The 72,089-nt window shown below is 36.7% G+C and overlaps 1 protein-coding gene across 3 annotated transcripts; it reads right to left on the bottom strand.

Moving 5' to 3' along the window:
* Positions 1-13,307: 13,307 nt before the first annotated feature.
* MDFIC (MyoD family inhibitor domain containing) lies at positions 13,308-65,501 on the bottom strand. Of its 3 annotated transcripts, none has more exons than XM_063155301.1 (5): positions 65,362-65,501; positions 63,048-63,203; positions 51,703-51,834; positions 29,193-29,468; positions 13,308-16,820 (listed from the first exon to the last, which is right to left on the bottom strand). In XM_063155301.1, the coding sequence occupies exons 2-5, from the start codon at positions 63,136-63,138 to the stop codon at positions 16,573-16,575; spliced, it is 747 nt and encodes a 248-aa protein (XP_063011371.1). In that variant the 5' UTR covers positions 63,139-63,203; positions 65,362-65,501; the 3' UTR covers positions 13,308-16,572. The 3 variants fall into 3 exon arrangements, with proteins under 3 accessions (XP_063011371.1, XP_063011370.1, XP_063011369.1); XM_063155300.1 differs by lacking the exon at positions 65,362-65,501 and adding an exon at positions 63,638-63,752; XM_063155299.1 differs by lacking the exon at positions 65,362-65,501 and adding an exon at positions 63,444-63,502.
* Positions 65,502-72,089: the final 6,588 nt, after the last annotated feature.

Genomic DNA, 72,089 nt, shown 5'->3' with positions numbered 1-72,089 from the left:
ACTTTTGTGGATTCAAACACTTCAGGATGAGCATTGGTTACTTTTCAATATGAAATATTGTGATAACCTCTTAGAATATCTCTTTCTTTTCTAGTGAACACTGGTTCAAGCCCAAAGTAGCTGCAACAAGAAATCAAAGCAACATAAAAAATAAATATTTGCAAGCTTGCATAGCAGGGAAGCCAAACTGGGAGGAAGATAAGAAGCAGTAGACTTTCCCTCAGTGCCGGGTGGTAGGAGGCATGCTGCTGGCCCCATGAGGAGGCAGGCTGTCTGGCCCACAGGAGTTCCAGTGGCCACGACTGTGATTTGAGGCAGGGAGTAAACTCTAAAACGCTTAAATCAAGAGGAAAAAAATCAACAATTCATAGTACCAATGACTGAAAAACAGATTAAAGCCCCCACAACTGGATGCTTATTCAAAAAATAAATCTCTTTTTTTTTCCAGAGACAACGGCAATTTACTCCTGCTATGTATTGCTTTCTACTAAGAGTGGTGATTTGCCAGTGTGTGCAGGGAGGGGGACAGAAAAGGTGTTCCAGTTTTTAAAATACATGTTTATGAACAACTATGTGGCTTTGGTTCAAGTCTTTTTGTTTACTCAATCTGACCTTAATACAGTCCCAAACAAAGTAGTTTCTACAGAACTAGGAGAATCCTGCATTTAGAAGGGGTACAAGTTTTTTGCCTTGACAGGTGAAGGTGGAGGGCTTTTTGGATGCTTGTGGGACCTTTTCCTCATTTTGAGCTTAAAAGAAAGACAAATGTTAATAATTCTTCATTTCTGTTGAATCCTTAGGAATGTTTTTCTGCAGCTTAGCTACTATTGTGAACGATTCCTTTACATAGTTCCACAAGCTGCTCCCATACAAGGAACAGCAGAGCAAGTTAAGAAAATGATAAGAGAGCTGCCTAGGGAAGACAGCACTGCACTTTACATTACAGAGATCAGAGGCAGCCCAGAAGCAGAATTAGGAAAAACCCCTCTGCTCACAACTTTCATCACAATGCAGAAATTCTCTCAAATCTTAAATACCATCATTGTCATTTCTGAAATCAAGAAAGCTGGAGGGAAAAAATTGCAGGAGGGACCTGATAAAAGTGCAAGTTAAGAAGTCACTTTTGTGGAAGGTTTTACTGAGACATTTGACCTTAAATAACAGATACAGAGATTTTAAGTCAAGTCAAAAGACTATCTGTCCATAAATCCCAACCACTTACATATCTGGTGAAGAAAGCTACTAAAAATGAAAGTTTTCTTTGCTTCTTTGGAAGGAATTCACTGAAACAGCAAACCAACAAAAACATATTCAGCCCAAGCAAACAAACAGAAATTGTGTTAGGAAGAGTTCTGAGCAGCTTATCCTTCCCAATATGCTGATCATGACAGAGGAGTATGCCATGGGTGAAAGAACTAAAGGATCTGTTCAAAATGTAGAACATGACAGGAAATAACCCTGAAATTTGTACATACACAACAATATTAGCCCTATTTCATTTGCTGTCGCCTCTCATTGACTGGCAACCTCAATCCATATGAGTAGTTAGAGAGCATATTTTTGTGATATGTTTACATATCATAGCTATGTCTGTGACTGTAGGAGAGAACACCAAGAATAGAAAGCAAGTGACTGGTTTCTTAGAAATAGAAACAAAATTTTAGAGAAATAGTGCTTTAAATAGCTGACTGTAAGAAACTGGAATAAAATTTTCAAAGAAACAGACAGAAATTAGAAATCTTCATGATGATTTAGTGGACTAAATCACTTGGAAGACCTTTCAGAAAAGATGAGTCACGGAGATCCATGCTGAACTTTATCCTACTCTACATGAATTATAGATCAATAAACTAAGATACACAGAGGCTTATTAATTCACAATATTTACAACACTTCTCTGAGAAGCATGCTGTGAGTTTATCATGTTCCAGATGCATCTGGATCTGGCACTGGGTGATGCTGATCAGTGGTTTAGGGGTGGATGGTTAGACTGGATGATCTCAGAGGTCTCTTTCAGCCTTGACAATTCGTATGAGTTTGAGGAAAGTTTGCTTGTGAGCACAAGAAGGAGAAAGAAGAGGCCTCAGCTAGTGCAAACATTGCTAATTAAATAAAGATAAACATTTGTGCTGATGTCTGGTATAATGCTGCAATTTGTATAGTATCTTGCATTGTCTTTTGAATGTCAGCAATTGCAATAAGCAGATCACAGAATCACAGACTTATCTTAGATTGAAAAAGACTTTGAGATCATCAGGTCCAACCTATAACCGAACACCATGTCAACTAGACCATGGCACTGAGCGTGATATCCCATCTTTCCCTAAACACCTCTAGGGATGGTGGGCAGCCCATTCCAATGCTCAATCACCATTTCTGTGAAGGATTTCTTTCTAGTGTCCAACTTAAACGTCCCCTGGCAGAGCTTAAGACCAAGTCCTCTTGTCTTATTGCTTGTTGTCTGGCAGAAAAGGCCAATCCCCATATGGAGACAACCTCCCTTCACATGAGAATCTTTGTTTTCTTGATTTTTCTTTAAAATTATTTTTGCTACAGCTTTTTAAGGAAGTATAAATCTCTGGATTCCAAAGATTGAAAATAGAAGCTGTGTTCTCAGGCATCCAGCTACTTATCTGTCACCCCAAATCTGGATAGTTGTAGATCATACAGACACAGATCATACAGTCAGTGATCTCTATTGTTAAAGATATTCTAATATAGAGTAGCTCATAAACATTAATATATATGGATTTGTTTTTCCACATAAAATAATCTAGAAATAATTCTAAGGGTGATATTCTGACATTTTGTTTATTTGATGAAGGAAAAATAACCCCAAATCAAATATGAATTACAGTGCGGCTAAGCTGGGAATTAGAAGTTCTACAGGAAGGATGATGCAGTCCACATCTGTGTCAACTGGGAAGCACACATTAACATAAATTTTGCTCTTTCCTGGATGGCTAGACTTGTGATGCTACTACCAACCAGAGAAGTCCAACTTGCACATGCTTGCATGTGATATTCCCTTGATGCAGTCTCCACTAATCTTCTAAGTGTTGTGTGTGATTCCTTCTGTGTGCAAAAGCTACAGGGCAAACAGCAATCAATGTGTAATTTGACTTGATGCCCTTTGAGTTTCCCAGTACTCTGAAACAGGCAAAATCACTTAGAGCAGATGATTCAATTTGTCAGGCAGCACTGTGGGTAATGTGCATCGGCCTTAATTCAGCTGTAGCAGAAGAGGGTGTCTTGTCAGTCCGTCAGCATATTGGGCTGGTAATTCACAGGAGCAAGGCAGGGTAGGATGTGAGCCATAAGCAATCCAAGCAAGAATATTTAGTTAGAGAGGAACTCATGTGCATGAACAAATATTAACATATATAGTCACATAGCAATACATTTATAGACATAAATACAGTGATGGTAGCTATTGAAAGGAAAGCTCACAGACAGGTCCTTTCCCACATACCTCACCAAAGCTCATCAAAGGAACAAAGAAATTCTCCCTTTGGCTGTCTATGAACTTGGCTTCACCTGTCCCAGAACTCTGAAGAACAATTCTGAGAAGCGAAAGGTAAGAGGGAAATGCAGGTTCCTCCATTTAATATGGGTTTCAATGGTGAAGTTTTTTCCATCTATATCAGCAAAGACAGAAGGACCCCTTGCTACACTTCTGCCAGACCTTTATACACGGTGTTTGAAATCATGTAACAACAGAAAATTATAACAGAGCAAACAATGCATGTCTGTTTAGTATATTAATCTCAGGAAATAATAATTTATACTAATTGTATCTACATATGAACAATCAGCTCTGCTGTCTAGGATTTAAAGGCCCATTAAAGAAGACTATATATTAATATGATACCCTCGATTCCAGGATTTACCCGAAGGTTAGAGTAATATTCATACATGTAGGCAGACAATAGGCCTATGCAGATTTATAATTCCCTTTCATAAAAAATAGTTTAATAAAATATACAATATGGTGATTGAGAGTATCCCAGGATCCTATCTTAGCTCCTATTTGAAATATGCTAGAATACCTTTGGCCTCTATTGAAAATACAAAAAAATCTAACCTGAGAAAACAGTGAGATATCCTACAATTATTTAAACCATATAAGACACTGAAGAATCTTTTATCAGAGATCTAGGAATACTTACCCTTCCTAATAGACTATTGCTTGAAATGTCAGGATGCTAGAGAATTACCATTAAGCCTCCAGAGAGCATGTACTTTTCCTTATTGCCTCTTCTATTGTTTATCTGAGCTCAAATTTGGCCCAAATCATTCATACACAAGATTTCAACAAGCATATTAACCCAAGCAGTGCTGGATAGAGTGTTTCATACATAATTAAAAAATCAAGCCTGTGAAATACAGTCACCACAGAGGATGTCACAAGTAAGTGTGGCCTTCCCATTTTAGTTTTAACAAAAAGCCTCAGAAAGCCTTTACACTTTTGTGCAAATTGCCTGCCCTTTTTGCAGCAGTGTCCTCGCTGGGATGCTGATAACCTACGCAGGGCACCTACAGTCAACATGACTTTGCCTTTCACTGCCCTGATTAAGGAAGTAATGTTCACTTCCAGGAATCCCCCATGGAGCAGCAGCATTCCTATGTGCCCAGCCGTAACAGCAGTAATGACTGGATTCTGAGAGAATTTGAAAACCTTCCTCAACACACTTATTTCTGTTTTTCAACCTATATTCAAAGCGATACTTTGGCATTGCTATGTAATTTTTGACAGGGTTACAGTAAATTCATCATGCTAAACTGAAATGTTTCTGGCAGATGTCTACTCTGCACCAATCAAGCTGTGTGTACAGTAAGATGTGACAGCCACAGAGATACTTCTAGTTGTAAAAATTACACATATAATACTTTATTAATGCTAACTTGGAGCACATTATGCGGTATATAATTTATTGTTTTAATTAGGGAATATTTATTTCAGAAAGTTGCTTTAGGTTGTTATATGGATAAATATTTTTAAATTTACTCTTGAGTCAAAAAGTATTATTGATAAAAAGGGAATAAGCAAATCTTTTAATATCAACAGAGCTCCTTTTTCAATCCTTCAGTCTTTTCTTTTTTGGCTACTAGAAAATTATTTTTTCTACTTTTAATTAAGTAATTTCTACTTTTCTTCCTCAAGACTTCCTTGGAACAACAGATTTTGAAAGCTGTTTTGGGGGAGAGAGGGGGAAACCTTGAATCATTAAAGGGGAGTACCACAACATTTCCAAAAGTAAATGGCACAAAACAGGAGACAAAGAAGGAGGATTTGTTTTGAAAATAATTTCAAAACAGCAGGTTTTGCAACTATTAAATATTTTTGGTAAGTCTCCCTTCTGTGGATTCCCTGACAGCTTACAGGAGCTGCCCAAATTCTGCCAGTGTCCTCTCACTGGGGTAAGAATAAGATCAGTTTCCTTTTGATTTTCTTTGGCTTTTTTAAATTTCTCTCACTTTTCATTTCATTTAGAGGAGACCGTAAGGCTTAGAAATCCATAGTAGGGACTAAGAAAATGGAGTAGGAGGGAGTAAATAGATAAGCACACATAGGGAGTAAGAAAATGGATAAGCACACATGCAAGCATATACATCACAGTGGATTATTAAACCCTTTTCTCTCTGGAAACCAGGAAAAGAAAAGGGCAAAATTCATTTGGTCACTGGAGAAATCCCCATGTCACATAATACAGTCTTACAAACTACTAATGATTTCCATAGGGGTCAATTTTCATTTTATCATTTGACTCCCGTAAGAATAACACAGGACCAAGATAGCCTAAGGGAAATAAATAAATAAATAAACCTAATGGTATAGTTTGTGAGCTAAATTTCTCCTGGAGTAGGGGAATGCAAAATTACAGCTGAATCAATGTAACACAGCATTTTATTAACCTCTAACTAAGGAGCAGGGAAGTGAAATATGCAGGAAAGTCTCCACACACGTCTGACCTCTCCACCTGCTCTATAATTTCCTGCATTGCAAGGTGTGGAGGGATAGTGTACAAAGAACAGTCAGTATCCACTTCCTTTTCTCAGCCCAGAGGAATTGGACCTTCTAGCTCTGTATTTTTGCTTTTTTAACATTTCAGAGTAGATCTGTAACAGTTATGATGGGCCTGCTGGCAGCTCACAACACGCAAATCCCATTGGTCCTTTGTTTAATACACTGGAAAGCATTTTGTCTTGTGAATTTTCCATAAACTTCTGTATCATAGATGAACTTTCATGCTTTATTTCACTATGAGTGAACTATTTATCTTAACACTGCTGCTTATCTTCCTTTGACAGCCCATTTTATTAACTTTTTTTATATTAAGCAAATTCACTTTTTATCTATGATGTTTGTTTTACAGGTAATTCATCCAATTTAAGGTATTTTCTTAGGGACTTCAATTTCATTTTGCCCTTGAAATTAACATCTAATGTGTTTTACATTTTTGAAATAGAAATTAATCTTTATTTGAATTATTAGTCCAGAACTATAACCAACATGCACCATATTTGAATGTTGGTATGGCAATCATCTGTGACCATATATTATCCTGGACAACTACTGTGATAAAGAACATACATATTTGTGTTGTGAAGATCCTGCAGTGACAAAAAACATATTTCTTTTATTTTAATGTTTGACAAAAGTAAGAATTTGACAAACCCATTCACACAGGGTAATCTCTTCCTGCCACCAGATGAATCCATGAGGTAGTACTGTACCATCTCACCATCTCATCTAAGTTCTCTAAGATGAAAAGAAACAAAATTCTGTCCAGCTCAGCATTTCTTGCACACGTTTTTGCTCTGTATGTACTGTATATATATATATATATATATATATATAAAGGTATGTGTAACTCTGAGAAAAGCATCAGTTGTGGACCAAGACTGCCAAGAGGTGAGTAATCAAATGCTGGGTTTGATGGTTTGTTCAGCTTATTACTATCTTCAGAGGTACATTTGGGTAAGAAACTGGACATCCATTTTTGTTTGGCTATAGAGCTTAGTTCTTTCTGTATCTCTTTGTCTGAGTATGAAAAGCTCCAAAGCACTGTAATTTGTGCCTGTGAAAATACCAGTACAGTGTGATGGAGTCACAGCTCAGTCTTCTGCTGGATGAACTTGAGTAGAATATTAGAAATATAGAATATCTGAAATTCTCTCTTGCTAAAAGTGATTCTATATCTCCAGGTAACTTCTGATGTTCTGTTTTGACTTTTCTGTTTTTCAAAACATGAAGGCCTGAAAGTGTGTTTTTCCTTAGCACACTCACTCTTCCATGCTTCCACTCACTATCCATTGAAATATTGAAAGGTCACCATGAAAGGCTGCAGGATTTCAGCTGAAACTCATTGTTCAGTACCTTTTTCACCATGATTCTCAAGTCCTTTCAAAGTGTGTGAAATTATTCTTTTTTATATGAAGTAAATTCTGAATATTTCCTTTCTGTTTCATAGCATGGAAAAGCATTTTCTGAGAAGAGATCCATCCTATGAGGTTCAGATTGGTCTAAATAAGCACCTTGTAATGATACGTATTCAATTTACTGTTCCATCAACTATTGATTAATCTACAAATTCTGCTAGAAATGTTTCCAGATCATTGATTAAAATGTTGAAGAGTTGCAGGCACAGTACCAATTTCCTCAGAACCTCTCTAAAATCACCCTTTTAACATGTTTTCATTTGACAACTATGGTTCTGAGAGCTATCAGTTACTTGGTTTCAGGCTACATCACCTGTACATATTAAAGAATAATATTGCAAGTCAGGATGTCATATCAGTCCTAAATCAAAAGTGTTAAGAACTCAGGTATTTTATGGCTATAAAATTATTATTATAAAGCTTTTATTCTTATTAGTGAATAAGAATTGAGAAGTATTATTAAACTACACTGAAATACATTAGATCTTCTCTGTGAATAAAATTATTCTAATTACCATTTTTGAACATGAAGAGTAGTAAGGGAGCACTAACCTTTTGAAACAAAGTTTGTTTATGTTAAAATTCATTCTCACTTTTGATCTAAAAACCATATTGCAAGACTACTACAAGGTTACAGGTAAGTTCACTAAGAAAAAACATCACTCTTCAAGTAGCTTTTTTCCTTTCATAAAAATGCATTAAGCATCAAAGAAGCAATGAGACCCAACAGAACTGGACAAGAAGTTTCAGTGAGAGCACAGAGGATGGTGGATTAGTAAACCAAGTGCCCAAAAGAGTGGCAAGAAGCTGAAAGCTGAAATGGAGTGAAAATACAGAAGTAACAAATGTAGATAAGCTTTAATGATATGGTTGATTCATTTTCTCAGTTTGTTTGCTAATACAACACTTGCAGGTCTCCATCCTGGAAATTTTTTAAAGTGTTCTGCAAATCCCACAAAAATCTTTCAAGGGATTATATAGATGATCATAATGCTGATTCTTTGGACTGTTTCCTTTACAGAAGTTGAGCTGCAAATGAAATACTGTCACTTTCATGCCACAGAAATCCATGCACATTATTGACATGAATGTATCTCTTACCTCAATACACTACCCAACATTCTTATTAGCAGCACAAAGAATTCCTTCATGGGTTGCTCCTTCAGTCTTGCCATACTTTGAAATGAGAAGCACAGCTCCTACAGTTTTATAATGCCTGAAATGAATGTTGCACTGAAAAACAACAGGTTGGGACTATATTATTTTGGATTAGGCAAGAGAAACTAGGCAGGAGTATACAAATTATATGAAAGGTTATGACATGAGAATGGTGATTTTTCTACACATCCACTGGGAATGCATCAGTTTTATTTGCAGAAATGAAAATAAGATTAAATGGGATGTAAGGAAAAAAGCTTCCTTTTACTGTAGCACAAGTGAGAACTACCTCTAGTGACTAAAACTCCCTTCATCAGAGGCTTCCAAGAAACATTTTTAGACACTGTTACAGCTTAGACTGCTGAACTAGAAGTTCTGTGGAAGTTTCATCCAATCATGTAATTCTGTGTTTCTGCAAGATTTGTATGTACATTTTGAGATTAATATCTTTCAGTATTAGCCCTATGCAAGTGATTATGCAAAGTAATGCCCAGAAAAGTTGGAATTAATATTACTAAGAAATACAATAAATTTTTGTCCCTTCCAAACAATGTGTAAGGTAGGAGTTCAGTATGAAATAATCTTTTTTTTCATTTACATGTACTACAAAAACACTATGGTTCTGCTTTCAGACATTATAGAAATTAATATCAGCTTTAAAAGGATGTGATACATGCAAAAATACCATTTTAACACAAAAAAAAGAGATTTTCACCACAGATTTGTAACAAGACTTGCATATGCAATACATGGAACAATTTAAAAATCATTTTGATGCATTATGAATTGCCTGTAAAAGAACAAGTAAGTGAGGACATTCTCAATTTTGGTAAATATTTATAGAGCCAAACAATATGAAGTGTATGTAACAATCAAATTTCTAGTGAAAATGTGTGCAAGAAGGTTTATTTTGAAAGGAAAATTCCTACTCCCAGTGTCATACCCAATTAAATTCTCCAGGTAATGACCCCATTTGCATAGAGAGCTGAACCCACAAGTGGGAATTTTAATGGGCACAGCACCTGAGTACATTAATTGAGAGTGACACTACTTGAACTAGTTTTGTGCTTACCCCACTGAAAATTCTACTCATATTATTTTTAATGTCAAGCTACAAGTCAAATTTCAAGATGATGGATTTGTTCTTTTTTAAGCATTGAATTTGAATAAAAGGCGGCTTTAATTCTGTTATGCATTGCATAGCTTTAACTAATATGTAGTTCTGATTCTCACCATTACTTCATTTTTTCAGTGATTGGAATTTAATTTTATTCATTAATTTGCAAATAATTAGATAGAAAATAATGCCTTCTGCAGCTAAATTGCTTCTGGATTGCTGTTTAATGTACTTTAACCAGAATATGTGTTACAGTTAAGCTGACATAATAGTTTACTAAAATGTAATTGTGTAAATATGTCTAATTACTCCTTCTGAAGAAACAAGAGTGAATATAAAATTTCAGTCATGGATATCCTAATTTTCTTACACTTAACCCCATGAAAGCTTGGTAGTTGCAAAGCAGATTACTGAGGCAGAGACAGCAGTTGTCAAGAGTAGTGGGATCCTTGTAACACATTTCCTTTTATCCTTCACATGCTACTTCTAATGACCTTGAAGTTATTGTGGATTCTAAACCACTGCTGTTAGTCTACATTAAATATGTAATCAAGGTGTCTCCTCCTCACATGAAGAAACAGACAAATGGAGTTGCAATTCCTAGGGAGGAAAGAAATACTGTGTTGTTCAATGCATTTATTCTTTCTAGCTTGTTCTTAATTAGTCCTCAGTAACTGAAGGTAGCTCTGAATCAAAAAACTAGAGCATATATATATATATACACACATATACACACACAGAGATATATATATATATACATATATTTCCACTCTCAAATGTGATAGTTTGAAACTAACATGCTAGTTTATTCTTGTAAGCAGAACTATTTTAAAGATTTTCAGTTTGATAAAATCTTGCAGAATCCATCTTGATAGAACTTCTGGCACTTTATTTGAGCAAGATCTAATCAATTCATTTTCATTTTCAAATATTTCAGCACTATTGAGCTTCAGTTATTTAGATGCCAAGTCCAAAGTTCCAAAGACATCACTTTTACAAGTCTCTTTGACTAGAAGTTGCATATAGCAGAGAACATAGAAAATATGAAGAAACGACTTACAATGCAACATGTATCTTGATATTGTCCCAGACTTGCACAATGAAGACCCTTTCAATTCTCTTTGAACCAAAATTTAAAGGAAAACAAAACCAAACATATTACATTGCAAAAAACCTAAGGAAACAAAGGTAGGCACTGCGAATCTCGTGCCTCAAAAAGTAGGATTGTAACATGAAATACATCGGAGTACAGCATATTCACAGTGTGGTCACTTTGTGCAACTTGGAGATGAGACAAATTTCTGAAATCTACATCACTGATTGAAGAGGAATTGTGTAGTGCTTGGGCACCAATTACATACCCTACTGAGATGATATAAAGAGCCCCAATTACAGTGGAGTACTTTGTCAGTTAAAATAGCATAATGCATACCAGAATAAAAATCAGTAGGGCACTATAAAATGTATAAAAGGTATTATACAGTCTTTCATCTTACATTCCATTTTTATGAGTACTGAATGGTAATGTACTAACAATTGCTATAATATGCATGCATAAAATAAGAAAACAGGATTGTACACAGTGTTTTATGAAGTGTGCTGAACTGATAGGAGAATTGGAATTGTTCAGACTGGAAAAAGGAGCTTTTGGGTGGCCTAACTGCAGTCTTCCAGTTACCTGAAGGGAGCCTAAAAGGCAAATGGAGAGAGACTATTTACAAGGTCATGTAGTCATAAGATGAGGGAGAATGGGCTTAAGGCTGAAAGAGGGGAGGTTTAGATTAGATATTGGGAAGCAATTCCCAATGTGAGGGTGATGAGGCATGAAAACAGGTTATCCAGAGAAGTTGTGGATGCCCCACCCCTGTAAGTGTTCAAAGCCTGGCTGGATGGAGCTCTGAGCAACCTGATCCAGTTGCAGACATCCCTGCCCATGGCAAGCAGGTTGGAATTATATGATGCTTAAGGTCCCTCCCAGCTCAAGCCATTCTATGAACCTATGATTAAAAACCACAAAGACATTAAGAACATCTAATCTAATTAAACATCTGCTTGTTTTACAGAATGATAATTCAGAGAATGTTCTCTCTCCAACTATACTAGAAATAGTCCATCATATTAAAGATTTCTAAAGGTGAGAAAACCCATCCTTTTATGACACTAGCACCAAATCATTGGTAAATAGCATAAGCAATTGTTTAAGAGTAGGCTAAAATTAGTACAAGCAATCAACTGCACGTTCAAGTGCATTGAGCATAGTCAACAAGTGCATCTTGGAAGTGAGTGCAGCGTATTATTTTTACTGAACTTCTTTCATGGTTAAAATTGAGTTAAGGTCTCCCTGCTCTCTTTGGAAGTGCTAAGAGCTGGCAAAAGATTCGGAAGGTAAGGGAAAATGCAAGAATAATGTCTGTAGGTTTCTAGAGCTACTACTGTTACCATCAACACAATGTGGAGTTTTCCAGTACGTGGTGTATGCACTCAAAGACTAAGACAATACACTAGGGAGATACTTCTCTAATGTTTAACTTAATTTTGGTGCCAAGAGTAAGATTTCAGATACATCATTCATTCTATGTTCTGTTTCCTTTTAGAAAGTTACAAGACTGAAGACAATAAAAGCATTAACATGGAGATACATCAATACAATTGGCACTGCTCCCAAGAATATACATCAAATATTGCAACCATTAAGTTAATGTGAAAAGAGCATAAATGTGTGAAGATCAGAAAATTTTCTCTTTTAGAATATTATAAAATCAGTGATTCATCTAAGTCAACATACAATTCTTAACATGAGAACTATGACTGAAATAGAGCCATTATTCAATCCAAAAGCGCCTGAATGTTCCTGATCCTTCTTCACAGGAGCCATCTTTTTCTACAAATCTTATGTATTATGGATACTGGCTAGACCAACTAAAATAGGTGTCAAAGGATGTAATTTTTTCTATGCATTTGTAAGTTCTTTTACTAAAACAATTATTTTGGTGCACAGTCTCAATGCAAGACTTCATGATACACACTCAAACACAATTTCTGCCAGTTTTATCATCTTTCCTCTGTAATGGCCAGAGAAGCAAGTTTTTTTGACCCTCTGTGGTGGTATAGATGTAGAAAAATTAGGCAAAAGACTGCAGACATGCAGTTACTGCAGTTTTAAGGTATTATAAGGCTTCTCACACTTAGCTTAAGCTGACATGAGAAAAAAATAATATGAATACTAAGAACCGATTGCACTCTTAATTCAGCTTGTTTTTAGTAAAGTGAAGACTTGCAATGGATGTATTAAAATAACTTTCATTTTGATAAAATTTAATCATTACTGTAATTTCACCTAATTAATCCAATTTCACCAAGGAATGAATTTTCCCTCTTAATGACAAACTTTTTTACTGCTGGAGGTTCATGCTAGCACAACTTCTAGTGCCTGAGTTGGCTCAGCTCCACCTGTAAGACAACTTGTACACTGGTTCACCCTCTGTGCAAGTCACCCAAGGGTTAAAGTAGAAGAAAAAACACAAAAATACAATAAATTATTCTGCAGAGGAGTAACAAGGCAAGACTAGAAAAAAGTGATATCCAAAAGTTTCAAAATAAAGATCTTTATTTCAAAATAGTGTTTGCAAGTAGCACATCCAATTGATATAAAGTACAAACATCATGTCTTTCAAATGGGCCAGTTTGCAGAACTATAAACTGAAACACTGTACAAGTTCACAAGAACTATTATAAAATAGACAATTAAATTCTAATGTTTTCATTTTATTTAAACTCTATTTTCACATTTGACTTCTGATTCTGCTTTTTTTATTACACAAGATGCTTACAAGACTGATTATAGAGTGAAAATTACAAAACAGAACTTAAGGATGTAAATACAGAGAGGAATTCCTTAAACTACAAGCTAATTTTCTCTGCTACAAAGATATATTTTTCAAAAGTGCTAATATCTCTATGACACACAGTAGCAGACTACATTTAAATGTCAAACAAAATACATAATTTTTTATTTTCTCAATTGTCTTTAATACTTTGATACTTCTAATCATTATGAGGTTTAATAACACTATTTTCACTTCCTTGTATTTCACAAAAAAGGTGGGAAAAGACATATCTGTGTGTGTATGTCCAAGTGTGTGAGAAAAAGTACATACACATATGCATGAACAAAGTTCTCACAATTATTGCTTTTATAATTTCAATAAATCAAAAACCCACTAAGTTCCAGTAAGTAGATACAAGGCCTTGTGCAGGACAAACTCTGTAGATAACTTTTACACAGGAAAATAACTCCCTACACTGGTATTTTTAATTTTTTTTAACCATATCAACCTGTAGTAAAAGTAATTTTTAGTAAGATCTATCATCCACTTAAAGCATGATACACAAATGTGCATTTTCCAAGCAGAGACCTGAACCTGTTCCAGCAGGGCATGGATATTGGGGCAGGACAAGAGATGGGGAGTCCTCTTCTCTGTCCCAAAAGCTCAATCAGACAAGAAACAGCCCTAATTCACCTCTGTGACCAGAAGGACATGAGGAAGAACAGTTCATGGAGCTGTCTAGCCCCAGAGAACATGTTCCCACAACCACGGTGTCAACCACACACCTGCAATGGACAAAGTACTGTCTAGACTTTTTCCAAGGTGCAGAGTCCCAGTGCTCACTGTGATGCCCCCAATTTCCCCAGAGGCATTATGCCTTACAAAGACAAAATGCCTCCAGGCAATGCCACTCAACCAAGGCACCTCTTTCCCCTTCCCAATGTGGTTCAGCCTTTTAGGAGTCATAATTGAGCCCCATGAGTCTGATTCTGAGCACTGGGAATTTATCAATTTAACTATATTATTCCTTATTAGCCTGCCTATTACCATAATATTTTTGTGCTCTCTAACTGGAATTTAACCAACAAAAAATTCTGACATGAATGGAAATGCACTTAGTTTATGGAATACAGATCAGAATCTGGCCCATTATATGAAAGAAAAAAAACCCATAATAAGAATAATACTTGTAGTAACTATCAAAAAAACAGATTAGGAAACCCTCTGAGGGTGAATCTGCATTGCATCAGAATACACCACAATATTGCATATGCTAAGGCAAAATGTAACACTTCCCAGCTCCCTAGCAGAGTTAAGGATTTGGCTTCAGTGATAACTCGCAGTAGTAGGCACTACTAGTCAGTGTTCACAAGAAGAAGCTTTGGTTAATATCAGACCTTTTGTCGACTTAGCTTCACACTCCTGTGATCTTTAGCTTGTCACATTTGCATAAACTGAATTCACCATAGTAGAAAGAGACATTTTTGGCCAATTCCCTCAGCACACATGCTATTGGCTATTGATGACTCCTGTAACAAGAACTGAATTTAGGAGATCTACAAATCTATGCTCTACAAATGGAATACTTGGTGTGTAAACAGGAAAGATTGTGAGATCAAGATGTGTGGGTGGTTTACAAAGAACAGTTTGTGAGCTACAGACATGGAGGGTAGAAATTAGAAGATGGTAAAGAAAATGGGTAGACTAATTCCCTAAATCTGGGAATGCCACAAACCTCTTTATGTGTTCCACAATTACAAATACAAAAGAGAGATATTTCTTGGAAAACCTTAATTGCGCAACAGTGAATATACAGTTAGGTCCAACAGATCCTAACTGCATTTTTCAAATACTTTAAATACCAGTCCTTTTATTTTTAAAGCATATCATATATTTTTAAATGATCTTTTTTTACACAGTTATTTAAAAATAACATTTAAAATGTATCTGAGAATAAACATTTTTCACTTGCTTTTGCATGTAAGAATATGAAAGAATTCCTTAATAAAGTCAATTTAAATTTGTTTTTATGCCTTGTTTAAGTTCTACTACCCTCTGTAGATCTTTCTTACACCATAAAGAAATACATAGTAAGTTATGTAACACTGGCTCCAAAGCCACAAACAGCCATGACCAGGCCACTTTATGCACTGGTTTAGATACTTGATTCTTATTCTTCTAATAATTTTCCTCTTATAGGCAATTTTTGAAGTATCGTTAGTCTATTAGTTGGTTACTCTGAGGATGTGCTTCATGTCTACACAGATTTCCAAAGTCTCTTTTAACAGAAAGCATTTCAAGTAATAATAGTACTGAACTAAAATGATAAGGTGTCTATTCTGTCTTGATTGATGACAAAGAAATCCTGGTACTCTTCTAGCCCAGGGCAAAACTTATATTTGACTTTAGATTGTCAGGTAATCTCAGCAATGGAAAATACCAGGAACTGCTCTCTAATCAATGAGATTTTCAAAACAAAAGACATACTGCCAACATGACCATTGTAGCAAAACCAGTGGAAGATTTCTGATGCTGGCTTTTGAATTAAGTTTAAAACAACAGAGCAAAGTTGCTTTCAACCCAAAGAGAGAGAAATAGAGATATCTTGATTTTCAGAATGCCTGTAAAGGCATGTTATGCATGGACGCATTTGAGTGTTTAAACATTAAAGTAGGTAAAGGCAAATACTTAAGGTTTGCCTTGCAGTCTCTTCTCTGACCAAAACCTATCACTCGATTCAAATGGGAATTTTGCCTTCGTATGGCCTGCAATATCAGGCCTATAATTCACTTTCAATAAACTCTTCCATTTGCAAAGCCAAAAGGAAGCTGGAATGTAGCTTTAGTTTCACATACAAAACTATACAATTCGTGTTAGAATACAGATTTGAGGATTGCTTTTTAAAAAAATATTTATATAAAGGGAATTAACAGTGCAAGTGTGAAAATCTTACCTTGTCTTTCCTCAAATTTATTAAAGAGAAGCTCTCCAGTTTTATAGAGAATAAAATAGAAAGGGATAAATATTTCACGATGGGAAGCAGATCCCACAGCATTCCATGCAGATCTCCAAGCAATCGGAAGATTCACAACAGGCGTCCATGATGCCACAGTCCATGTCACAGGGGCAGTTGCAGTCGTCCCCCACCTCGTCCCCGCAGCAACAGCAGCACGCTTCCGACGAGCAGATGCCACAGGACGCTTGTCCCAGAACAATGTTGCAGAGCGTGAGAAATTCACAGAACAAGCAAGCCAGGATACAGTGAACACAGCAATCTTCATATGTAATAGTTCAGTAGCGTGTCAGGAGCAAACAAAACAATAAAAAAAAAAAGGCAAAGAAGTAAAGAGAAAATCATTAATATGTCATTCTAAATCCAGATACATCACAATGTCAAGTAAGCAGCTGAATGGAAATGGTTTGGAGTAGACATAATCTGAAAAAACCCTCTTCCCATCTTCATGGTCATTTCTGCAGCTCAACTCGTCTCCAACTCTGTGTGAGTTTCCTGTCACCACTTCACTTCATACAAATCCCAAGTACTAAACTGCTCAGAGCTCCTCAGATCAATCTCCTTAGTCATTTATTATGTAAAATATCCATATCTATTATCTTCATTTATACATTCTTACACAAACTGATAAAAATAATTTTAAAAGCAACTAATGAGGGAAACTACCTAAAATAATTTCCAGCCCTTCCCAGTTCATCTCACCTTTCTGAAACTATTTTGTTTGCTCAATACATGTGAAGGAAAATAAAGGAGTTGCCTAAACATTGTTGAGTTTTTTACTGTTCTTTGCACACACTAAAACCAGCTTAACTGCATGCTATATGCATTCCTTACTTTCAACAATATATAAAATATTCAATCAAAATACAGATTCTTCTCTTCCTTTAATTTTAGATTAATCTACTTAGTACATTAAAAGAATTGCTAATTCAATCTTCAAGAGTTCTTAACTATACCTGAACATCAATAACCAGCTTTCAGTACTACTACTAAATTACATAGATAATTAAGGCGTCCCACAAACTATCTGCAAAAAATATGGCACCCAAAGAGTAAATATATGGAATAACTTCAAACAATAATACATCCATGAGACATGACAGGAAAACAAGGACTGGAACTAAACATGTGCCAGTGAAAAGGAGACTGCAGAATTGTGGGATATACTCTATTTACATGATGTGTATAAATTCATATGTATAAACATATTTAATTTGTCAGAGGCAGTGAATAGTCATTCAGAAACAAAACATTGAAAATACAAGATGTGTTCAGGATGGAGAAATACATTTCCTTCCTAGCCTCAGCTTTTGTTCTTTTTACTGCCTGCAAACTTTGAACTCCTTAGCCACAGCCAGGTGAAGACTGGAAAAATGTTCTGGGGGAAATATCCTGCAGAACCTCACCCTATCTCTTGCCTCTTGTAGGACAGTCGAGTCCTACAAGTCCCTACAAGTATCCCCTATGAGAGTCTGTTAGGAACAGCAGGATATTGAGCTATATGGACAGTTTGTCTAAGCACCTACAGACATTCCATTCTATAGAGGTTAAGTTCTCACAGTTCGCAGGCTGAAGACTGCTGTCATAGGGGAAAATTTGCATTTACTTGCAACAGCAATACTATTATCAGGCCTTCTAACCAAATTTATAAATGTTAAAAATTGTGCAGTAGCCATGACAGGTATGTTGATTGATTCCAAATACCTCTAACATTGCAGAAACTCTGACTGCATGATACTGCAGTGATGACTTACACGAGCAGGCATGAATACCTACAGCAATGCAGCAACAGAGGCTCAGACCAGCCAAATCTGTCCCAAAAAGCACAGGAACTACTTGAACCCTTAGCCCATTCCTACTTACTACACTACTTAGATGCAAACTTAACTTGGACATTTCTGTGCTGCAATGTGGCCACAGTCATAATGTACTACTAAACCCTTATGCCCGAAAGGAAAAGGATGGAAATTTCAGAAAAAGCAAGATGGAAGCAAGATTGAAATTTCAGAAAAATCCCCAAAACTCTAACCTTAAAATCTCCCCACTACTGTGCAGGAAACAAAACTGAGAGGAAACCACAAGTACATTTAACGTGCTTTAAAGAAAATTGTTTCTTGTATTAAAAAGCTTTTATTCCCAAAGACATAATGTCACTAAATAAATGACCTTCATAGAAAACACAGAAGATATGTGAAAAAAAGCTGGAGGTATCAGTTCACTGAAAAGGACCAAAGCCAGACTGATAGCGATTAATTAGCTGGTTGTCATGGAGATGGTGTTAAATATGCTCAGGTAGAATCTCCTTTCAGATTTTCTTTTAATATGAAGGAAAAAGATAAAGAAGCCAAGAGTTCTATCTAAGAAACCTTTATATTTGAGGAACTAAGGTTTTAGTATATCACATCTTTAAAATACAGCTTGAAGAAGCTAATACAACAACAAATGTCATTCTAGAAATTTTTTTTAGTACACCATAATGAAACTTTGTGTGTATACATATTGTAAATAAGATGTTCAAAAAAATCTTGCCTGCTTCATGCAAGGATATGTAAAATTGCAGGGAGAGGAATACACATTTACAGACATTATAATACTAGTGATGGGCAAGGAACAGAGTTCAAGGTTATAAAACAGAGACTCTACTCAGAAAGCATTTTCCGGACCCACAAAAGAACTTTTCCCTCCTAGGCTAAAATATCCACCAAATCAAGACTTACAAGAAGAGGCCACATTGATTTAAATGTACATATTTCAAAGGTAAAATCTATGAAAAATGGTCCAAGACATAGTAAAAAATTTTGGACATTAGTATTATTATGGAAACTCTACAGAGGGTCTTTATTTCCATCTCTTCTTCAATGACTGAAACACTAAAAGGATTTATTTACCTACTCTTTATTTTATTTCCTTCTCCCCAGATGGCAAACCTAATATTTGATTCAAATAATCTTTATATAATAATTTTACTTAACCTGCACAAACAATTGAGAGAAAGCAGAGATCCCCTTTAGTGCTCTCTTCATTCTTGCAATGACTCATTTGCACAATGAACATAAACTTTGATCCACATTTCAAGGACAAACCTGAAATAATCATGCTTTTATGTTCTTCATGTTATTGACTTTTAATAGCTATCCAGGTAGCAATTATTTAACACATGACAAAGCATGCTGCTACCTAGTCCTACCTAACTTGGTGAATTCAGAATCATGACTCTAAAGGGCTGTAATACAGTTGGACAAAATGGGTGGAAGAATAATTTCTTCCATGTTTGACCCCTATTTCTTGGCTTCTAATGTACAGATACAATTATAGGAAAAAGATACACTGTATTTTTGTAGTAATAACAACCACCACGCCACATAAAACTCATTCTTCTCTAGTATCAACATTCCTACAGCAACCTGACAGTTCCACAGAAAACATTACACAGCTAAAACTGACTGCTGGTGTGATCAGTGGAATACAGCCATGAAGGTGCTATACAAAGCTGACTTCAAAAGAGATGACCACAGGTTTTCAATTACCATGCTGGAGACCACTACAATATATTTCATTGCTTGCACAAGACACTCCAGTAATTTTTTCCTGCTTATAAGACCAAGGAGACTATTGAAAATTACATATTAGTCTAAACGTTAAAATTTACTAAGAATTAAGAATAACATTAGATTAATATTAATTAGATGTTAAGATTAACATTAAGAATAAAGACTATTCTTAACTTCCACTCTTTAACCTCACCCCATCAAAATCTGATTTTTTTTTCAGGTGACTGAGGAGTGGATCACTTTAATCCAACTAGAACTAAATATATTTTATGTATTTGTAAACTTGGTGATTTTAATGTCCGATTATGTGTTTTCTGGAAACTTTGAGTATATTCTAGTCTTTTCTAAAAAGGAAATTATACAGCAATACCAGTTATGATACTGGTGCCAGCTTAAAATTTCTTTAAGCTCTTTTTTGTTTATTTGTTTGTTTGAGAATTAGAATCTTCTTTTCCCATTAGATATAGTAACACAATCAAGAGTTAGGGGCACATCTTTATTGTGGACAGAACTCCATTCATCTTGACATTCATGATGCACTGCTGTTGATAGTAAGATAACTCTGAAGTTTCTGAGGTTTAAGCTTTCATTAAAGCGATTTCCCTTTCTGTGGAAGCATTTAAGTTTCATCACATCACACAGGCAAATCATTAATGAAGATAAACTTTTTCTTAGGACTTCCACACTACACCCACACCAGTCTCAAATTTCCATTGTTTTTTAATTCTTATATTACACTTTTCTTTAATTGAGAAATGCTGCACTAGAGACTGTCACTACATAACAGTGAGGATGTGGGGTGTGAACACTGTCTAGAGGCATACCTTAAAAAAAAAAAATTCCAAACCACTATATCTACCCTAGTTCTTTTACCAATTGCTTCTGATTTCATTAAAACACTCTATCACATTTGTTGACTAGATCCAAGCTCCCATAAACTATTCTAAATGGCATAACTTACAACAGTCTTCATTTGTAGTCAGTGCTAGTACATTTTATTAGACCAACTCATGTTTGGGGAAGAAAGGTGAGCTTTCAGATACTCAAGCTTATCTTCAATTATTCTTTCATTTTGTATGGAATGAAAATTAGACCTGAAGCTAAAAGGGGCATCTCATCTGACACTTTTTAAAACCAATGCAAGTGAAGGTGTTCCCTTAATCCTTCGGCACATCCCCAAAAGGCACAAATTTCTTAGGGAACTTCATCAAAACTGTTAAACAATGCCAAGGCAAACAGAACCCAACCAGCCTGTTCAAGTTTTTGCTGCTTTATATCATACACACACACATCCAACCATGTGCTGATTTAACCATAAAGTGGATACAGTACATGTAACATCTACTTTAATGGGTTTTAAATATTACCACAAACAAAATCCAGACAAGAAATAGGCCTAAGATCCCTTCAAACTGTTTACACACTGTTATAAAAGCCCAGAAGTCTGCATTACCCCAGTTATAACAGCTACACTCGTTTAAGGAAAAGAAACAATATAGAAATAAAACTATTTTAATGTTTGTCTATGTCTTTAAACACTGGCATGCGCACACTACTTTTTCCTTCTAAAACTTCTGCATACAGATATTACTCTGGTATCCAATTTCTTTCAAATACTGAAACATACATTTATTTTATTTAAATTTTCCTTGTATAACCTCCTTTTCATTTCTATGAAAAGGTGCAGCTGTACTTAAAAAACAGATTTTGAAGAGAACTATCAACCATCAAAACCGTTCAGGAAATGCAGAAGATGAACTGAAAAATGCACAGAGAAATGCACGTGCAGGCTGCTATGTGCTGCTTTTGTAATGTTTGACACTAACCTGTCACAAACTGACTCAAAAAGCTTTCATACCAAGCAGGCAGGTCACATATGATAAAAGTTTTTCATGTCTACAGTGATAAATAAGCTCACTTAAAGGATGGCGACCTTGGTCAGCTTCTTACTAACTATATTCACCAAGTTCAGACCACTCAAAACAAATCTCCAGGCACTCTGCTGTCTCACAGAGAGAATCAAAAAGGGCAAACCCACAATCAAAGTGACAGCTGAGGTCTTCAGCAGGGGTTTGCTGCAGAGGGCCCCCGCAGAGCCCTGAACAGAAGCCCCAGCAGGCGCTACAGGCGCCCCGCAGTCCGGTGGCGCGGGATGAGCGCACAGCCCCAGCCAGGAACCACCCCGCACGCGGCTCCTAAAGCCCTGCAGAGGCAGGGAGGGAGCAGAACTCCTGAGCAGCGGCACACGCGCTGTCACACCTCCCACCACTCCTGCAATGGGGCTCATTGGCGGCCTTTGCAACCCACTGTCTATCTTCAGAGAAAAATCACTGCACCCAGGAAAATGTCCACAGGAAAACAAGCAAAGGTTGAAAGAACAAACTAACATGTTGTATGGAGTATGGTTACTTCTAGATGAAAGACTGACATTTATTAAGACAGGGAAAAACATACTTAAAAAGCCTAGTATACGTGACATTTCACCATTTAAAATAAAAACCTATTATCTCTATTGAACAAGAAAATTCAAATGTTGCCTGAGCAGGCAAAACACACTGAACACATGGAAACTTTCATCAAAGCTTATATTCTAAGCCCTCAATACAGATACAACCTCAGGAGTAATTTCAAACATACAGATATACTAAGAAATCTGCTCATTTCCAATACCTAAGACTTCCTTAGAATATGAAGCCTTCATTGCCACTGCTCACCATTGCAAATACTGAGACAAGTTAGGTCAAGCTAGACTATGTCCTTAGATGCTAGCTAGACTATGTCCTTATAAAATAGATGCTGTTGAAAGACCCTCTTTCTGTTACAGGCCCTGTTCTCCACTCAATCCTATTAAAAAACAGGTAAATTACCTTTCAAGACTTCTGTGCAAAAAAATGATGTAAACCTTACTTAAAATACATCACTCTTCAAAATGCATTCTTAAAAAACACACATTTGACCATATGATAATGTTATTTGCCCACTGTCTGTGGGGCAGTGTTCTGATACAACCTTACAACCTTGTTTAACAAAGACCCCTGTTTAGCACTTCATGCTCACACACAAATCCACTTTGAACCAATTTCAAAAACATAACAAAATTTCAGCTGAAGTAGAGAGATTGCAGGATACTGACAAGTAGCTGCCTAAATACCACTTAATGCTATGGGATGGCTTTCAGAAGCATATGTATGTTTAAAAAAAAGCCAGCTTGAGAGATGGCCAATAGATACTTCTGCAATGTTAGGCTATTGATGCACACTTTTACTGAATTTCAGTAAATAATACCAATCAAATGACTGAGCAGTATATAAAAGAAAATTTAGTGCTGCTGTGGTGTCCCTCAAGAAGAAAAAAACTCAACACAATCCTATTGCAAATCATGCTCACTAAAGGAAAATTTCCTGGAAACCATTTTTCCTATATAAAGTTATAGAAACCAAAGTAAAACACTCCTACTTCAAACAGAAGTCTGCTAGCATGCTAAGACAACTACACATTACTTTCCATGTATATGCACCTACTGGCTCTTAAGACCCTGGCTTAACACAAAGGCTGTTTGTTGGATTTGCTTCACCCTCAGTTAAGCCATCAGTACCACTTGGGATATTATAATAAATTAATGTGGTCAGCAGCATGAGTTAAATAGTGTCCCCAACCCCATGCTTTGATTCAAAATCTAGAACAGATGAAGTTGCATTATACTAAAAAGAAGGGGGAGGAGGAGACGGATGTCTTGTTCAAATGTTCCCTGAAATGTTGAATTTTAAACACTGGATTTAAAAAAAAAATCCACACTTTCTTTCAGTGAAATAGTTCATCACATCTCTAAGCTCAGCAGCACAAGAAATACAGTCTATTAAGTTGAGGAAGGTTCCTTCAGGCTCTGCTTCTGGGAAAGCATTAATGGTAACTTCAGTGTGGTGGCAAGTCTGCACTGGCTGTCCTTCCCCAGAGTCTCACCCCCATGCTGCAGGCTTTCCTTATCTAGCTCACTTCTGCATCTAGCCTTATTACACTTCCTAAAGACCTCTCCTGAAAGAAACCAATTGCAAAGAAGATGCCTTCTATTGCCTTTCTGATTTAGAGAGCCTGGGAAGGAAAGAACGGAGATCTCACTGTCCATACAGGAGGCAGGCTCATGATCTGTTCATTCAGCATAGTTTAACAATCTACTGTTTCCAAATGAATACAGCAATTGTGTATGCTCAAAGCCTTTTGAGTGAAGTACCACATTAAACTCAATCATCGAGTCATTGGAGTTGTGGGAATTTCTCTGCCAAACACAGTAACTTCTGAGGTCACAACAACTTGACCAGAAGTGAGAGCTTCAGTCAAAAACAAATAAAAATCTGTATTCCCTCTCTCCATCCTTAACTTTTCATAAATTATTGCTCTGATTCAAAAATGTATAACATCAAGCTTCATAAGGACTTGGTAGGAAAACTTGGTTTGGGTTTTACAAAAATAATAAGCACCTACTTTGGCCCCTCACTCCCTTAATTAGATTCCTCTTCCTTCCTTCCCCTGCCCAACTTTCCTTTCCTCCTCCAACTGCATGCCATTATTACTGCCCTTCCACCACTCTGATACACATATGTGTGTATTCAGTTACTCATCTGTCCTCATCTCCTGACATCTAGATCTACTGTTCTCCTGCCTCATTGCTGCCTCCTTTAGACCTCCTCTCTTCTGTAAGTTTCTCTGGAAAGTTCTGCATCTGGATCTGCATCAGGGCTCTGGATACTCTGCATCTGAACACAGCAACTAGACTGTCTTCCTTTTTACTCCTTTACAATAGCTTTTTTATGTTTCCAAGGTGTTTTTCTCCACTGTTCATAATAAACGGGTGCAAAATAGTTACAAATCTCTTTGCTAATGGCCTACCAACCAGAATTTTGGAAGTACTGTGACACCTCTGGCATCAATAATTCAAAATATTATTAAAATTTCTTTGAGCTAAAAATTTTTTTATTCCCAATATTCACTGAAACATATCCAGTCCCTTTGAAAAATCTTTAGAACTGAAACAGTGTTTAAAAACTGCTTTTTAGGAGTGACACTCCAACTATTTCATAATTCCTTTGGTTTTTTGTAGTGTAAGTTATGGAGCTGAGTAAGATTTCTTCAGGGACAATATGGATTAATAATAGATGTGGAGGAAAAGCACAACTGATGACTGCACTCACAACCTCCTAAGTCTCACTGGATGTGAAAGTGTTTCTAACCAGCATATTCTGGAATGCTGACATGGCCACATATACTACAGACTCATTTAAAAAGAAGTTTTTAAAGCTTTTATACTACTGCTACAAAAATATCTGTTACATTTTAAGCATTCCCTACACTCAGCTCTAAAAGCTCACAAGATATGACCCACAGCACAAGTGGAGTTTTCAGCTGGAACAATTAATAAAAGAGTTCTTAACTGTGGTGGGTGAATTTTTGAGGGGTGGCAGACTGGGAGGTTTCATAGCTTGTGTTAGGAATGCCTAGTACTTTGGAGACCAACAGGAGCAGCACCAACCTTCACAGGCAGATGTGCTAGCCAGGGTAAAGTAATACTGAACTTCATTTAGCTTTCTGGTATATATACTGAAACCTGCAGTGAAGCAGCATGCTACATTTCAAATAAGCACGAGCCCAAATATGCTCCTGTGCAGGATGGGGGGCAAGCCCATCAGGTTTCTTCATTTTATCCTGCTTGAAGCCCTTCCAGGCTTTCTGTTCTGTCAACAGATACAATATTCTAGAACAAAGTACTAGATCAGGGCAAACTTTGCATTACAACCAAGTATGGTGCTCCGGAAATATTCACTTCTTGTCTTTTAAGAAGAATCAAGAAGAATGCAGCTTTTGGGAAGGATAAAAATGAAAAATATTTTGTCTTTCCTATAGTTTAAACTCAGCTTGACAGACAAAATTTTTGCTTCTCTTCCTTCTGAGGACATTATCTCTTCCTTTTCTCTGGCCACCTTCATTCATTTAATTTCATTAGTCTCCTGACTGACAACAGATCAAAACACTCAAGGAGGAAGACAAGGCAGATGAAGTAAAAATACAGGGTGTGTATTTTCAGGTTTAAAAAACCAAACAAGGCTAGCAATTAAAGAATAAAATCCAAGGTACTACATAAGGAATAGCACTAAGCAGGTGAGTTAATTTAGGTGATTTATTACTCACAGTACAAAAGAAATATAGTTTGTCTCTTTCTCCATAAGACCATTTAAAAAACTGCCTGGAAGTTATATTAGTGCACTATACACGATACGTGCCTGAATACAAACACACACCTTCAAGTAAATTCAAACCCAGCAACTCTTCAGCAGTTACCAGTGGCGTATGAGGTTAACATGGTACAAATTAAAGCAAGGCCAAGTAGTTCAGCAATGTCACAAATAGTTTTCAATAGCTTTGTATCTTTTCTATCTTCCTGGAAGCTGTGTCAATAGCCTCTACAGAAATTCAGTGAATCAGAAGAGGCAACTGCTCAGAAAAATGCCTCTTTGCCCAAAAATTATACAAAGAAGCTGAAGAAGTTAGGTTCAAATTAAACTGTGTATACCATTTTGAAAGAATGTCTATGTAATCCTCAGTCACTGAAATTAATAAGATACTCTTCTGGCTTAGTATGATTAGGTTTATTTATCAAGCATATCCATATATATATATACATATATTCCTGATTTAAATGCAATTACAGTCCTTTAAACAAGTAATTGGGCTAATTATATCAGGTTTTTGTAATGAAGTAGTCATAAGGGGTTAACAAGACATGTAGTAATAACACAGTTATTTTTAAGCTATCAATAAATCATTTTTCTTTTAAATAGTCAACTCTTCTTTGTGTTAATCTAAATATTTCAATTGACTGTTGCCAGACTTTCTGATTGTCCATCTTCTAAAAAATTGGGATGATAGAACAAATGAAGTATATATTAATACTTCCTGAGAGGTAACAGCTTGATAAGAATACTACTTATAATTTATCGTTCTGTCATGTAGCCCCATAGGGTACCTTACTGAAAAACTGAAGAAGCTGTCAGAAAGCTTGTATATGTGTGCATGCAGATGTGTTTACACAAATATACAACACGCCTGCCAGAGAACTGTAAAGCAAAATAAATTTCAAAACCAGAAAATCCCTTTTAAAAACAAATATTCCCTTATGGGCATATTCCAATACACCAGACATTAATCACTGCACGATAAAACCCGGGCGTTGGTCAGACTGAGTAACAGAAAAGTTAGAGCTGCAGACATTTGCAGAATGGGACAAGTTACTCAGAGCATATATCCAAGTTCTTACATTCAAAAGGACATTACAGTGCCAGATGTACAGTGTTGACTTTATTTAACCTTAGCTCTTAGGTGACTTGTGAAATTCCATGTGACAATAAGGACTATCCTGTATTTCTCTGCTTTGAAAGAATGCAAGTTATACAATGTGACAACACTATTTAATGATCTATATTCTAATCAGATATGCCTTTAAGGATAACAAAATTTCTACTGCATAAAAAATATTGTGTGATGGCAACTAACACAATTGTGTTGGATATTAAAATCAGACATTAGAATTTAAAGTTAAATCTAAGACATTAATAATTTTCTCCTCAATCACTTTTTAATTTGACATCATGATATTCAGTTATTAAATGGAAATAAAACCCCAACAACTGTGTTTGTTACAGGATAATTTTAGAAGAGTAAAGGAAATGTTTGCCATAATTAATTGTATAGGGGAATGAACAGGATAGGCACTGCCTCTGAAACAAAAGTTTGGCTTTTTTTCCTTTGGAGATTGGATTTCTTAAATTCAGAGGCCTGCACTTTGTTTCAGTCACATGAACAGATGAATGACAGATAGACTCTATCTATCTAGGATTCTTAAGATACAGTCTTTTCAAAGTGCACTAAGGAGAATGATAAAAGGATATTTCAAGTAACAGAAAAGGATACAGAGGAAGTATGAAGTTGTGATTTTGGAAAGAAATGTTAGAGGACTAAAAGTGCAACAGAAAAGTAACAGTAGATTCTTGAAAACAGACATGAAAATAAACAATAGCTAGGGGGACCAGCCCATGGAAGGGTCTGACTGAAGCTGTTGTTGATATTACTACACAGATCCACTAAGTTTGACTAAAGTAGTTGAAGCCAAAAGGAGTCACTCCACTGATGTCAGGCTTCATTCAGGGCACTACATGTGGTCCTTCTGATCCCTCATCCTTTCATCTCGGCTGAGAATCTTCCCCACTTCGCTGAACAGTACCATCTCCTATTTCTCTATGAATCTGTGTCTGTCCCCTCCCTCTAGAGTTGTTTTTTCTTAACCAGTCACATCTGTGCCTGCCTCAAACCAATAAAATTTCTAGCTCTTGTTAAGGGCAGTAGCAAAGTCCATTGAGTATATTAGTACTAATGGGAAGGCAGTGGATTGAGAAGCTCAGGAACTCTGGAACCTTAAGTGTAAATTCAAGAAGTGAGAGCATAGAGACACAGCTAAAACATGAGAGAAATTATTTATTTTTGCTTATTTAAGTTATTCAGGAGTATGAAGCTTTTTCGTGTGCATTATCTACATCCCAAATATAGCATAAGGCATACTGAACACTGAAGCACAGGTCACTGTTTTATTATCTAGTGTTTAGACCTCACAGCTAGTCAGGATATCAGCTAACAGAACATTTCAAAAGCAAAGTCTACCCTCGCGGAGCCTGCCATTACTGGATTTAAATATTTACTATGACTTGAATTAGTAGTTCTTTAATGGGTTTTTTTCTGATGTACGTGTGACAATGTTGACAGGAATTTCTATCAGTTCAGGATACTAAGTACAGAGACTAAAACATTATCAGATCATGTTGACCAAATGTCGAAAGCAAGAACTCTCCCATTCCTTCCCTTTCCTTCAAACACTTAATATTTTCCTTTGGGAAAGAAGCATGTCTTTTATCTCAATAAGTTCTGTTTGCTTCTGGAGCATGAGTCACACTCTTCAATTATTTTCAGTTGATTGTATAATTTTTACTGAGGTTTGGTTGGTCTTTATTCAGTTTGGTTTTTTAGTAAGAATATCAGCTTACCTTCTGGTGAGGTACCTGGCTTTTGAGAAAACACAGAGCTTATTTTACTCTTCTTACTGCTGTTGCTGTTGACAGACAAGGTGGACTGAATTTTTCTGTGCATTTTTTCTGAAACAGGAGACGAAAGCTTTCTGTTGTCTGCAGGCATATGCTTGACCCCGTTGTGAATTCCACTTCCATTACTCAGACCCACATGGCCATTTTGGATTTTGCCACTTTCTTCCTCACTCCTTTCCAGTGCTGAAGCATTTGGCTGAGGCAAACGTTGAGGTTGTGCTTAAAGAACAAGAAAGAAAGGGTTCATTTAAATTGCAAATTGATAACTGACCACTTTAGGCTAGACTGGAAATGCAACTTACGTTGCTCTTATTGATCTAAAAACAGACTGACGAGTTAACATTCCCCATCAAGACAATAAAGCAAAAAATATCTCTAGATTAAAAATAATTATTAGTTATTCAAAAAGCATGTCACATCTTCATGAGACCTTGATTATCCATTTGACAATCCAAGGAAAGGCTTGCAAAGCTCTATGAACTACACAGAGAGAATAATGCAAGTAACTTGAAGAAAGGGAAAAAGTCAAGACTGGGAAGGAATGTAGCAAAACTGATATAAATTTGTATTGATGTAATCAAATTAATAGCGTGTGAAATACACCCAAATGAGAGAAAAAGTGTAAGAGTAAAGATTCAGACCCCAGTAATGGGCTAAGATGCAGGCTGCCAGCATTCAGAAAACAACCTGAGTGACGTGGTAGGGGTCCCCTGACACTCAGCCACCCAGCATATTATAGAAGAACAGGAATATCCAGGTAACTAACAAGTTTGAGCTTAAATCATAGAGCTCATGGATTACAGAGAGGTACAAAACCAACCAAGATCTGGTTCTATGGAAGAAGTAACCAGAAAGAACATGCATTCAAACACCACAGAGCTGTGGCAAGCCAGAGTCCCCCCGCCTCTGCATTTTTCAGCTCAGAATCACAAGTTAAGAAATGGCTGTAATGGGCCAGTTCGGAATTTAATGAAAACATTTAAATGGTCAATGGAATAAAAAGAAAAACCCTGCCAAGGCAAGAATCTGCAGTGACCTGGCTAAGTCTCCAAGAGTACACGCTATAAACTTATCCTAATGAGTAAGTATGAAACTCAGCCATTTTGTGTTGAGCTAATGTATCATAAAGGAGAATATTTGTAACATGGAAAGGGATTTCTTATGTATTCTTTAGTCTGTAACTAAAGAAAATATGCATAACTTTTTAATGTAAAGCTTAGTAATAAAGTGGTTTCAATGTAACAATTCTTATTTAGAAAAAATCATACAGGTTTCATGGGGGAAAACTAATTAAACTGTAAACACAGTAACACAACAAGATTTCACAATCAAAAAGTATCAGCCCAATCATCTCTCCTAATCAAAACACTGCATCATGCTTGGAAATAAAGAGGTTTCCAGACAGTCCAATCTTCACCTATTTAAAAATGTTATGTCAAAGAAGTCCAGATTCTATTAGATACCCAAGGGACGAAGAATTAGTGCCAGCAGTAAGGAAAAACAGTGCTGCAGTTCATTCTCTTTTCAGATGATTCATATCCGTTTCTGATGATTTCACAGTATCAAGGTAAAAATATATATAGATAATTATAGGTAGCTTGGTCTTAAAGAAACTACTCCACCGATCACTTCAGGTACAAGTTAACAAATTTTCCAATAAATACTACTGGGACAAACAGACCAAGATGGTCTCTAAAAGGACTCAGTTCTACATTTGCCTAACAAACCCCCAATGCTTTCCTTTTATCCAGAAGACTAACACTGCTCTCATATTGCTTTCTCCACAATCATCAACTTTTCCAGATTAAACTTCACACAAATCTTAAACTTTATGTTCTGGTCACGCTCACAGGTAACAGAGGATTCTTTTTCATAATAGTTTAAATATGAACTGGTTCATGCTTTTCTTGCCACTTGATATTTTAGTCAATGCCACTAACGTTTTCAGAAGATAGCCTTGACTGCCCACATTTATCTAGGTCAGAGTAACCCTTCTTGAACCTACTTGACCAAAGTGAGAATTTTCTGTTGCAGGAAAGAAAGAGAGGGCTGGGGGAAACAGTCATGTTTTAGACTCCCCGAAGATTTTACAGGGAATAAAGATCAAAGATCATTCCTTTCCATTACCAGTAGTAACTGCTCAGAAACCTCCAAGCCAACAAAACAGGAGCACACTATCTGAGACCTGAAGAAGTAACTGGTACCCAAAGGCTTTTTTATTGACAACTCTGAAACTGCTTCTTCAATTTTGCATTAGTGTTTGTAAAATCTATGAACAGAAGCATAAGAAAGGCACTTTCTTCCCTTTGGAATTCAATTTGGGCTACCGATGCCTTGAGAGGCTACCTAGAACAGAGACTAGACAGTGTTAAAGGAGTAAAGTAGGTGTTTATTAAAAGGCCTTCAAAGGATACACTTTGGGCAGTACCAGAGCCTGGCTGAGACTACACCCAAGGTGGACCCTGGGTCACAGTTTTTCACACTTTTAGAGGTTTTGCTCCATTTACATATTGGGGTTAATTGTCCAATTACAGCTTCACGTTATGCAGTTCCATCCTCCCAGATTGCTCCTCAATTCCCTGTTGTTTACACTTTTTGGGCCTGAAGCTGCAATGGCTCTTTGGTTCTCAGGCTGGAAAAGGATTGTTTTGTCTGACTAGACTGTGAAGAGAACTTGCTGACACTTTATATGAGGTTCACAGTTATACACTAATGCAGTACAGAATCTGAAAAAAATTAAAGCTAAAACTTAATGCATCACTATATATTTGGTTAACATTTCCAAACTCTCATAAACACCCCAAACCAAATTTTTGTGGAATTTTCTCCTATTTGAATAAATATTATTAAAAGTATACTACCAGGAACCCTTTGTGTAGATTCTCTTTCCATATATGTGCAAAATAGTCATAAATCTTTGCCAATACCAGAAATGAAAATTTACTCTCTAAAATTCAGTGTTTACATCTACAGCACCCCATAGTTTTATCTTCATTATCCAACTTAAATGCAAATTTTGTAATTAAGGAACAGTGTTTTTCACATTTCATGTAATGTTTCCTCACCCTGCATTGCTTATGATTCCCTGCTGTGGAGTAGTGCAGCTGTACCAATGAACTAGAATTGCTGGAGAGCAGTTAACCTTCCTCAATAAACACAAGCAATAGACTTTTCTAAAAATTCTCTATGTCTGAATGTCAGTTTATAAAACTGACATCTATGACCTTTATCTAAGCCACTTAAATTGGTGGTGGCAGCTTACAAATTGTCTATATATTTGGGGGGCTTTGCTACAATATGGGAACTTGACAAAATATCCAAAATTCATTCTTTAAAATTAGGTGTGTTTCTGTCAAACTGTGGATAAATGGAAAGACTTGGAAATCTGAACAGTTACAGGTTTTTGATTTGATTATTATTTTTACTAATGGTTTAGGGACTTTTCTATGGGTTTTTTATTATTTTAATTTTTTATTAAGTAATCCTGTTCCCAAAGTACCCTTACTTGCATCTTTTAGCATTAACATACAACTTTTTAGCTGACTGGCTTTACAGTATTCACGTGTGATACGCAGGTCAAATCAAAATGGAATAAAACCCCAAATGGATTAGTTATCTCAATTTAAATTTATTTTAACTTTATTGATAATTTTGCACTAGGGAGACTTGAATCTTATGGTTAAAACACACTTGAAACCAATTAGGAACCATATGACCGCCTTCTAGCATAAAGAACAAAAGCAATTGACAGTTCCAAGATTAAACCACAACTACTCAGTTTAGAACAGAAATATTTTTACCTTATTTTTTAAAGGTTGTGTATATCTTAAAAAAAAAAAAAAAAAAAAAGGTGTAATATGGAGAACGACACAATGCTTCTTAAAACACAGTGATACCCAGGGACTCTCACTCTCTCTTTAATGATCCACTGCTCTCATTCAGCTGTCTTTCTTTTTTCAAATCTTTACATATGTGACAGCTCTCAAAAGTAGACCATAGACCATCTGGCATTTTCCGAGGTGTAACTTGTGCAAATTCAGCTCTACTGGGAACACAATGCTATCTTCTGCCTGCGTTATAAAAGATACAATAGAATGTAGAACTTATGAGTTGTTTTGAATTATTCATTTTTTGCCTGTATATTCAAGAAATTTTACAAACTCTGCATTTTGTACTACATAATCACATGCGTTAAAGGTACAAAGAAACTTTTTGACACCTCTTTTCTACAGAAAGATGGCATTTTGTTTGATATGTGAACATTCAGCGCCTGTTATATCATTCTAAACAGGCCGTGTGCTGCTACAAAAGATCCCATTTTACACTCTATGTATGAGCAAAAATGTTATTCTTGATATTCACTAACTAATGCAACACACATCAAAATTTCAAATGTGTGTTGGATGAACATTCAGCACCATCAAATCAGGATGGTACTGGTCACTTACTATATGTTAAAGATTTAAGAAAAAAATCATTCCTCAGACAACACAGAAAAATTGTCATTTCAAACATCTACAATGAGTAGTTTCAAAATGTCCTAAGAAATACCATGCTTTTCAGGTTAATATGTTTTTAATCTTTAGCAAAACCAGTAGATTTAAGTCAATATTTTATACAGTGCTAACACTAGTGGATTTTCAATAAGAATGATAAATATTAGATTAATGATTCAATAGACTGAATCTTTTTTGATAGAAAACTAGCAGATAATACAGGTAGTAATAACTGCACATGAATCTGCTGCCTTGGAAAAGCAATAAAAAGGCCATATATTGCTGTAGCATATAATCTATTAGTGTGTTTCACACCTCCTTTTCGTTGGTTTCCTTGCAAAGTGGGCCTTAATACAGTGACTTCTGCTGTTATTTAAGTGACTTTGCACAATAATTTAATTGTAAGGTTATTATCTGGTGAATTCAAGTAGTGAACATTTATTATGGTTTTTGATGGTTTTGAAGTAACTATGCACATTTTCCTTCAGACTGTAAAACTCTTAGCACAATTTAAATGAATATTCACAAAGATAGGCACCTTGACTGCACACTGATTTACACCTTACAAAGTCCCAGCTGTTCTTAAAAGAAAAATTCTGATGCATGCATTTAAGAGGAAAATGTATGTCAACAGAAGGAAACTCTCAACCAAAAGAGGACCAAAAGAAGACAGTCTAAGCTATCATTAGGGATTTTATACAAAACACAAAAACAAACATACACTGAATGCAGACTCCTCTGAGTCAAAGTGAATCAAAACAAAACATCAGGCGGGAGAGAAGAACTGAGACAGTTAATTAGTAGCCTAATCACATCAAAAGCCATTCCAAAGCAGCTGATACAGACATCTGTGGAGTTTTGCTAGTCTGGCCAATGAAAGTGATGGAAAAAAAACTTTCCAGTTTACAGCCTGAGTTATCTGACTACATACCCAGAGAGGGAAGAACAATTTTTTTCCTTATGTATAACACAACAGTTTATGATGACAAATCAGGCCGCAGTAACAGTATTTTTGCAGGTGGATGTGGGAAGAATAAAATGCACAACTCCTGGTTGTAAAACTGTAATTGTATTTTCAAACATTGAGAAAAAACATCATATTGTTTCACTGTATTCTTAACCTTTCTCTCTTCCCCAAAAGGTTGCAACTACAATAGGAAGATGAGTTTTTTTGGAAATACAGAGGTCCTGATTGGTTCCACTAACACTGAAAGTCAAGATCTACACATTAACTTGAGCTGGAGGAACTGTTTGATCTCAGTGGACATTGCTCCTACTCCCTTTGCATGGATCACATGGAACAGACCATATGTAAGGGAGGTAAGAATCAGGCCTCTGGTTTTTATCAGTGCTTCTTTGCATCACTGATTTAAGCATAAGGGGGAAAATAAAGCAGATGACAGTCAAGAATTGCACAGTAAAACCAGGGGCTGCCTGAATTCTAGAGTAAAATTAAGGTGATTCTAAATTACTTCTGGAGAAAGTGGAGAAAACATAAATTCTTTAGATATAAAAGGCAACATTTCCCACAGACTAGCAAAAAAATCTTAACTTTTCAAGAAAATTATATATTGTATGTGTTATAGGCTCAATAAGCATAAAATGTTACTGAAACTGGGAGAACTCAAGTATCTCAATCCTTCTCCATCCCCACTTTCTAACTAAATCCTGACTAGTCTCTAATATGGTCTTCAAACTACATCAATAGCTTTCTCTGTCTAGCTATCCAGAATATTAACACTCAGATTACAAGACGTACCTCTGAGTCAACCTGTGAAGTGGCTTTTGTCAGCAATTATTTTTGAATATTTTCTGGGACATAAATAGCATATACTGCAGCTACCATATCACAGAAGGCATACATTAACTAAATAACAAGGTACCATCAAGGCACCATCTATCTTTTAAAATCATTTTTTTACACTGAATTTTTTATGCCATGCTGACTTTACAAGGAAAACAAAGTATCAACTAACAGCATCAACCACCTTTTTAGAATTCCTTCTTGTAAGACGTGAGGACATCTTCAAAATGAATACAATATATTATTATAAAACAGGATGTCCTTTGTAATGAAAATACTGTAGTAAAATTGCTGGTACGAGTTTTACAGGACCCACACTGAGAGCACTTTGTTAGAATACATCTGAGAGCACATCCAGGGAACACCTGATATAACAGAAACAAGGCTGGCAGGGGACAAAGGGAAAAGACATTTTATCCTGTCAGCTTTCACTTGGTGAAAGGTGGACAAGAATGGCAAACGTGTGCATGTGTGTCTATGGGTTGAGAAGCAACACAAGTGCACAAGACAGTGCCCAAAGTACTCTTATATCTGTGCAAAGACACCTGCAGTGCCTTCCTCTGGAAGCACTGCAGGACTTTGCACACTGTTTGAAGGGTTGCAGGAATTGTATAAAGATGTCTTTGACATACCCAGAGAGATGCGGTTAGCACAGGGAAGCATGAAAAGGGCTCGTAGCCAGGGTTTACAAAGTTGAAAAGCAGTCCAACTGGCAATATGGGGTGACTTTCTCTATTTACAAATCCTACATCCTTCCTGATGTGATTCTGCAAAATGAACAAATGCCCACTGATTTTCTTTAATGACTTCAACAGCAAATTTTAAATATTTGCTAAACTGAGTAAAACCCCTAACATTTTTAGTTACCTATCTTGTAACAATTATCTGAGAATCAAAACACCCTTTGGCTTCTAATTACCATTAGATTGTCAGTAAATTATTCTTCTTTATCAAACACATCTTGCCATCATTAGCAATGTTTTTTCTGAGACTGGAAATATTGTCATCTATGATAAACTTTGCAGATGATCTGGAAATTTTTGGTAGATCGCAATATAATTAGAAATAAAGAGAATTCATATACTGCACTGATTGTTAAACTACACCTACATAAAGTTGAATACAGTTCTTACTGTAGCATAGTTTGTTGTTTCTTGAGAACAAACAACAGGAACTCACCACAAAATACCAAGAGCCAAACACAAACCAGGGCATTATAGGTAACAGACACCCATACACCTGGGGAATAAATCCCTACATAATGTTTCATTCAAGAGTGGGAAATTTTACCACAAACTTTCCACTTGCAACATTTATGTATCCATTTTTCTTCTCAAGCATTCTGCTAGGACTGGAAAAGAATTGTACTGTATTTGCTCTTATGTTTCATAGCGTTACAAATAAGTACTGCAGTGGTAATAGTTGCACAGACATGTGGAATAGCAGGTTTACTCCTGGTCACCAATCCAACACTCCTAGGGCATATTTATGGAGTTTAATAGATTCATTAGTTACTACTGCAGCTAGTTTCTTGTTCGGTTGTTTGTTGTTGCAGCTAGTTTGTGGGTTAGTTTGGGGGTTTTTTATAATTTAGGATTTTTTTCTTATTTAAGGTGAGATCTTTAGTTATTTCATCCTGTGTTTTCCACAGAGGTAATTTATTAAGAGGCATCTTCATCTACTTGGGGGTTTTTTTGTTTGATTGGTTGTTGTTACATTTTCCTTCATAAAACCAAGTGGCTTGTAAAACACTGGATCTCAGAAGTGAATAATCAGTGCACTAAGAATCAGAGAATTAGCTTTTTGCTAATTCTTAATGTAATAAAATAGATCTATTTCTTCAACACAAATAATCAGCAATTTCCTAAATGTGAAGACGGGCCCTGAAATGACAAAGGGCACTAGGAGTGCAATACAATCCATCTCACTGAGGAACAGAATGCTTTGTTTCTGGAGCTCTAACTTTAAAAGAAAGTTTATCAACCACTAAAGGTAATCCAAGCTGGTGGCATGCCATTACAGCAGTTATGCTATTTGTATCTGCTACAACATAGCAATAGTACCACTGCATAAAGACACACTGATGTCCCATGGAATTTGACACATTAAGTCTCAAATGTTTGAAATAGTTTTGATGCCCCTCATCATTGTGTTACTTGCTCCCAAATAAAGTAAAAAACATCAAAGAGAAGCTACAAACAACAGGATATGGCTTGCTGGGTTTTGCCTCATAAGCGGCACAGCAGGATGCACCAGTCAGGAGAGATAACCTCAGTGTTGTTAACAGCCACAACCTGAGCAAGTGCACAAACAGGTCCTCTTGCCTCCAGCACCTCCTGCTCCCTTCCTCAAAACCCCTGCAACCACTGACAAACTAGACTCTGTTTTACCACAGGAAAAAATGTGGGATGGTGAGGCAGCAGCTTCTCAGACAAGCCCATACAGCATTCACCTCTGAGTATGAAGATATTCTGAGGTCAGGTTTATTTTCCACTGACCGTATATATCAAGTGTGCACATGTCAAGTTTACAGTGGTCAGCTAAACTCATACAAAAAATGCATATAAACTGGCTGTACTTGGTTTTAAAAAGAACCCAAAAGGAAATGCTTGGAATGAGCAATTCCCTTAATGTTCACTGCTCCTTTGATTTCTAATCCTCAGCTCACGTAAGTGACAGAATTTCAGAAGATTCTAGAAAGTGTTCCACCTCAGGTGTGATCACTTGCTCTCAGCGCACCATCTTTTGTAATCTTATAATTTTAGTACCCAGTGCTACTATTAACAAAACTAATTGCAGAAATCAAAAAGGAGTGAAAACATAGTAACAGCAACAGAGAGGATTATATGAAAAGATGGCAGGAAAACACAGAACATGAGTACAAATATAGTAATATATAAATTGATAACTGAGTTTTTGATTCCATTGCTCCATTTATTTTCGCTATGCTATTCTTTCTTGCAATACATAGCTGATGTTAAGTTTGGCATTGGCTGATACAAAGTACCAGAAAACCAAAGAAAGAAAGAAAGAAAGAAAGAAAAATAGCACAGCTGCAAGAAAAATGTAACAAGGGACGAAAATGGACAACAATGCCAAATAACAGCCAAAACTTGGGATTTTATTATTAAATTATTTTATTATTAAAACAATAGTAGAGCAAAAACATCAAAAGAAAAAAGAGCCTATAGGAACTACCCAGAAGAAGAGAACTCTGGAAGGGAAGGAGACAAAGAGAAATAATACATAGTGAGCTGAGCCACTTTACTTCTGTGAGAGCAGAAAAGAGCATGGAAGAAGAAACAAAAAAAATTCACAAGTAAAATCCCAGCAAATCTGAAGCATTTGCTACAGATTTTACAAATAATAAAAGAATTAAATGATAACTCATTAGTTGATAAGCAGTGAAATATAACAAAGATGAACATTTCATACTTATACAGAGATCAGGTGCTGAAGCAATAGCTCCCTTCTGCTCAAGGTCAGAGAGGATCCTGGAGCCCAGGCCAAAAATCAGCCACACTCAGCACTAGCAGCACAATGGAAAATGGAAATTCTGTGTCAGAAAGCAGGGTGAGGACTTGAGGTCCACAACAATAACTCTTCATGACCCATCTTTTCATAACTGCAGACTTAATATTTAACAGAGTGATTGCCAGTAGGAGAAAAAAGATGTGGAAAAATGGTTGAGACAGCAGCAAACGTCCGTCTGTTTCCTGATCCTGAAAAAGCAAAGTGTGAGGAGAAAGAGAAGCAGCATCTATCTGCACAGACAACACACTGAGGAGCTTTAGTCTCATTTATGGATGTTCTTCAGCTGCAAGAATTCCCTTATGGCAAGCAGGGTCCATCAGATGGGTACAGGATACCCCTCAGCAAACCACCAGGTTTCTAAGTCCATGGGCTGGATGAGTGGGGCTTCCCCATCCCAAAGCACTCCAGGGACCCCAGGTCACCAAAGGATTTTGAATCACACACAAAGTCCAGGCACAGCTCCTGTCACCAAGGCTGTCTCAAGGGCGGCTGTATGCCACTAATGCACCGGCTTGGCATCAGGATGACCCAGAAATGAGAGTTCTTTTTCCACCTTTGAACTAACTCTTTGGTGTACCTTGAAGTCACAAGGCACCAGCTAACCCAAAATATTTTTGTGAAAGCTCTACATGTAAGATTCTTGAGAATATACTTTGAAAAGTGCTCTTTTTAGAGTCCCTGAAAAACCTATATTCTCTTTTTTTCTTCCCTAGATTCAAATCTACAAGCAACCATGGACTAAAAGGCTGAATCTCTGTATAAGAGCTGTGTTTTCCCTTCCCCACCCCACCCGACAGGCAGTTTAACTTTGACTCCAAAACAGTTGTTTCATATGCCAAGGGAAAAGGCAAAGGAGTCTTTCTGAACATAAACCTTTTTCCACTGAGAGCTTTGTGTGTCAAAGTCAACACTGAATGCACTGAATATCAATCATCGTCACCAATACTAAGGAAAAAAGGCAAATATTTTTTACTTTACTGCTTATTTATCACATTCTACCTTTACTGCTTATTTATCACATTCTACCAAAATGATCTAGCAAGACCTCTTTCTTACTTGGCTGGAAAACCCCACACATCCTGGCCAAGTTGTCATAATGACCTCGATTACATGAATTCAATATAGCAATAAAAACAAAAACCAAATGACCTTTTGCCAGCTGCTCACGGGTCCATCCCTTAGAGCAGAGCAAAAGTCAGACTGCTGACCGTGCCTGCTGTAAACCAAACTTCCTGTAAAAACGATGCACTTGGTTTCCTGAAAGGAAGCAAAACATAAGCTGCTCAAATAATACATAAGAAAGCTCTGATATCTCAGCCACACAGTTACAAATCTGTCCTGTTAGAAAAATACAGTGCCACATCAGTGACCAACAGCAACAAGTGCAAAAATTCAGAGAAACAAATGCATTACCTCAATAGGACAGCATCAGATTAGTTGAAAAAATTGAAAAATTGTTTTAATGGGATGTAATTACCTGTAAAACATTTTTCTTTCATTCCACCACTGAGCTAAAATTCTGATTCTCCACTCTGTTCATGAAACAAGATATAATTCCCTATGAAATTGTTGCACCCAAACGATATTAACAGCAAAACACTAGTTTTTATCTCTAACATGCAGATAGGGATTATTCTCATTCCAGCATGTTTAAAAGCATTCAACAGTACCTATGGAATTATTTTCATTCTCTATTAAAAACAGTTCTTTCAACTTACAAAACTATGCAATTTGACCCACTGAAGTTTATTTGGTTCATCTTTGGGTTTAAAATATTTTTAAGTAGCATTTAAATTTGAATTAGCTCCATGCTTGGAATCGGTGCTTTTTGCAACACAGTTGTTTTGTTTGGTTTTAAAACCTTTTGTTTTGTCTTAGAAGACATACTTCTCTTTATTCACACAAAAAAAAAAATCCTTCTGCACTAATCACAATTACTTTTTTTTAATGGAGTGCAGATACAGAAATGAAATCCATGCTGGGTCAGTATTATTTGCAATACTGAAAAATGTCCATTTATGCATTTTAAAAATATTGTATTACAAGTTTTTACAGTAAGCTGAAGGATTTCAAGAAAAGAAACATGATTTTAAGTGAAAGCATTAGAATTTAGCTAGTTTTTTTGTCCTTTACAGTTTAAGAGCTTTGAAAAAGTCACAGCTGAGACAGCAAGCTTGTCTTACCCACAAAGATCCAACGCACAGCACAGCAACCACATCAAACACAACCCACCTTCCCTTGCTGCTGACACAAGCCTTCAGCCACAAAAGCATTCCCAGCAGCATCAGCAGCAGCACCTGCTCAGGCTGGTGAGAGGTGAGCCAAAGTGCCCCTGTACTGTGCAGCTCTTCCCTGCCTGGCAAACACGGCAGCCTCACTTGCACTTCTTGGCCCCAAACAAAAACACTTAGGGAACCACTCCAACAACTGCTACGGGGGCAGAACTACACTGTTCTTAACACCACCACAGCCACTCTTCTGGAGAGTCCTGGCAATCTGCCATTCTATCTGCCATTTGGAATTCATTCCAGCACCCTTTTCTTTCATGTCCTTGAGTATAACTGGCTACATTTTACTGTGCCATAACATTTTCTGAGGCTGCTAGAACTAACAAATCATTATGGAATATTTCCCTACTACCTTTTATTTAATTAGCATTATGATGATTCAGCCAAAATTCCCTGTTTCTCTACAGTGCAGTACAAAGAGAGAAGCCAACCTACTCAAAAATTACCAATGTTTTATTTTTAAATACATGCTTTTTATTGGCTTCCCCAGTTTTCAGTCTTTAACTTTCTGCTTTTGTCAGTAACTACAAACTAAGACCAGGTTAATTTTTTTTTTATTTTATGAAAAATTAAATCTCATATTATCACATGGCTCTAGAAGCTGAGTTTCTTAGTGTGTTGTAAAATTTAACAGCTGGGGGCTTTGCATGAATTGCAGAGTATCTTTACAAAATTCACTGTTAGCTCTCCAATAGTCAGATTACTCATGCTAATACAAAAAAGGTCATTGCTGCTTAAAAACCAGCTTAAATGTTGATGTTAACACATAGATGCTGAAACAGGCTTTTGTACTGAAGCACTTTAAAATACTTTCAGTCAACCTATAAGCACAACCTCACTGTCATTGCTTACAGCTTTGCCATTGTATTTGAGAAAGAAGTGGGGAAACAAAGGACTGTTCAAGCAACCAAATAGACAAACAAACAAAAATAGGAAAAAGGGGTACTAGAGAAAATTATGCAAACAGAAAAGAGAAAAATGGCTTGGCATCAGAATTATTAGAGGGATGGGCCAGTCCTTTCTTTATTCTTTTACTTTATAAAGGCAAATAAGGGAAAGAGGATACAGAATAATTTATTAAAAATGGGAAGAAACCTTCAGCATTCCTCCAACTTTGATTCCACCATATCACTGATACGCACCCTTTACTTTCTTCCAAAATTACCTGAAATTCTAAGGAGTTTTTTAAAAAATCAGTAGTTTGAAGTGCCATTCCATTATAGCCATCATGAAATGCACTTCTATCCCCAAGTTTTGAAAGTAAAATATATTTTCTATGGAAACCTTCCCTGTGCTTTCAAGCAAGTCTTCTCTCCTTTTACATAAGGACCTGCTCCAAAAAAATTCAACAAAATATAAATAATGAGACCTGAACTTCTTGCCCTATTCCAGCTATCACAGCAGAATTCCTGGTGTGGATGCTGATTTAATAACAAACAAAAGCTTTTGCCAAGTTATTTTCTCTTGTTCAAGGAGGGAGCATAGCCCAGCAAATGGGATCTCTCTGTTCTTCTGAAAATGCTAGAGTAGCAGATGTTCTATAATAACACAAACAGTCAAAACCAAATAGCAAATAGTGATTTACTTAAAACTGAGTCTGTCAACTAAACTGTAAGAAAAAGATTCCTCAGACATAACACCATGCTACAAATGGGAATCAGAAAATCAAGTGGACCAAGAAGTATATCAAGTATATCAAGTAACAGTCAAAGGAGTGGAACAAGAAGAGGAGTGGATAAAAACCAGATACCTTTTACCAGAATTCCTCTATTAGAAAGTGTTCTGAGTTGTTTTTTTCCTTTCCATATTTCCAAAGTTAAACACTGTCTTATTTGTTGTAAATACAAAACTCACACTAGTAGCAAATTTCCAGGATTTGATCCAGCACAGGACAGCTTCAGAAGGGCTGTGCAGAAGACTCTCAGGGAGCACGGAGACCTTACAGCTGCTCCAGCTGCCTTAATGTACTCTGTCAGTTACTTCATAGCATGATTAGCTATGTACAGTCCCACCCAATCATCTATCTACTGCTGGATACAAATATTTACCAATACTGATTTTACATTATAAATATGACAGTGACTCATCACTAAAAAGTCATCACACAGTAAAAAGAATATATATATATACATATATTGAAGTAGGGAAATACTTCACAAAGTCATACTTACAAAGTGAGCTGCAAAATACTAAATGAGATTGTGTAATTTGATAAAGTCACCTATAAGAAAACTACATGTACGCTATCCAAGCTTACTATGTATCCTGCCTCACCATCTAAATATTTTTCTGCATCACCTCTGTGAAAAACTGAGGTTGATCCCTCAGAAAAGTTTTTCCAGGCAGGTTAATCCCAAATCATCTCACCAAAACTTATTTTCTTTCATTTTGAAATTCAAGCAAAAAGAGTACTGTTCACTGATCTCCTGTATTCCTGAATTGTACAGTCCTAAAGGATGCTCCATTCTGGTTTGACACTGCTTTTACAGCCAGTTCTGGTCAGCACAATAATCCTTCATTGCTTTTCTGTCAAAATGTGAATTTTATTTCAACTTGCAATTTATGGAATACAGTCAAAATATGCACCTGTCCTACTGAAGAAAGGAGACTGGGAAAGGTAGATGCCTTCTAACTGGCTAAGAGGTTTTATTTTTGAAGATGTACTTCTGAGTTACCTGTACCTGAAGACAGGCTTGCCCCTGATCTGCCAAAGAATGGCAATAGTTTATGCTGTCTCTCAGTAGCAAAAACTTGCCCAGAAGGTCAAATGTGACTCATAGGCCATTTTTTAATAGGTTTGCCTAACTCTTTGCTCTACTTGACTTGTCTCAAAAGTAAACTTCTTGACATTTTATGCAAATATTATACAACCTTAAGTTTGAGTTATAAATCAATAAAACTCACTTAAATGTGAGGAACCTTCACAACAGGAAAAAGTCTCTTAGCTGAAATTCTGCTGTAATTAACATTAGCATTGCTAAATTTTCTCCAAACAAGTGTCATAATATTTATAGTCCAAAGAGAAAACATGATAATTGAGATACTGCCTTGAATTTGAGGGAAGAAAGTTTACAAGTAAAATTTAAGCCTCTAAAAATCATGGGTCCGATGATTCAAAACTCAGAATTTGAAAAGTTCTTCTGGTAGAATGTATGAGTTTGCATTTTATAATCAAACTTCAAGAGCAGTATCCACACAAAACCTTTCTCACACACCAGAACACTCCAGTTTATTCAAAAAGAGTTAAGGCTCAGGTATCAAATAATCAACCATTCTCTTAAATCAAGCCTCAATATATGTGGAAGCCTACTTTGCCAGTAAAATGATTTTTAAAAATTGGTATTAGAAATAGCCAGAATGAGAACAGCTGTTTGACATTTTAATGTTTGTCAAAAGGTTCCTTGGGTTTGGATTATGAAAAAAATTTTAAGGGAAAATAGAAAGCCACACCACAACAAGACACCAATAGGTCATAGGCTCCTGTTTCTCCTTGTCTTTTATAAAAATACCTTCAAAGAAAGGTATTTGCGGGTTCTTTTGCACTACAGGTCTCATATTATCAGAATGCATAAGAAGTAAGCAGTATTCAGATCTCCCTTTCCTCCATGTAGCTTTATAAAGAAGAAAATGTTTAACTGTGATTACTTAGCTGAGGCTTATCCTGTCACCATGAGTCCCTCTCCCCCTCTTTCACTTTTTTATCAGTAAATAAAAAAATAAAAAATATTTAAAACTATTTTGACCCTTCAATTTTGAAGAATTTATTTCATTATTATGATGTAAACACAATATACAATATACTGCCTTTGAGCTTTATAAACCTACACCACGCTTTTCACACCAATGACAGCAAATACAAAATTAAATCTAAAACAAGAAAAAAAGAACTTTGCCATGGTTGAAATTCATGACATTTTTGCCAGCAGATAGGTTCCTCAAAGTATGTCTTAGATAATGACACTTCCTTACACTTTGTAATTTAGTGTTTTCTTTGCTAAATATGGCTAACTAAATACTGTTAGTACTGAAAACAGAAGAGTAAAACCACACTGACTCATTGGCTTGGTAGTATAATATTTCACATAGAATGCAGTCAAGAGTTTTCTTATTCCTCCTCTTTAAGAACCAAGCATATTCTACTTTTTTCCCTATAAGAGGAAATAATCAGAAAAAGAAGATATCTATTCTTTCCCATATAGGCATAACAGCATGATTAATTCTGAGACAGTACCAATACAACACAGGAAAATATTCTGAAATAAAGATACAATTTACTTCAGGCCCAAACACAGCAAGCACACGCTACTCGAAGAATTTCACCTTTGTCTGTTACTGGTGATTGTTGCCATCCAAACTTCCTCAGCCTCAGACCATAAATTCAGATAACATTTTGAGAGTCACAAGTAAAATAAAACAGAAACTAAAAGGCTCAAAGTAATTCTGGCTATTAGTGATATGCAGAATACATACGCCTATCTTATGGTCATCTGGAACAGTTTAAGTTTGACTGCTGTTCTGTAAATGGATCAACAACAGCATGAAGTTTATTTCTTGACACGGAGTGACAACAAAGTATACAAATTCCTCATCTATCTCAGACCATCATTAGCTGCATTGCCTTTCAGCATGAAATGTTGAAGGGAAGAGGATATACAGAAAACAAATACACCTGGCAGCAGCTTGGTGTACAAGGGACTACTACAGCAACACTCATGTCATTCTGTAAGCACAGAAACACACGGGATCAGTTAGGTTGGAAAGGACTTCTGAGATCATTGAGTCCAACTTATGACAGAACACCACAATGTCAACAAGATCATGGCACTAAGTGCCATGTCCAGTCTTTCCTTAAATATGCCCAGGGATGGTAACTTCACTACCTCCCTGGGCAGTCCATTCCAACATCTGATCTTCCTTACTGTGAAGAAATTCTTCCTGATGACCAACCTAACCCTCCCCTGGTGCAGCTTGAGACTGTGTTTGCTTGTCCTGGGAGAAGAGACCAACTCCCACCTGGCCACAACCTCCTTTCAGGCAGGTGTAGAGAGTGATAAGGTCTCCCCTGAGCCTCCATTTTTCCAGGCTAACACCAAAGACCCAGTCAGACTCTGAAGAGTGTAACTATAACAGTACAGCCACCTGTGAAAATCCCTCTCCACCCAGGAGAGGGTAAAGTGAAGATCAAAGGGAAAGGCTTTGATTGTAAAACTCACCAGGCCCCTCAACAGGCCTGAGAAGGTTTTTGAAGACTTTTGGAGCAGCTGTAGTGAAAGAACTGCCAGGTCAGGGGAGAAACAGAAGCAACACAGGCTAGGTTCTGTGCCAGGGAGAGGATTAGAAAATCTCTAGGAGAGGAGTTCTCAGGGAGGACCTCTTTACATCTACTATCCAGATTTGTCATAGATTAACCTTTTTTCAAAGAAGGTTCTAAATATCAAATACTGTGCTGCTGTATAAATATTGAACTGATTAAACTTTGTTCATTCATAGGTTAACAGATTTTTTATACCTGGGTCTATTTGGAACATTGTACATAAATCACTTCTTTAACTAATAGAATACACCTTTCAAACCCAGTAATATATTTTGAATAATTTCCATTAATCTATTCTGCACAATTTCTGTAGTCACACACTGTTATGCTGGAAGAAGACTGTATTTGTCATACTTTCTAGCTTTGAAAAGAACCATTTAAGTTAACTCAAGCACTTTGCACTATTTTATAGACAGAATAAACAGGATCATTTGAAATCACAGTAATTGTAAGATGACTGTGCATCATAGAACAGCCAAGAAATGATATCTGGATTAATATCAAACAAAATAGACTTCTAACAGCAGATTAGCTACTTCTTGTTGGAAAAACAAAAACCAAACCAACAGACTCAAACACAAACAGCATAACAAACTATAGCAATCACTCACTTAGCCAGACAAAGGAAAGGAATGTCCAAAGCTTAAAATTAAATAAATAATCATGTAAAGTGAAAATGCCAACATAGAAAAAAAAATATTTAGGTTTTTACTTCAGAAGCATATAGTAAATAAAATAGTGGCCAGAAGACCATGTAAAATTGATCCCCACAGAGCTGAAAGAAGCATCCCTTTCTCTGAAGAACCACTCTTATCAGGAGGGTGTTCCATGGAGGAGAAAGAGACAATTGAAGCTAGAAAATGATGGATAGCAATGACCTTTCTATCTGTAAAACATGGGCATATTTTAGGTATTTAATCTTCAGAATTGGATTATTATTAATCAATTATTCATGACAATTTGAATCTATGGTAGATGTTTTTTGTTTTCTTAAATATCACATAGCTAAGCTTCTGCTGGAGAAATGGAAAGGAGATTAAATCCTCACAAGCAAATAGTGTTCAAGACTGGCATTTTATTCCCTCCTAAACATTCCCTTCCCTGCATAGCAACACACATTGAAGATAACCTAGTGGCCTCTGCAAAAATCCTGCCTAAGTATTCTAAAATCCATCTTTATAGCCTTTTTTTCTCCAAGAGGGAAAAAAATCCCATACCTCTTCCAGAGAACAAAGAAGAGCATTGTGGTTACACAGAGCAGCAAAAACTGCTATGGCTTCATTCCTATAGCCACAGGTTACCCTGCTGCATGTTTAACATTCACTCCTCCTCACTTGCCAAGAGTGAGTGATAACAGAAGCAGAACCACTTCATTATGGGCCACCAGACCATACAATGAAAATAAGCAGAAGGTGTTTGCAGATATTTTAAATGCACTGGCAAAAAAGATAGCAGATGGACTTATTCTAAAGCTCTTTCATAAAGCAGAACTCCTACAGTGAGAAATAATATAAAAAATACATATGTGCCTGTGAAGAGAAGGGAACAGTATCAACATTTTCCAGAAGAATAACTGTGCTGAAAAATATGTGTCTTCCCAGCTGGGGGAACCACTATGGAAAGACTCCACTCAGGTCCTAAAATTCAAGGATATGGATAGCAGTTGCCACCTTATGATGACTAAAGCCAATTTAACACACATAAAGCCACCAAGGATTTGGCAGTTTTTCCTGTTCTCAAATACTCTGTTAAAAAAGTACACCTTATTCCTAGTCTAACTGAACTTCCTGACATTATATTTAGTTCTCCCTTTGTCTTGCTATAGTTGAAGAACTGTCTTTAACAAATTTCTGTTTGTTGTGGCATGCTTCTTAGGGACTAGGCAAAGTCCCTCTTTATTCCCTTTGTTAACACCAAGCAGATTGAATTCCAGGAGGTTTTCCACAACATGGCAGGTTTTCAACTACTCCAGTCATTCCTGAGATATTTGTGGTTCTCCCCTGACCCTTCTCCAACTGAACAATCTTCCAGTAACAGTTATGCAAGTGTATTAACAATTACCACAGAAAGGTAACACAACTGCTTCCTTCTTATGCAGCCCTTCATTGTTTATATGTCAGTACACAGTAATCTTTTGATTCTCAAACTCTCTCCAAAAACAATAAATTCTTTGGTTGAGGCTTCCTGTAAGATTAACCATTTACCCAGGATATTCTGAACATTTTCATTAATGGGGAGAAGGGATGCTCCAAAGCAGACAGGGAAAAGGCTAATCTGGAGGAAATCTCTGGAGGCTCAAAAAGGGAGCTTGAAAAAAAGAGTGAAAGGGCAAAGCAAGGTGAATGTAAAACATCTTACTGTGGAAAACGGGGGCAGTGTTTTAGTTTATTAATGTTGCCTGGTAAACTGAGTTCACAAGTGCAAATGAGAAATCATACATAATGAAGTCATTACGGGGGCTCTAACACTGGACTTCGTTGTTAGTGTGCCAGTAAATCTGACTGATTAATCTAATTCCATTTAACAGCAGGATAAAACAGCTGCAAACAAGGAAAACCTTGGAAATTAAATGCTGGAAACATTTATAAAGTAAAAGCTAATGCTAAGACAAATGGAGTATGTATCAGCTGTGGGGATGGAAAACAATCTGTATGGGAAAAAAATAAACTGAATCATTAGAATAGTGTGGAACAGTTGTGAAGTATGCGCTGTCTAAAACAATTTTTAGAAAGAGTTTTAAAATATACTGTAATAATCAAAACACTGTTTATTTCTAACCTCAAACTTCTTTCAATATACAACAGTCTGTGAACTTTAGTTTGGTGGGGTAATAGATCTGGTTGAATCAAGACCATTTTGAGCTACAATACTTATCTTTTACATGGAATACCCAAGTAACTGTTTGTGATAAGAAAGCTTATGTTTATTTCACTTGTTCTAGTTTTCAAACTTGGCTACTAGGTATATTGAGTTGTAAAACTTCTGCAAACTACAAAATGTGTAACTGGTCAAGCACTGTTCCTCAATTTTTAAAAGGAGAACGAACTTCCCTACTCATAAGCCTCACACCCCCCAAAAAAAACCCAAAAAGAAACTGCTTTGATTTCATCATTTTTGTTTCTTCCATGTAGAAAACTTTAAACTAAAGGTTATCTGAAGCAAGGAGAGGTTTGCATCACAGCATCTAATCAAATATGACTCATAATAAAGCCTCTACTACACACTTACTAAGACTAAGTGTTTTAGAAACTTACAGCTTTCAGCTAAACTTGCTTTCCACAAAGTCAGAGTACTACTCTGACTCAAAGTCAGAATAAAGCTACTCATGACTCCAGGATGAGGACAGTCATGCACACTGAAATACATTTTATCCTATCTTCCCCCTTTTCCTTTTTTTCTTTTTGAAATTCAGCAGCGACTAACCCTTCCATCACATAGATATAACTACATATAATCATCAAGTCACTTCACCAGAGGTTTCCACTATCTGCTGCAAATTCTACTATATGTTGAAAAAAAAGTATCATTTCCTCACACTCCCCAGTGCAGCCACTGTAGTATGTCTTGGTGGTGAACAGATTAGAGGATGCACAGAATCACCCTACAGTCCTCAAGGATTTGGGAATAAGGAAACTTCTAGGAAGAGGTGATGAGAAGGAGGCTATTCCAAAAGCAGAAGATGCCATATACACCCTTCCATATCCTCAACATAAGCACAAAACAATTGCTTGGCAAGGGACAGTTAGATCTAAAACAATAACCTTCTGGAATGAAGCAAATCTTAAGTAAACTCTCAAGCTGTGCAGGACAATTCTCCCTGTTTATAGCCCTTTAAAAATTACTTTAAATCAGATTTAAATATAATTATTTTAAATCATCAGATTTAAATATCTGATATGGTAAATTCAAGTTTCCTGTAAAGGATTGAGATAACTATTCAATATATTAGAGGTGTAAGCATATACTGGGATTAATTATTTAGGAGAAAAAAAAAGGATTAACTAAGATTTGAAAATAATTTCAAATACTAACACAAAGTTCCAGAGAAGATAAATGTATAGATGAGACTAAAAACCAACTAAGCAAAATAACAAAACAATTGAAAAAAAAAACCTAAAAAGAAACAGATAATTGCAGCAAAAAACCACAAGTTTTGATAACAGTAGGTTTAGAAATATTTACCCCACTGTCAGCAGTACAATGTGCATTGTAAAGAGAGACTAACACTGAAATATGGGATCAGACAACCTCAAGAGAGCTGAAGCACCACTCTGCATTTAGTCCATTTTGTTTCTGAATACACCCAATAATTAGAGAATAGTTCCTTATGCTGCCCCTCCCTTAAACAACTAACGTTCAAGCATTCACAAAATTTTAGAGCATTACAGAGTATTACCTCTGGCAATTGACAGAAATATTTTTGCCTTAAGAGGGTACAATGGATAGCATATGATCTTCAGTCCAAGACAGGAAAATTGGAATGATCTTGCATACCTTTTTATGTTTTAAAGCATACAGGACATACACTAGGAATGTGAAGCTGAAAAAACTAATTTAAAAACTCCACAGTTCCATAGCATGGGTCTACTACTTCAGGACTCAAAACCCTTGAAAAAACTTACACCTGACCAGTACTCAGTGCATCTGGAAGCATAGTTTACTCTGCTGCTTATATATATGCATTACCTGGAAAATTGAGGGTGATGACACCTAGCACAGCTGCATACATGCAGTACTAACTATTGCACTATTAATGAGAAGAATGTAACACTAAGGCTTTAAAGGCTTAGATGCTACAGAGGTCTATACCATTCTGCACCACTCAAATCACACCTTTCTTTATACTTGTTGCTTATGCATGCTGACAGGAGTCAATCTGGGAAATAAATTCAGTAGATGTGCATTAGAGTTGCAACACAATTGCATTTGACACACATTTAACAGAGTCAACAGGCAGCATCCCATTACACTGTGAAAGCAGGCCTCAGCGGCAGCAATTTGTTCTGGAAATACTTACTTCTGATGAGGTCACCATCAGTGCGATTTCCCCAGATGGACTGCTCTTGTGTCTCTGCTTGTATACTCTGATTACTGGAAGGCTGGCTTATGTCTTTATCTTCTTCCACAGCAGTCTCTTGGTCAGTTTTTCCTAAGTCAAAAGAAATTTCAAAATATTATTTTCTACAGTTTTTTTCTCTATGTGAGCAAAATTAATTTTGAAAATTAAAAGTAAGATGGCATACATTATAACTTGTCTTAGCATCGCCATTTGTTTCCTTAGAATTATGTTCCAATAAAGTTGATTTTCCATTTGTTTTCTAGCCTAGATCAATATAATTTCTCATTAAGAAAGACTTTTAGTCATATTGTATCCAATTGTGCAAAATAATACTCAGCAACTCAGCAGCTTCTGTAACAAATTATATTTTTGGGGGGGGGGGGGGGGGGTGAGGTGTTTTCTTATTTAGTTACCTTCCACAAAGTTTTCATATAAAAATTTTAATAGCTTTGTCACACAAAACCCCATTATTTTTTACCCACATACATGTGGGTCCAGCACGTAAAATCTATAGTAATTTCACAAAATTTTGTTCTCTATTTTTTATAATTAAACACATAATCAAAGACAAATGCAGTTGAAACTTCAAAAGTGACAAGTACAAAAATTCAGAAAATTATTAAACCACAATTACCTATTTTTTGTTGAAAAATACTTTTTAAAAGCCACTGCGGATTAAAAGTAAACATTTAGCCAAAAATTTAAAAAAAAGTATTTCTTCTCTCCAAGCATTTATAAGATGCAGGGAAAATTCCATAGTAAGGTTATTTGAAGGATTCTTCAGCTTATTTCACAATGTAACAGATGTTGTTTTGATGATGTTGCCAGTTATCACAAGGAGAACAGAATTTCCTCAAACCAAGGCAAGTGACAGTTTTCATCTTCACTGTCAATGCTTTAATAATCAAATCTGCACAGACAAATCTTTCTGTTCTTGATTGTTCCAGGTTTTTCCTACTGGCATTCAAGGAAATATCTCTAAATCTGGATTTACTTTGTTCATTATTCACAGCAACAGATAATCAGTTTATATTACTCACTCAAGGGATATGTAAAACACTAAATATTTTCATAATATGTATTTTTTTCAGTATGTGTACATCATTTAATATTTACAATAAACCTAGATGAGCAACTACTGAAAAGTCTGTTAACTCTATTTATTTGTTTCAAACAAATACATTTATAAAACCTGTATTACACTTTCATATACTGTATCCTCTAGTAAAGCAATTAGTCCAGTCCTGAGACACAGAAAAATCACTTTTTGCTACTGTGACATAGTAAAGGTTAGTTTCTCATGTAACCCACAGTGCTTTGATTTTAAATCCTAACTTTCTGCCTTTGTTATCCACCCTATTAAACTGAGGCACTGGACATCACTCAAAATTATATATGCCATCTTGCGTGTATAGTAGCATATGCCTTCAAGCACTGCTGCTCCCCTTCTATCAATTTCCACCTCTGAAATGTCTGACCTAGCTAACTCGGTGCTACTTTGCTCTCAGTCCTCCCTCCCACCAACAACTTGTCAGTATTTGCTCAAGCTCATCCTGAGAGGAACTACTTGATGTAGTTATTGAAATGAATGGGATGATATTGACTTTAATGAGTTTTGCTCCTTTCCCTCATGACTTAATCTTACCTAGATACTCATCCTATTAACATTAAAAATCAAAAAAAAAAAAAAAAAACAAAAAAAACCAAAAAAAAACAGCAAGAAAAACCCAAACCAACCAACCAAAACCCCTAACCAAAACAACAAGGCAAAATGGAGTTTTTCAACCCCTTTGACAGACATCAGATACAAATTATTTCTGCCTGGTATCTATCAAATACAAAATAACTGTATTGAAAATTTAGCTGTATGATGATTTAACCTGTGCAGTTAAGTATTAGGTGCAAATATGTTTCAAAAGTGTTTGAAAAGTGTTCTGGAATAGACTGAATAAAAATAAGTAGTGTCTTGACAGAGCTAGTGTAAAAGCACTCTGCTTTCAACAAACACTAAGCTTAAATGAGCTATTTTATGAGATTTTGCTCTTAAATTACTTGACTACATTGATGGCACCAAAATTACAATATGTACCCAGCAGTGCTAGTACAGACCCAGAGAGTAGCTGTATACAATGCTCTCATATAGGATATGACTTTGCAGAACCCTATTATTTCATGTAGTAAACAATGAATGGCTATAAGGAAACAATAATGTTAATATTATGGGGCCCTTAGTGCTATAGATTACATTTTTATCTAAGAAATCTGAAGGAGTGCAGAATACAATCAGTCATCATTATTCATATGAATTTATTTTTCATCCTTCTTCTTGTTTTCAGTTCAGTATTTTTTCTCTTTTCTCCTTCTCATTGTCTAGGCTGTATGTGTATTTTTCATGTGCACTTTTATTGTCCTAGCTGGATATAGTAAATGGCCTGTCAAGACCATGTAAACAATAGTAGAAGTTAACAAGAAAAAAGAAGCACCATTAAAAAGTTAAACAGAAACGATGTTGCAATTGAGCAGCAAACAATTTTGCTAGAAAGTTCAAAACAATTAACATTAATTTGATCTACTGAATTCACATGAAGACTTCCCTGTAAATGCACATAACAGAAACCTACACCATTAAACACCTGTTTGGTATCTTACTTGGCACTCCAGAATTCCCCACTGGAGCAGCTCATCCTGATAGATGCTGCTCTGTGGTGTGCCCAGCTCACCCTGGGCAGCAGCAGCTAAGGACCACGCAGCCTCTCCTCCCTTGCCCAGCCCCCAGCAGGACAAGGGGAGAGAACAGAAAGACCCAAGGGAAGAAACTTGTGTCTCAAGATACAGTTTAATAAGTGAAGAAAAGAGGAAGGAAAAGTAAAACAGGAGATGCAGAGGCAATCATTCACCATCTCCCACAAGTAGACCAATGCCCAAACTAGTCTCTAAGCAATGGCTACCTCCCCTGAAATCTCCTCCCCTGTTTTTATTGCTGAGCATGACATTCTATGGAGTTGAATAGCCCTCTTGTCAACCTGGGCCAGCTGCCTGGATCGTGTCCCGTCCCAGTCCCAGGCCTATCTGCAGTCTAGTCACTGGAGAGAAAAGTGGGAAAAGAGAAAACCTTGACTGATGCTCAGCAATAGCCAACCCACTGGTGTGCTATCAACCTTGCTTGAGTCACTGATCCCAAACACAGCACCACAGGGGTTACTATGAAGAAAATTAACCCCATCACACCCAGACTTAGTTCAATAGGGCTTTAGAAATAATAGACCTTATGATCTCTTTTAGATATTTGAGCATTTTTTCATAAATCGCTTCTGGTGAATCACACTACTGAAAACAAGCGCACACTGGTGTCTTGATTCAGTTGCTTTTTCTTGAATATGTACCATGTCTCAGTTTTTGTACAAAGGAATTTATTACTTATTGCCTTATAACAAACAGTTGAAAATGGGATCATATTTTCTTTTTTTAAATATTAGAGGTGCCACTACAACATACCAATTACAAGTCACACATGAAGACAGCCTCAAGACTATTCCTGTCTTTTGTCGATTCCATTACTTTTATGTTAGGTACCTAAGAATTTTCACAACAGTAGTTTATGAAGAATCAACACAAAGACCTTACTTTGACAGAAATACTAATGACTGGATCTGGTCATAGAAAAGCATGACTTTTTTTTCCACTGCATCTTCAAGTAAGTTTGTAACACTTTTCTGTTTCAATCAAGCTTACCCTTAAGAATTCTTTCTGTAAGACTTCCTTAGTATTTTAGCTTCTGCTTCCTTTAGTACACCCTTCCACTCTCATGTGGCTAACCTCCAATACTGACAGCCAAGAAAAAAAAGAGATGCTCTTCTTAACAGTTCAAATAATGGAAAGAAAAGACTCATTATGTTCTGAGTCTGGCAGAGCTGAAGTATAAATCCAATCTCTCTTCAAAACCACAGTAAGTTACTCTAGGTCATGTCACAAAAGCAACACAGACTTCTTACCTACCACAGTTCAGCCCCAAACCAGCAACTTGTGTGGCTCTGTACTTCCCCTAAACTAACAGCAGTGCCAGGGCTGAAAAGCTTCTAGTCAAAAGCCCCAGAGAGTGACACCCACACAGAACACCCTGTGATTTATTCTGAAGGTAAGCATGGGCAGAAACTCTGCTTGCCCAGGGACTAATGCAAGTTGAAGATTTAAATAGTAAGAGATATGACATGCTCGCAAAGTATAGAGTTGAGATGGCTAAAAGCCAAATCATACCTATGATACAGACAACTGGTAAGCCACTTAATGAAAAAAAATAAAATTCTAATCACATCTCAAAGTTACTGCTTCATTAAATAAGCGAATAAACTGAATTACTGCTTTTTCTCTCTGGAATTACTTAAATACATATAAATCATTTCTATAGTACATACATTCATTTTACCATAATTTTGTTATATTTATTTTTAAATTACACAGAAATACACATATTCCATGGAATAGAAATCTGTTTTCACCTTTAAGACTATTGTAATATTGATTGTTAACTTTTGTTCTAGTTTGGAGAATGCCTCTGGTTACACACGCTCCTTTGCAACATGACAAATACATTCTGCAAGACTCCACCAACTGAATAATGTCAGCAGTCTGGATTAGCAACAACACTACTATTACAACAGCCCTATCAAAATGTAAACTTAACAAATAGTCAGCTGTCAAGAAAGACCCATGTATACTAGGCAAAACAGGTATATAGGGCAATCTCCCCAGATTACTTCTAATTCTGCATCCTATGCCTTTCCAAAGTTGTTGGAACATATATCAAACTGATTCCTGAAAAATTCCTAGACCATTTCCGTGAATAATCTCTCTTTTCAGAGCTACATTTGTGTATCTTTCTCTGCATTGCAAATTAGATTAAGTGAGGATGAAATTTATACACAAAACTGATAGAACAAGATAGGTAATGGATGTGTATTTGCAAGATAGAGCTCAAAGAGCTCAAGTCTGGCAAACAACCAACTTTTCTTCTCTAAGGGTTTGTCTATTGATACATTCACAGAGCAGCTGCCCCCAAGAGCCACACCACATCTTCTTGTTCAGAAATGGGTCTCTGTGATTTAACACATGTGCTATCATGTACCATGAAGCTTACAACATACACAAAACAAAAATGGAAACAAGTGTCCCCATTAAGTGCATGTCCTCAGAGTTTGACTGGCAGCTGATTTCTGTTCATTAGATGACACATAACCTTATATACTGACTCAGCCATCTCTTCCAAGAATGTGAATCATTAGAGTGCATGACCAGCAAAATGACAAACTGGACTTGAGAAACAGGTTTAGAGTTTGTCTATAAAATTTAGGAGCTTGCATATAAAATGAATTTAATGAATACTGCTGCAACAACCAAAGCCTTTGCCACTATGACATTCATTTTCTGTTCACCAGCAAGGTGGTGGACTGCTCCAAATAGCATGTAAAGAAAAAAACAACTGTTGGGAGAAGTTTCTGGAAACCTGAGTGCATCATTCTCATCAAGGAGAGAGAAATAAGCAAAATGGACTGGCACAGTGATCACTGATCTCCAAAAATGCAATCACAAATGGTGGTCCAACAGTTTTGTTGCGTGGGGGCGAAGGAAAGATTTGGAAGCAAAATTACTTAGGCACCTAAAAGTTACAAACAAAGTTACTTGGGGACCTAAAGCTGACCTAGTTGTTGGGATGAACCATCAGAAGGCCTGAGTGTTTCCTACAACAAGTAGATGCAGATTTAAAAATAAATGTGCCAGGTTCGAATTATCCCAAATAAAATTTTGTCCTTCAAAGGAAAGAGCAATTACAAAAGAAAATCAATTGCCACAAAACATAAACACAAACACATAAGTAGATCTGTGAGAAATAAAAAAAGTCAAAGAATGTTCCCAAAAGGAAATGTAACAATCAGTTCTCTGTCTACAATTGTTGGGAGGGATTGAAGAGCATGTGGCAAACACTGCATTTTGAACACTTCCTTTGTTCATTAATAACCTTGCTGGCAAGGAACCACTAAGGATGCTACTTCCTACTGAAAGTTCCACTGTTCACAACAATAGCACAAAGAAACCCTGATAAAATCACATTTCACAGTGTAATCATTAACAGTAACATCTACCATCTACTTCATGAAATGCCTAAAACTTTTAGGCATCTTATATAACAAATAAATTCAACAGTTGGTGTAACAGAATACCTATTCCAGCATTTACCTGAAACAATCTCATTTCATTAATGACATCTAACTAATACCGATAATCCATGACTTATGGAGTTGGAAGCCTCCAATTAGATGTTTGTTTTAAAACTTAAAAAGAAAAAACTTATTCGCATTAATTTAATTTCAGTGGTTTTCACTTAAGTATCTTGTTGTAACTTTCAATGGCTCCAGAAGTGCCACAGAAAAAAATAGCTTCTCAAAAATTAGAGCAATTTAACTGAGCAATTTTTTTGAAAACTCTTACACAGGATTTTCCAGGTGCAAGCTATGGAATAACTATGAAAGCACTAGAAGTTTGACAGCCATGAACAAATTTGAGTCACGATAAATTAAAAATGGACAGCAATGTGCAAATAGGTATTCTGCAATATTTTAAGTGTTAAAATGGTCAGATATATAAGTGAAGCCTTTTCACAAATAATCATACTAATTATACAGTCAGTTATGCACGTGTGTCATTCATCCAAAGAAGTTTCACATGTATACAAAACCAGTTTCATGGAAGTGCTAAGCAATACTTGCCAGCTATGGCTGTACTAGCAATGGCCAATAAAACTGGGCCTGTACAGTGAAAGAGTTAACTTTAAGAATATTCCATGTAATACATGTTCCAGGGGCTTTCTACTTTGAACTAGTTCTCAGATATAATCTTAAAGATTCAAGGCGTACTAGTGGCTGGAGTGTATTAGGCACATTCCTGCAGCTTTCACATTATTTTGAGCAAAAGGAATCCCATCCAGGTCACTCCCTAGGATCACTCCACAATGTAAATCAAAGTAGAGGTGAACAGATTTACTTCAAAACTGCATGGCTGATCCAAATAAAAAAAAGTAGGATAACACACTCATTGCTGAATGTTACTTACTAGGGAAAAAAAAAAAAAGAAAAAAAAAGAAAAGCAAAGAAGTGTTTAAAGCAAAGAGAAATCTAACTTCTGAGAGCCCAGAGCTGAATTTAAGGAGAATTACTGTGATATAAAATAAACCTGTGATGTAAGATGGAACAAAAATATTTCAAACTTGATACAAGGCCTTTACAGTCAACTCTATGAAATACAAGTCTATCACACCCATGAGGGCATGAATCACTTGACTGGAACGGTATGCACGTGAAACTGAAAGCAGACATATGCTTTCATGACAAACTAGAGTCAGACATCTATTTACCAAAGTTTTAGATATTTTAGTCAGCAATATTAAATAAATGCCTCAGTACTGGCACATAGCAATGAAACAAATCAATACAGATTCTCCCAGCTCTTGTCAGATAGCAAGAGGGAGTGAAATTATAGAGGAAATAGTTGGTAAGTTTGAGCAATCTGAGTACACTGGTTAACTGTTAAAATAAAAATATATTACTCATAACACTGAGGCATTGCTGGTAAAGTGGAATAATTGTTGTGATAGCAATCACTGTTGCCTCAAGAACGTCCAAACATCCCCTGCATTAAGTCTTTTGTCACCCAATCTCATCTAGCCATCAGATTCCTTTCGTGTTCCTCATCATGAAAACAGTTAAGCACTGAAAACATGAAGATTAGAATCACATTCTTGAAGAGGAGTACTTTGTACATATTCTGAATGGAAGTATTAGTTGCTGCATATGGTTTCTTGAGATACCAAATCAGAGCTGCATCTCCATCCAGCAACAGTGAGACGATTTGCACCAGAGAGAACAGTCACTTATAGAATCTAATTCTTGATATTTCTACTCAATTTCTCCATCCTCCCCACCCCATTAAAATAAAAAGTTCTAGTGAATTCCCATCATCTAAAGGTTTACTATAGTGAAATTATCAGTCTCAAGTTTGTAATAAGTTGTTAGTTATTGGTTTTATTTTCTTTTTTAATTGAGAAAGCTAAATATTATTCCTTTGTTATTCTAGCTTATAGTTACCGAAAAGCAAAGACAAAAGCATTCCAAATAATCTATAGATGATAGCCCTGAATTTCTCTCTTGTTTATTTCTCTCATGGTTTATTCAAATGCAGAGGATTAAAAAAAAAATCATACCCATAGTCCAGGCAATAATCACACCGTAATTTTGAATATATGAAACATTTTCCTTAACACATAGAGTCCAATGGTCATGAATTGCAGCATTCCTTCCTCAGGGACATTATTTTGATACCTATGAGTTGAGAAATAACTGATCACAATCAACTTGAAGTGGTCTGAGCAGAGACATGGCACTATTCACTGACTACATCACACAAGTAGATGCAATCATAATTTGGTTCCAAGGTCCATGAGTAAGGGAAGAAAGAAGGCTTCACTAGCATCTTGAACAAGGGTGCACAAGCACAGCTACACTTTTGGAAGGATGTGGCAGAAATTAACATGTTTGCAGAAATTACATTAAACCTTCCACCCTGCAGTGTCTCTCTTAGAGCAGCAGACAACGCTGACATAGATAATGTTTTAAGGACTGAAGTTGAATTTTGACATTACCACAAAAGAAGATCCCATGATTTCATTTGCTCCCTCTCACAGCCCACTAATTGTGGATGGGTGGCATTCAGAGTCTCACTAATATTTATGCATTTATTGAAAAATGAACTAACAAGGAAGAACAGTGACAGGGGATATGTTGAGAGAGCATAATGGTTAAACTATCACAGAAAAATTCTTTTAAATTGTGAAAGCCAGAGCATACCACATCTGTAGGCCAAATTGCACCTCAACCCAGTTTTCACCATGTCCACAACTGATGAATATTCCTGCATACTGCCTAAGCTTTATTAAGTTTGCCTGGTCCTTAATTATGTTGTGGGATAGCTATTTTTGAATATTCAAAATTCAACTGAAGTTTCTTTTCCTTTCTTCACCATCTGAATGTATATGATAGCAAGCAAAAGGAACCCTTTGTACATCTGGATTTCTTGATGATACCTCACAGAACTACACAAGAGGAAAAGTTTGTTCCCAGGACAAGGTGTCTATATCAGTTAAACATATACAAAGCACATTAAAGTATGCTGTTACAAATGAGAAATTCCTTCTCATTAGAATGCACTTAATACTTTATTATACATACAAGATAAGCCATCTTTTCCTGATTAGGGAATCTTTAATTTTAAGTCAACCCAGATTTTAGATATCTCACTGTAAATATATGAAGTCATTTATAGGTCAATAATATGAATTTCAATCAAAGCTTTTAAAATTATCACCAAATTCTAGAGAAGTCAGTGTAATTTTGGATGTCCTGGGGACAGAATAGAAGGACAGGGGCTGTTGAAAGTCCCAGACATACTATCTTAGTTTTTCAGCCCTGGAATATCTGAATTACCTTACTCTGTAACCACACACCACAAAGCTGACAACAGAAATGCTGGAATATTGACTGGAAATGTTATGAACTCACCTTTTCCTCTTTCCACCCCCACTTCCCCAACAAACTTAGACTAGAAAAAAGCAACAAATATCCACATTAAAAATCCATATAATCCTTAAATATAAGTTCATTAGAATAAAAATAATGTATTTGAATGCAGAATTCTGCTTTGTCTTTATGTGAATCATACATAAGCTTTAAAATTGAGCATGTGCCTCGATAGGTGAGGCCAGTGAACAAACCATAATCATAATGCTTATTTGTACCTTACTGATCCCTCAGAAAGCTGGCAGGTTTAATTGTGTCATTTAGATTTTCTGAACATTCCTTGTCAGAGAAAGATCAGTATTTGCTCCCTTACTTTTCATTTAAAAAAGCATGTATTTACAATCCTACATAGGACTTTCACTTCATAGTAAACACTATGTTTGAAGTGGTACTGTGAGAATGAGACCACTTCCATGCTAGTTAGTTCACTGACTTACCACTTCAGTAACTTTGATGTAAGGCCTACATGCAGAATTTAACCACTGTGGCTGGTTGACCACATGGCAAATAAAAACAACACACTGAAAATAAACATATATCACAGGTACTGATGCTTCTGGCAAAAATGGGATTCTAGCAGTTCAGTTCTGCATGCTTGATCTTCTGCAATTAATCTCTTTTATTATTATTTTTTACTGTTTAGAAGTTATGAGTCATTCTCTAGAACAAAAAAAAAACCCCAAAACCCATCCAACAATAAGATAAGTACAAGCCAACTTGCAAAGCCCCCTTGCCAAAACATTTTTCACTTAGCTACAGATACTTTCTGGTTTCTGAAACAAGTCTTCAGCTCTGATTACACATAGCTATTGATTTTCTTAGTTACAAAAACAAGACTGCACTTTTAATCCACAGTTGCACAACTGTATTACCAGGCTCAGCTCCAGTTAACCAGTTATGAATAAAGCTACAGTTCTTGAACAAGATTATTTGTCTGTTTTTCAGAGACTTTTTAAACTCCTTTCAGAATTCTGGAAAATTGTAGCTGTAAATAAATAAACAAAGAAAAGTCTCATCTTCACAGACCAGGACTTGACAGGCAAGCATGCTTCCCAATTTTGAGGATAACCTAAAATATACTTTGTCAAACTTCTCTACATGAAGATGATCAGAGTATCAGTGTAATTTATTCAAAAGCAAATAAGACATAAATAATTTAAGATTAACATACTTTTAAATAACCTTTTGAACAGATGATATGAAACAAGTTATATTCTCAGAGACTGATTTTAGCTGCAGCATCACAGAGTAATCTAAGAAAAACACAGCAAAGTGACTTCCAACCTGAACAAGGCTCTCACTATTGGATCTAACTTCCATAATTTACTTCAAGACCTGGAAGGGCAGCTTTACAGGAAAGAATTTATAAACACAAACACAAAGGTGAGAAAAACAAAAGCGATATTTAAGGAGCAACATCTGCCTCTGAATGACTGCAGTTTTTCAAGTACTGAAAATCAGGGCTGAGAGCAGCAATTTTTTTCTTTTTTTTTTTTTTTGTTAATTTTTTCATGGGAATTTTGGGTTAAAACACTAAAATGGTGAAGCGAAAGTGCTCCAGAGATACACTACAGAAGGGAGGGGCAAAAAAAGAGGGGTTAAAACCCACTAGTCAAATCAGTAAATGTATCATTCAAATACAACGCGCAACAATTACAGAGAAACTTTAAAGCAACTTACCTCGAGGGAGAGAGATCAAAGAGCTGTTTTCAGTCGGAGCTTGCTCTGGCCCTCCAGGCCCCGGAGGAAGAGGTTCTCTCACTTGGGACATCTGCCAGCTCTCTCGCCAAGTAACAGAGAGCCTGCACCCCTCTCCAACAAAACTAACACGCGACCCTGAAGGAACAAGCAAATGAAAAGACTCTTTAATGTATTTTACGCAGAAAACTCACGGCTCGGGGCGAGGGACCGAAGAGGGACAGTAGGGAAGCGGCGGGAACTTTCCGGCGCGGCGGCGGGCGCGCCCCCCGCCCCCTGCAGCGAGCACCCGCGGGGCCGGGGGCGGGAGCGGCCCTGAAGGTGCCCGGGGGGGCCCGGCGGCCGCGGCGGAGCCGGCCGGCAGCGCGGCGCGCCTACCTCCGCATTTCCTCCGCTTCGCTCCGCTCCACTCCGCCCGGCCCTGCGCCGCGCCCCGGCCGCGGGAGCTCCGCGCCGCTCCCGCCCCGCCGCCCGGCCCGGCCCGGCCCGGCAGCCGCCTCCTCCGCGCCGCGCCGCCCGCCCCGCGGCCGCGGGCCTTCCCCCGTGAGTGGCGCGCACAGCCTGGCACTCACTCCCGCTGTCCCACCGCCGCCGCAGTCACTCCTTCTCCATCATTTCCGGACAATGAAGCAGCCCGCTCCGGCTGGCGGCGGCTGCGGCTCGGGGCGGCGGTTGTGCAGCTCCCGCCGCCCGCCAGCGACGGGCCCGGGGGCTGGGCTGGGCTGAGCGGGGCCGGCCGGCCGCGGGGCGCCGCGCTGGCCCCGGCCGGGCCCCCAGCCATGGAAATTCCCCCAGGAGACCGTAACCCGTCAGACAGAAGTAGGCAAGAAGGGAAAAAAAGCCCCAGGAGAATGTGAAAGGGAGGCTTTCGAGGCCGGGCAGGGCGTGCAGCTCGGCGCTGGCAGCGGCGCTGGTTCCCGGGCTGGCCGCCGTGCCGCGGATCGCCCGCCGCCGGCTGCGCCTCGGAGCGCGGAGCGGCACGTGCGGCACCGCGGGCCCCGCAGCCCCCGGCGGGCCCTGCTGCGCGTACCGCCCTTCTGCCCCTGCCCCGACCGGCATCGTGCACATATATCCACTGAAGGGGCTTCACAGCCGGCACACACCGCCCTTCTGCCCCTGCCCCGACCGGCATCGTGCACATATATCCACTGAAGGGGCTTCACAGCCGGCACACACCGCCCTTCTGCCCCTGCCCCGACCGGCATCGTGCACCTATGTCCATTGAAGGGGCTTCACAGCCGGCACACACAAATACTCAACACGAGGAATAGAACAAGCAGTTTTCAAAAGTAGAACCCTTAAGTGCAAACTACTTCCTCTGCTACCGGCTGCCAAGTAGTATTACCGGGATTTTCTCCATATGGGAAATAACACTTCTTTCCCATGCCACAGTGTGATGTGATCATCAGTGTTATGCCCTGTTCTTGCCCACAGCCCAGGGTACTGCGATTATTGCTCACACATGTGCTGGTGTCTATACATGCTTTGCCTTGCTTATGGGAACACAGTATGTCACCTTTTTCAATCAAGTGTGTGCAGGTTTAAAATGTATTTTCCTTAAAATTTACAAGCAGATTATCTTATTATGGTTTAGTAAATATGCTAGGTTTACTGTTATGTCTCATGCCAGTGAGATATCTAAATATATTTTTTAAGAAACAAAAGTAGGAATATAAAATATACAAGTTATAGACTGTCAGCATCCTAACATGAGAGACTATATCTGATAGATATTTATTTTGATATCACACATGTTAAGCAATATGCTCAGTTTTTAAACGTTAACTTCTTAAAGTTTAGCCTTTCCCTGACATGCTTGCAAAACAACCGGGATGAAGTGTAAATACCTAACTAGGAGCCAGTTCTATGTGAACTCCACACCCTTCAGAGCTAACTCTTATTTCAGAAGTCATCAGTAATTTTGCACCACTCTACAGCTTTATTTTTGTCATTGTTGGTGCAGAAGAGAAGTGTGATGAAAGGTGCACATGCTTTCCTCTGAAAAATACTATAATTTTTTAGTATTTCAGTAACGTAAGGTGTTTTTTGGTGCAGCATAGTTTTTCTTTAAACATTTATATAATGAATGGGGGAGAAAAAAGATGTTTTATGTAGAAAAGAAGCTGTGTGAAAAAAATTCATTTGGGGCCAACAAAGCTATTATTTTACTGTGTAATAATAATGTTGGTCTCTATATCTACACTTTTCATCTATGCAAACATTGCATAACTTTCCACATTCCCCTCCTTGCTGTCCTGGGGGCAGAGTGATCAAAACATAAGGTAGAATGACTTACCTCAAACTCCCAAGTGAGTCAGTAGGAGAAGAAAGGTTGTGACTCACTCTCAACATACAAGCTTGTGTTTTTCTCTCTGAAACTGGAAACATCGAGGAGAGCTGTGGGACGAGCAATAATTTAGCCAACCACACCCTGCTTCCAAAATATTTCATTGGATAATAAATGCCTATGGAGAGCTGATACCACCCAGGGTTGGTATTTCGGTGGGTTTTTTTAACCTTATCTGTGAAACCCACATGGTAAACTCCCATGACGTTCAGTTTATCTTCTTTAAAAAGGTGGTGGGTAGAGGTCACCCTGACAAGGTTCAGTTGTAGAGTTTAAAGCTCTAACTAAGTGAATTTACAGGATCTTCAGCAGACAGTACAACAGATGCAGTCAGAGGCAGTCCTAAACAAAATCCGATTAAGAAAAGGTAAGATAATTTAATACACAAAAAGCACAATGCACTGAAATTGTACATTAAAATATTATGCAATAGGCAGCACATTGCATACCAAAGGCTGTGATTTTAAGAAGATGGGTCCAGATGTGGTTCCTGTTAATGAGATACCACAGATAGGCAAAGCTCATTGGTACTTCCTGTACAGCGTACTTATAACAAATGCACAGCAAATCTCAAATATTTGTTGGATTACTTTCCTGTAAAATACATATCATTCTAAAATATTGTTGACAATTCTCAGGAAGTGGGCGGTTCAGATCCTAACACCATCAGCCTTACAAGTAGGCTACAAATCTGAGGTATACTGTATCTTACTATAGCAAACAAGTTACTGGCTGTTGCACAAATGTATTCTGATATAGTCTTCCATTACTAAACAATAACATTCAGGTCTTGTAGGCAATTGATGGCAAATCTTGGGATTGATGTAAAGAGAAATTCAAAAGCCTTGTAAATAGAAAATAAATAGTTTGTAGGCAAGCTAACATTTCATGAAAGGGAAAAAAAAAAAACCAACATCAAAAAAACCACCCTGACCAAAACACACAAACAAAAAAAAACACCAGAAAAACAAAACAAAAAAAAAAAAAAAAAAAAAAAAAACCACAAGACCACACCTGGCAAAAAAACCCCCCACACTACCATCACCATGGAAAACACCCTCCAAGTATCTTCCCCTATTATAAAGATTCTTTAAAATACACTTCTGTTAAAAGTGCACTAAATGTACAATATAATCCTATGTTTCCAGGATGGTTAACAAAATTGTTAATCAACTGTTCCTAGACTGAGTTCTAACACAATCCATACAAAAGATATTACCTGCAGTCAAAATAGACTCGTCCCTGAACAGAATAAAATGTTCCAGAAAGATGCAAGTTGTTTATTTAAAGTAAGCCCACAACATTCCAAAATTAACAGCTGCAGAGGTTGTTTACTCACATTATTAAAAATTCAAGCTATATTTTGAGCTTGAATTTTCCAAGGCAAACTTTTAGTGTTTGTGGGTTTTTGGATTTTAAATAGTTTGTGTTGGAGGAAGTAGCGGGTGGCAGAGATGCCCATCTCAGAAATGCTGTAGGAAAATTGTGCATAACTCTTCCAATAAAAAATGTGGTCAATAACAATTACTTAGGGATCAATGAAGGTCTAGGTACTCAAATTTTCCCTCCATCCTAACACTACCCTTTCCTTCCCCAAGGCTGTTCTTTAACTGATGCTCATTTCCTTCTGTCAGGAGGAACTGAAGACATTTTGCTTCCCTTTTAACACCCTTAAATAGTTCTGAATAATGGGCAATAATATTATTGAATCTTTTTGTGATTGATTGCTTGTACCTCAGTACTTGTGAGTTCAAGTTATTCTTCTGCTATGCCTGAGAACATGATTTTCAACATTGTAATATGTAATTTTAACATGTGTGTATTATTCTAAACTTCACCAGTTTTTTCAGTATTAGGATCATGGCAGGATCTCTGTCCTAAATATTTTATAGTGCAGCAGTGCTGAAATGGAAAGACAGTTATACTTACTGGGCTAAATAAAAAAACTTGGAATTAAAACCAAATTATATTGTAAAATAACATAATTACAATTGAAGCTTATAAATTCTTTAAAATAATTTTTTAAATATAGATTAAAAGCAGAAATACCCACAATATATGCATAAAAGGACAGTAAAAGAGAATTTGAAGATCACTATTGTGCTTGGTTTGGAGTACTTTTGGCTCCTGGAGTTCGTGACCTAGCTTTTGTATTACCCTTCTGCGAAGCATCCTTTAAAAAGCCATGTAAATTGTCAGGTGCCAGGGCAAAGCTGGTTGCAGCTGTGTTGTAGATGAGGATTTGTACTTCATAAAGCATGAAGTGCTGTGGGGTTGATGGTGCCTTAGACACCAGCTGGTCCTAGCAGGGCAACTGCCCCCTTTTAGGCCGAGCAAATCCACTCCAAAGAGCACTAACAGAAACAAATAAACAGTCGGGTGTCTGAAATGAAACTAGAGACATGCAGATTTAACTCCTTCTGTAACCAGAACTGAAATAAAGATATGCATTATCTTTTAGAGGAGCATCTTGTTCCAGTAAGGCTGTACCTGGGGGCAAGATGTTTTCCTGTGATAAAGAATCCTTATCCAAGTTTGATGTTTTTCTGCCATGGGATGGACTCTATAGTGGGGAGAAAGGGAGTATGAGGTTTAATGATTTCTGACAGCTCAAGGTATTTTTCTCCATTTTGTTTTTCTGTTTAGACTAAGTATAAGAAATATAGTAGTATAAGAAATAGTTTCTGTAAAATATTGTCTAACACAGGTGGTAAAGATTTCATTAAAATTGAATTATTAAGTCAAGCAAAGAAGATTCACCGAGATTAATTTTTTTCTGATGTAACTCTAATGAAGTTCAAGGAGCTGCATGAAGATGAATTCAGCTCAAGCTTTGTCCTGCTTAGGGCAAAGCACATCACATGGCCTGGCTGAGGGTAGTTTCAGCTGTTCCCTAGCAAGCTCAAGCAAGTAGCTCACTCAGGCAGGTAATAGATCTCATGAAAAATAACAGATCATATATTGAGGCATGGAAAATGACGGTTCATCACAACAAAATGTCAACTAGTAATTCATTACATCCCTACAAATAAGTCAAGAAGTGTTCAGTATACAATTACAGCTGTGCTGGATTGCAACAGTTAATTAATTTGCATATATTCCTTCAGTTATTCAGCTTTTCTCTTTGCAGTTAATATTGTACCTTCATTAATAAAAAACTTATTTAGGACATCAGAAGAAATAAAATTGAGCAAAAACTAATTTTTCAAACTCTACCAATTTTTAAGGCATGGAAGATTATTTGGAACTTGTAGTGACATTAAAGATCATCTCAGCAAAGGCAAGTGATGGGCAACAGCATCTTTTGAGTTAACTGGGTAGGAATTTTAAGAGAATATTGATTAAAAAGTGTAGCTAGCTTAACACAGAATATTGTAATATGAGTTATATAGAGACTTAGTGAATTTATAATCACTTAATGAATTTGCCTGCAATATTTAGTCCTCATAATCCTAGAGGCTGTATTTATAACATATAACAACAAAAAAAATTTAACCAAATACTTCTGATGCTTTTCCGGTTAACAAGGCTCCTTATGCTTTTGCACCCTGAGAAGCATCTGGATCTGGCATTATTCTTTATTAGTATTTCATGCACATTCCTTACAATTGTGAGTATTCATGAAATTTACATTACCTTTTCTCAGCAGTATCAAACTAATCACCAATATCAAATGATGTTTTTAAAAATACCTTATCTAGAATTCTACAAAACCAAAAATATTTCTATGTGAAAACAGTATCTAATCAATCTGTTCCCAAAGATTTTAAATCTGAAAATACTGAACCAAGAATCTTTTACAAATAGAATAAATAATGCAGTGGAACAGAAGACTATATGTTATATTGCTGTGTGAGGTCATGGTAAAACATCCTAAGACCTATAAAAATTTAGTTAATTCTGTACATCTTTAATATGAGCTGATAATACAGAGTACAGATGCTCCTTTTGAGCTGCAAGAGACTACACTATGAATGAGTATTAAAAATACTGTGCATTCTATTTTATATTTTCATAATATAGAATGCTCTTACTTCCATATTGTGTATTATTCCTCATACATATTCAGAGCATATATTGTAACAGTTCCTTTGGAATCACTAACATGTAAGCTGTGAATGTGTATTAACAGCCAAATGCATTTGCATATTATGAGCCCATAATACTGAATGCACAGCCAAATTGTTGATAAAAAGTCATTGCTATACATAGAAACAGAATTTGTTTTCTCATGCTTCTCACTCACAACTGTGCTATCTTGCAGTTATTTCTCACCCCTATGTGAACAACTGAAAAAAAAAGAAAAAAATTGCCAGTACAACAACAATTGGGAATTATAGTTTTCTTGAAGTAAAATATTTTGGAAGGGTTTTTGTTCTGTATCATGATCTTTTAATTGCCTGAATAGATATGCTCCTGGTGTTTAATTTGGGTATCCATATAGATGACTGGAGCAAACCCTTAGCATCAAGTGCTCATTTAGATAGTATACATGTAAAATGCAGATGATAGGAATAAAGAAATATAAATATTATTCTCAGTTAGTTCCACTAGTATTTTAACTGTCATGATTTTGTTTATTTCTTTATTTGCCTAAAATAATGGAGGGGGGGGGGGTTGTTGCCTGTCAGGAACATGCAGTTCTCTACATTGAACAGAACTAAATTTACAGAATAATATTACACAATAACACAATTACAAAACTTCATTTGTATCAAAAAGTTATTGTCTGTCTACATTGACAGGTGACCATTCTGGCAACCCATGCAAGGGTGGAAAAAGACACCATTTTACTTTTTGAAAACAGGGAATGGAGGAAAATAGTCCTCTGCCTCAGTTTCTTAATTAGAAAAATGAAAGTTATACAAATATAAGGTCCAGATCGGGTCTAATTCTGTGACTGTGCTGCTAGGATGGGGATTTTCCCCAGGAAGGAAAAGAAAAGCTAAGGACCAATTGCCTTTAGCCCAGTTTCCTTCCTCATTCTATAGAGTTGCTGAAATAACTGGAAGGACACAAAAGGATATTGCCTATACCATTTCAAGGACTATATAGTTGTCATACTGACCATTAGTTTTAGAATAATTTCAGTTGTATTATTTTAGTAAACAATACTGAAAGCTGCTTTATATTTCTAATATCACAACAGAGATACGAACTCCAAAAAGTATTCTGTTGTAGTTTCTACCAATTAATGGCAATTCTAAACCACCTACTGTGCAAGAACCAAATATTTACACAAGGTCTCATAATACCTCAGCTAAAATACTGATAAAAACAGAAAATGCAAATGAGGTTTAAGGTGACTCCCATATAGCTGGTAGTTTTGGATCCATCTAGGAGATGCAGTCCTGCCTGGTGAATGGTGGCACAGTGATACTGTTCACTACTATGTGTAATGTCTGCTGCATATCATTGAGAGAGAAAGAATGTATGTTTGTATGTGGACATAAAATCACTGGAATTTTTGTGGTTTGCCTTTAAAAGAAGTTATTACATTTTAGTTTACTGTAGGAGCCTATTACAGTGTAAAATTCCTTTATTTCTCTTTTACGTTTTCTGTGGTTTGTTTAAAACATTTTAAAGTATTAATGAAAAAGCTGTATAAGTCTTAAAGTTAGAGTGTAATTTTATTTCATATTGTTTTATATTTATAAGACGTATAAACAGGCTCCTGTAAACTTATAAAATCAGTTATTTTGAGGTCAGAGGTGTGGGCTTGTTTTCCTTTTATTGTTGTAAATAAAATAAGATTGTTTGTACTTGGTTATTTTATACTTCTAACGTACTAGCTGCTCTCTCAGAGAATGTTCCAAGATATAAATGCCAGCAGACTAAATTACCTTAATAATCAGTGATAACCTAAGCAAGTGTGTTAAGAATTTAAAAAAAAAAAAATAAATTATTTGCTACAATGGGAAAAATACGGAAGTTAATCTTCAGAAACATAGACTTTATCAGCCGTTTAATTTTCTTGTTATATATATATAAAACTGTAGTTGGAAAATACAAAACATGAAGCTAAGCAGAAACACTAAAAATGCTAGTTTTCCACCATTTAATACCAGCAAATAACTCTTCTATGGCATCCAAAGCTTCTCATGCCTTATCACATACTAAATTCTCCTCCTGTATGAGATTTCTGATTGAATGAGAACTAATAAATAGCACCAAGGTGTCATGACACAGGAAAGCTTCTTAAAATAAAGCAGAAGATATTTTGTCTTTTTCTCAATGTAAGTGGTTGCTCTTGGGAACAGTAGAGTGACTTAGGCATCACACTGACCAAAAAAAAATCAGATTCTTGACCCATGGATACAGCAATTTGAAAACTGCTGCAATAGTTTCCTCTACAGTTTACAGGGAAATACACAATCTGGGAATTTGGTAAAACAAAGTGAAGAAAATACACGACAGATTTCTGTACATACTCTGTAATGTTTGTGTGTCTGTCTAGACCCCTGTAGTTAACTACACTCACAGTGTGCATGCACTAAGGATATGCTACACTAGACCACAAGATTATACATTTATCCTCATTTGTGAAGGTGGATGCCTAGAACTCATGAATGGAAAAAGATACGTTATAAAGTATTTAATCCTAATCAATATTTATTAAAAGAGACAAAGTAACAGTAGCATAAACCTATGGTACTTTGCTAAAAAATCCAGCAAGC

The sequence above is a fragment of the Melospiza melodia genome, chromosome 4 (assembly GCF_035770615.1).
Source record: "Melospiza melodia melodia isolate bMelMel2 chromosome 4, bMelMel2.pri, whole genome shotgun sequence".
NCBI lineage: Eukaryota > Metazoa > Chordata > Aves > Passeriformes > Passerellidae > Melospiza > Melospiza melodia.
This window is presented reverse-complemented; position numbering and strand designations above follow the sequence as displayed.

Excerpts from the sequence above, each read along its gene's own strand:
- MDFIC (XM_063155301.1), bottom strand. The coding sequence starts at position 63,138 with ATGTCCCAAGTGAGAGAACCTCTTCCTCCGGGGCCTGGAGGGCCAGAG. Across the intron at positions 29,469-51,702 it reads TGATGGTGACCTCATCAGAA|CACAACCTCAACGTTTGCCT; the intron begins GTAAGTATTTCC and ends TTGTTCTTTAAG. Across the intron at positions 16,821-29,192 it reads GCCAGGTACCTCACCAGAAG|ATTGCTGTGTTCACTGTATC; the intron begins GTAAGCTGATAT and ends TTACATATGAAG.